This window comes from Bos taurus, chromosome 13 (assembly GCF_002263795.3).
Source record: "Bos taurus isolate L1 Dominette 01449 registration number 42190680 breed Hereford chromosome 13, ARS-UCD2.0, whole genome shotgun sequence".
In the NCBI taxonomy this organism is placed as follows: Eukaryota; Metazoa; Chordata; class Mammalia; order Artiodactyla; family Bovidae; genus Bos; species Bos taurus.
This window is the reverse complement of record NC_037340.1, coordinates 37,202,727-37,274,815: the sequence shown is the minus strand read 5'-3', so window position 1 is coordinate 37,274,815 and position 72,089 is coordinate 37,202,727. Positions and strand designations below refer to the sequence as shown.

The 72,089-nt window shown below is 42.2% G+C and overlaps 1 protein-coding gene and 1 pseudogene across 1 annotated transcript; both read left to right on the top strand.

Moving 5' to 3' along the window:
- The first annotated feature begins 60,191 nt into the window (after positions 1 to 60,191).
- On the top strand, positions 60,192 to 69,975 carry LOC112449232 (patched domain-containing protein 3). Its single transcript, XM_059892870.1, is given in 4 exon segments — positions 60,192 to 60,325; positions 69,294 to 69,488; positions 69,490 to 69,622; positions 69,625 to 69,975. Coding segments are annotated over 4 exon segments (813 nt in total).
- A 33-nt stretch (positions 69,976 to 70,008) lies between these two features.
- Positions 70,009 to 70,927, top strand: LOC132346900 (patched domain-containing protein 3-like; annotated as a pseudogene).
- Positions 70,928 to 72,089: the final 1,162 nt, after the last annotated feature.

Genomic DNA, 72,089 nt, shown 5'->3' with positions numbered 1-72,089 from the left:
AGAAACTAAAGAGCCTCTTGATGAAGGTGAAAGAGATGGTGAAAAAGCTGGCTTAAACCTCAACATTAAAAAACTAAGGTCATGGCATCTAGCCCCATCCCTTCATGGCAAATAGAAGAGGAAAAATTGGAAACTGTAACAAATTTTATTTTCTTGGGCTCCAAAATCACTGCAGATGGTGACTGCAGCCATGAAATTAAAAGACGCTTGCTCCTTGGAAGAAAAGCTGTGACAAACCTAAACAGTGTATTAAAAAGCAGAGACATCATTTTGTCAACAAAGGTCTGTATATTCAAAGCTATGGTTTTTCCATTAGTCATGTACTGACTGAGAATTGGATCATAAAGAAAACTGAACACTGAAGAATTGTTGCTTTTGAATTGTGGTGCTGGAGAAGACTCCTGAGAGTCCCTTGGACTGCAAGGAAATCAAGCCAGTCAATCCTAAAGGAAATCAATCCTGAGTATTCATTGAAAGGACTAATGCTGAAGTTGAAGCTCCAATACTTTGGCCACCTGATGTGAAAGCTGACTCATTGGGAAAGTCCCCGACGCTGGGAAGGGTTGAAGGCAAAAGGAGAAGGAGGCAGCTGAGAATGAGATGGTTAAATAACATCACCAACTCAATGGAAATGAATTTCCACAATCTCCGGGATATAGTGGAGGATAGAGGATCCCGATGTGTTTCAGGCCATGGGGTTGCAAAGAGCTGGACGTGACTTAGTGACTGAACCTGCTGCTGCTGCTAAGTCGCTTCAGTCGTGTCCGACTCTGTGTGACCCCATAGACGGCAGCCCACCAGGCTCCGCCGTCCCTGGGATTCTCCAGGCAAGAACACTGGAGTGGGTTGCCATTTCCTTCTCCAATGCATGAAAGTGAAAAGTGAAAGTGAAGTTGCTCAGTCGTGTCCGACTCTTAGCGACCCCATGGACTGCAGCCCACCAGGCTCCTCCGTCCATGGGATTTTCCAGGCAAGAGTACTGGAGTGGGGTGCCATCGCCTTCTCTGAATGACTGAACCTACTACTATGTGTTTAACATTTTTCTCTAAAGCAACTTCTCCATTTAATTTTTAGTCTTCATAGCACTGTGCAAATAGAAAATGATTTCACTTGACACAAATGGAAACTAACCAAAAACAAATACAACAAAATCACTGAAGAATGTTGCTACATTTTGGCTAGATATGTTGTCTGGGAAGTTTTTTGCTTTTTGGTTTTTTTTTAAGAAAAGAGAGACGAGTGCTAGAGGAGTGATTAAGACACATCACCTTCAAAGTAAGACTTTCTCCTTGATGAGAGCAGAGAGACCAAAAGAGAAAGATGTAATTCCATGTCATTGAATTCCTGTCCCTTTCTTCTTTATAATCAGAACTCTCCGTGGGTGATCTTAGCCCCTACTGGGGGAAGCACTGGTTAGGACAGGATAATCTGATTGGATTTACAGAACAATGAAATCTTTGTATAAGTGAGTGCTTTCAGTTCAGTTCAGTTCAGTCGCTCAGTCGTGTCTGACTCTTTGGGACCCCATGGACTGCAGCACGCCAGGCCTCCCTGTCCATCACCAACTCCCGGAGTTCACTCAAACTCACGTGCATCGAGTTGGTGATGCCATCCGGCCATCTCATCTCATCATCTGTCATCCCCTTCTCCTCCTGCCCTCAATCCCTCCCAGCATCAGAGTCCTTTCCAATGAGTCAACTCTTCGCATGAGGTGGCCAAATTATTAGAGTTTCAGCCTCAGCATCAGTCCTTCCAATGAACACCCAGGCCTGGTCTCCTTTAGGATGGACTGGTTGGATCTCCTTGCAGTCCAAGGGACTCACAAGAGTCTTCTCCAACACCACAGTTCAAAAGCATCAATTCTTTGGCGCTCAGCTTTCTTTACAGTCCAATTCTCACATCCATACATGACCACTGGAAAAACCATAGCCTAGTGAGTGCTTTATCTCCTAATCTTACGATGAAATAGCCACACCATAGACATTCCACCCAGACAATGGCTATGAAGAATCTGAGATGTCGTGGGTCAGCCAGCTCCTCACATGCATGAGAAAAGCATGGCCCCGTAAGATTAGACACTTTGGCCAGTGTTGCACAGTGAGTCAGGGGCACAGAACCTGGTATATGAGAATGATTTTGAATAATTTCACTCCTGCTCCCAGGGGACAGAGAGCACAGTTCTAATGAGAGTTCAATGTTCAGATCTCATCTGTTAAATTAAGGAGCTAGTAGAAAAGGCATAGTTCTGGCTTCCTGTGAACCCATGAGTTCAAACGTTGTAACAAGGAAGGAACCCAAAGGATTCATTAAGGAGCAGTAAGGAAAGAGGCAAGGAATTAGGTAACATTGACTTACACATTGAGGAAAAACATCTCCTTTTCACTCTCCTTCATTCTTCTGCATTGGTCAAGGCTTTGCATCTAGCCTGGCACATATATCAATAAATAATAATTATAATTAATAATGATTCAGTTCAGTTCAGTTCAGCCACTCAGTTGTGTCTGACACTTTGCGACCCCATGAATCGCAGCACGCCAGGCCTCCCTGTCCATCACCAACTCCCAGAGTTCACTCAAACTCATATCCATCGAGGCGGTGATGCCATCCAGCCATCTCATCCTCTGTCGTCCCCTTCTCCTCCTGCCCCCAATCCCTCTCAGCATCAGAGTCTTTTCCAATGAGTCAACTCTTCACATGAGGTGGCCAAAGTATTGGAGTTTCAGCTTTAGCATCAGTCCTTCCAATGAACACCTAGGACTGATCTCCTTTAGAATAATGATTATGCTAATATTAATGAGACTTCTCAGGTTGCTTAGTGGGTAAAGAATACGCCTGCAATGCAGGAGACACAGGAGACATGGGTTCAGTACCTGGGTGGGGCAGATCCCCTGGAGGGACGCATGGCAACCCACTTCAGTATTCTTGCCTGGAGAATCCCGTAGAGAGAGGAGCCTGGCAGGCTTAAGGTTGCAAAGAGCCTGACATGACTGAAGTGACTGAGCAGGCACCCATACTACTATTAATAACATTAATAAATAACTGAGAACTTAAGAACATGGGCTCTGGATTTAACTTCTGCCTCCTTGCACATTCCATATTTCCTACTCTGGCAGCTAAACTGGCCTCTTTGAGCTTCAATTTCATCTTTTGTAGAACACACATTCAAAAGTATTTACAACATACTTTGAGTTTTAAAGGAGAGAATACAAGAAAACTATTAAGAATTCTACCTGGTTCATGTAAGTATATAACACAGTAACTTTATTACATATTAAGTATATTAGTTCAGTTCAGTTCAGTCACTCAATCATGTCCGACTCTTTGCGACCCCTTGGACTGCAGCATGCCAGGCTTCCTTGTCCATCACCAACTCCCAGAGCTTGCTCGAATTCATGCCCATTGAGTCGGTGATGCCATCCAACCATCTCATCTTCTGTAATCCCTTTCTCCTCCTGCCTTCAATCTTTCCCAGCATCAGGGTCTTTTCCAATGAGTCAGTTCTTCACATCAGGTGGCCAAAGTATTGGAGTTTCAGCTTCAGCATCAGTCCTTCCAATGAATATTCAGGACTGATTTCCTTTAGGATGTGCTCAAAAAATTAAGTGATGATGACAAGGATGACACCAATGAGGAGGTAAACCAGTTTGTCAGCAGCAAATCACAGTAAAGCAGAGAAATAAGCCTTCCTTTTCCAAAATAAAATTTCCCCATTCCTCCATGTGACAAAGGTAGAACTCTGACATTACCTTTTGGTTCATAACATTGCTTCCAGGGTACACACTCAGATAAAATATGACTTGTTCTGTTGGTGTTTATCATATACATTGAGATGTCATCTGAACCCAGGCTGATGGATGAAATTCACATGCAAATCTACTTCTGCATGGAGACTCTGCTCACCCTCCCCCACCCCACTCTGTTACTCAGCTCCTCTCTCCTTGTTTCCATGAGCTGGAAACCTCTACAAATACATGCAATACAACTACATTCTGGTTCCAAGAGTGACTCTGGCATTTGAACAAGATTCATCCATGGCATGCTATTTTGGTAAGAAATCATTTTCCCCAAACAGCACTATAAGAAAGTGAGGCTAGAAAGAACTTGCTGTTCTCACTCACACTGGCACAGTGAGATGTCTGCTCACCCTGCCCGTGGGCTCAGGTATTCAAAACCTATGGTATTTTTTTTTTTCTCTCTCTCTCTTTTGCTTTAAATGGCATTGCAACTTTGCCTGCTGCCAAGTTTGATCTAAAATAAACCTCAACACGCAAAAGGATGGCACAATTTCCTTAGGTCCTTGTGTGAGACAAGGTAGGTTAATGAGTTGCTATGGTGATCCCTTTTTAGAGGTGAAATTGAATAATGGTAAAGAGGATCAGGCTTGGAGTCAGACTTAAGTTCAAATTCACATTCTGCCCCTTGGTATCTGCTTGAATAACTTTGTGTAAATTAATTGACCATTCCTGGTACATGTTCTCATGGATGAAAAAGAGCCTAACAATACTACCTTGGAGAGGTATTATTTTGACTAATAATACAGCCCCCTGGTGTAGATATTATTAGCGCCTTTTAATAGGTAGGTTATATAATCTGCCCAAAGTCACACAGCTTGTCAATGGCAGAGCTTGGAGGCCCAACTCAAGATTTCTGGGGATCAACTGGGCTTAACTAAATGGTTTTCACATAGGGTTCCCTCATACAGTTGTGTCAGACAGTGGCTGCACTCGGGGCATCTCAAAGGCTTCCTTACTCTCCTGTTGGCTGCTGCTTGCTGGTGGCTGGGACCTTGGATTGGCACCATTGGCTGGACTACTGAGTATGGCCTCATCACGTGTCCTGGGCTTCCTCACAGTATGGTGGCAGGGTTCCAAGAGCAAGCATCCCAAGAGAGGTCAGATGGAGGCTGTATCACCTTCAATAATGAAAAAGCAGTTGGGTGGCATCAACTTCTACTCAATACAAGCAAGTCACCAAAGCTGGTCCATATTCAGATGGACAAACATCCAAATGCAAACTGACAGTAGATGAATATCATCCAAGTGTTGATGGAAAATAAATTTTAGAATTTTATATACAGCTAACATCAAATTACAGTTTTCTTTTCTAAACAGATGCAATCCATGATGTTTGAAGTTGGTCATGAAATTTATCTAGTAGAACATTCAGATCCCTCAGTTTATTGACTTGTCTCTTAGTAGGTTTTGCAGGTTGGTCTGGAAATATGATTTCTTCATCAATACCAGGAGGTAGAATAAAAGAACAACAGGAAGAGTAGAGGTAGAAAATAATAAAGATAAAAGCAGAAAGTAGTAAGATGCTGCTGTGATGGCTAATTTTATGTGTCAACCTGACTGAGGTAAAGGGTGCCCAGAATGCTGGTAAGACATTGTTTCTATGTGTGTCTGTGAGGGAGTTTCCAGGAGAGATGAGCTCACCCAGCATGGGTGAGCATCATCCAATCCTTTGAAGGCCTGAATAGAAAGAGCAAAAAGACTGAGGAAGAGCACATTTGCTCTCTGTTGAGCTGGGACCTCCACTTTCTCCTGCTCTCCACCATTGGTGCTCCCAGTTCTCAGGTCTTTAGACTCCAACTGAACTACACAAGCAGCTGTCCTGGTTCTCTAGTTTGCAGATAGCAGATTCATGGTACTTCTTAGCCTCCATAATCTAAGCCAATTCCTGTAATAGATCTGTTTATATCTGTCTGTTCATGTTTTATATATTTTCTATGAAGAATCTTGACTAATACAAGTGTTAAACAAAACAAAAATGCCATATAGTTAAGATAATTAAAACTGTAAAATTTGAAAATAAAATAGATGAATCTTTGGCTAGTATGACTCAAAAAGGTAGAGAAAGAGAATGAGAGGAGAAATACACACCCATGAGAAAAAAATTGTAATTAACAAATACAGAAAACATAAACATAAGAAAATACTACATACAAATTTATATAGATAATTGATACAATATAAAGTTAAAAACTACAAACCATCAAACTTGGCAGGAAAACTAGAAAATCTAAGTAGATCAATGATTACAGAAGAAAATGTCACTGCAGTGGAAGATTTATTCCCTGGAAAGGGAGTAGATCCAGGAGTATTCCACTAAACTTTTAAGAACAGATAATCCCCATCTTAAATACATTATTTCGGAGTGGTGTCTACCCATTTCATTTGGTAAGACAAGTACAAATTTCAATGCATAAACCATAAAATGGTTGCAAAGGATGGGCAAAACCACAGGTCAATCTCACTTATGAATATGGATGGGAGAAATTTTACATAAAATATCAGCTTACTGAATACATATTAAGACAAAATGATCATAACTGAGAGTTACCCAAGAAAAGTAAGAATTATTCAATATTAAAAAGCATTCATGTAAATTACTATATTTACAGTTTAAAGAAGAAAAATCCTGTAACAAATGCCACAGATGCCAGGAAAATATTAGGGAAAAAAATGAATTCTTCACAAACAAAAATGAGAAAGGTATTTATTTAGGTTGGTATGAACATAATTGCAACTTCAGATCATGAAACCTAGATCATTATACCTAGGCTCAAACATATCTTCGTTAATCAAAATAGGAAACATTACAATCACACATTTTTGGCAATGAGAAATAAGTTTGTTTATTTCTGTAGCATAAAAACCCACGTTTAGGGATTTGACAAACTGTTGGAAAGCATTTTCTGTCTCCTGCTGTTTGGGGAAACATTTTCGCTTGAAAAAGTTGTCAAGATGCTTGAAGAAGTGGTAGTCAGTTTGTGAGAGGTCAGGTGAATGTGGCGGATGAGGCAAAACTTTGTAGCCTAATTCATTCAACTTTTGAAAGTTGGTCGTGCAATATGCAGTCAGCCATTGTCAGGGACAAGAACTGGGCCCTTTCTGTTGACCAATGCTGACTACAGGCATTGCAGTTTTGGGTGCATCTCATTGATTTGCTAAGTATACTTCTTTAGATGTAATGGTTTTGCCAGGATTCATAGAGCTGTAGTGAATCAGACCAGCAACAGATCACCCAATGGTGACCATGACTTTTTTTGGGTGCAGTTTGACTTTGGGAAATGCTTTGGAATCTCTCCTCAGTCCAACCGGTAAGCTAGTCATATCTGGCTGTCTTATAAAATTCACTTTTCATTGCATGTCACAATCCAATTGAGAAATGGTTTGTTATTGTTGCATAGGGTGTGAGAAGATGACACTTCAAAATGAAGATTTTTTTTTTACAATTTTTGGTCAGCTCATGAGGCATCCACTTATTGAGCTTTTTTACCTGTCTGATTTGCTTCAAATGCCAAACAACCATAGAATGGTGGATGTTGAGCTCCTGGGAAACTTCTTGTTTAGTTGTAAGAGGATCAGCTTCAGTGATGGATCTCATTTGGTCATTATCAACTTCCGATGGCTGGCCACTGTGCTCCTCATCGTCAAGGTTCCTGTCTCTTCTGCAAAACTCCTTGAGCCACCACTGCACTGTACATTCATTAGCAGTTTCTGGGCCAAATGTGTTGTGGATGTTGTGAGCTGTCTCTGCTTCTTTACAAGCCATTTTGTACTCAAATAAGAAAATCTCCTGAATTTGCATTTTGTCTAACATCATTTCCACAGTCTAAAATATATACAAAATATATAGCTAGTAACGTCATTATCAAAAATAATAAATAAATAAAGCAAGAAATGAGCATTAAAATGATGTTTAACATAACCACCTTTATTCAAGAATGTGTTCCAATACCAAATGGCAAATTTCAATAATGCAAAAAAGCTCAATTACTTTTACTAGACCATTTCAACAGACCCCGCACTAAATGTGGAAACATCATAAGCAATTCCACTGAAGCAGGAACAAAGGAAAGATGCCAGCTGTCACTACTACTATGCAAAACTGTTCTGGGGATTCAAGCTAATCAATTTTTAAAAGGGGGAGGAGAGACAAGTAATTAATACTTTCAATTATATATTCATCCACCTAGAAAACTCAATAGAGTCCACTTCAAACCATTTAAATTTTATGAAAATTGGGTAAGATATTTAGAAATATGAATGGCACACTAAAATTGAATGCCTTCCTATAGAGCAATACAGAGTGTGCTCATTACATGATCTGCATGAAATGCCCACCCCCAGATTCCCTTGTGGCTCAGTGGTAAATAATCTGCCTGCAATGCAGGAGACCCAGGTTCAACCCTTGGGTTGGGAAGATGCTCATGAGAAGGGAATGCAACCCAATCCAGCATTCTTGCCTGGAGAATTCCATGGACAGAGGAGCCCGGTGGGCTACAGTCCACGGGGTCACAAAGAGCTGGACACAACTGCGTGACTAACACTGGGTTGGCTGCTTTGTATTGAGGCTGCAGCCTATGGTCACCCCACTATAAAGCCCCTACTCTTCCTGGACACTTTGATGTAGTCACCTCCCTTTACTTCCTTCACTTCCTCTGCTGCTGCTGCTGCTGCTGCTAAGTCGTTTCAGTCATGTCCAACTCTGTGCGTCTGCATAGACGGCAGCCCACCAGGCTCCGCTGTCCCTGGGATTCTCCAGGCAAGAACACTGGAGTGGGTTGCCATTTCCTTCTCCAATGCATGAAAGTGAAAAGAGAAAGTGAAGTTGCTCAGTCGTGTCCGACTCTTCGTGACGCCATGGACAGCAGCCTACCAGGCTCCTCCATCCATGGGATTTTCCAGGCAAGAGTACTGGAGTGGGGTGCCATTGCCTTCTCCAGTTATCACCCTCTACTAGAAAGTAAATACTACAAGCCCAGTGCATAGGACATGTTCCATAAATATTTGTTGAATGAAAGAATGGATGAGTCTGGGTATGCTTGTGTGCAAGCATACTCAATTGTGCTCGATTCTTTGCGACTCCCTGGACCATAGTAGCCCATCAAGCTCCTCTGTCCATGGAATTCTCCAGGCAAGAACGCTGGAGGGGATCTTCCTGACTGAGGGATCCAACCAGCATCTCCTGCACTGGGACGCCGATTCTTTACCACTGTGCCCCCTGGGAAGCAAGCCAGAGTATGTCTGACCTCAAATCCACTCTTCTCACCAGACTGAGTTGCCTCCTAATGGAGTCCACACATTTTTCCTTTGTCATCCAATGTGGCTAAAAGCATCGGTGACAAAAATGCTTTTTGAAATGGTGATGTCTGAGTCAATGGCACCAAATAGCTTGGCGATTTTTTAAAACATTCACATCCATGGAGGACAAGAGTCACAAAATGGAGATTTGAATCATTAGCAGAACTGGCAACATGATGAGATTTTATTTTCCCGGCTGTGTAGAACACATCATCCCCTTACTGAAGATTCATTTATGGCTATCTGCTGTTCTTCCTACCTTAGTTCCCTCATGGATAGATTGACCACAGATTTGTACAGGAAGAACACCTTTGTGCTATCCAGCTTGAAGTCATGAGCTGGTTTAGGAGGCTCAGAGCACTCCTGGATCTGATCCTCCACTGGAGGTCACATTTCTCCTCTCGCTGCTCTGTAGTTCAGACATATCCCTGACCTTGGACGGCATCACTCAGCCTTCACCTTTTCTACTTGAGCCTTGGTCCTTCTGCAGCTCCTTCCTCCGTCACCTGCAACCCTCTCTCCCTTGAAACCCTCCTTCTCTTGGCTTTGCTCAGCCTCTCACCCTTTCCCAAAGCCACCTGTGGCTGCTGCCTTGGGTTTGTCCTCCCTCCCGCTCACGTTCCAACCCCCTTCACTGGATGCTTGAAGTGCTCACACATCACAAGGTAGGGAAAGACAGGCGGGGTTTCATAAACACCCAGAAAGATCTTACTTGGATGTTTCTTTTATGGTGTCTCAAAAGCATCCATTGATTTGGGGTGGGTGGTGGTGGAGGGGAGATTCTGCTGGTTGCTCTGACCCCTGCAGAGAACATCTTTCAGCCTGGCAAAAAATGGATATTTTTTTCCTCTCTAAAGTCTGTCACATGGAAGCTTTTAAAATAAATTGGACGTCAGAATGCTGGGTATTTGATATGCTTACCAAGTGCCATGTTCTGTGTTTATTTACTTCTCACAGCAAGCTCGTAAAATACGATTTATTATTTCTATTTTATAGTGAAGGGAATGTTCTGAGAGAGATTAAGCAAGCTGTCTGTGGTGTTTCGCTGTAAATCTTTCTTTCCCCAGATCATGGAAGGCGGTATGTTGTAAATTCATAAAACCGGTCTCCTGGCCTTCCTCCCATCCTGCCCCCACATTCCAGCCACAGAATCCTGGTCTGGAAGGATCCCAGGACCAAAAGCCTCATTAATAATTTACATATCAGATGGATATCGCACTGCAGCTTCTCTTGAATATCAAAAGGAAAGTTTGAATGGCCAAGGAGAATACAAATGAGCAAGACAGCCTTCTCATTATCAGATGGAAGTTTTTTAATGCATTCTGCAGTTTTTAATTATGAAACATTCCAAGCATGCACACCGCTTCTGTTCTGCCCACATGCATGTGCACACACACACACACATACACACACCCTTACACACCACCACCATCACCACCAGAGGTAACCACTATCTGGAAGATGCCATGAGCATTACCTGAACATGAATATGAACATGCTGTTGTGCTTTCTAACACGCACTCACACATTTTTGAGATTTATCCTCACTGAACATATAGATCCACATATTTATTCATTTTTATCCTTGAATAGTAATAGTGATGATTATGATTTTTAGTGCTTTCTGCCAATCAGGCTGTGCTTCAGTATTTTGTATATATTGTCTCATTAATCCTGACAATGGTGCCACGAGGGACGCACCAATACTACATTCTCCAGGGGAAGAAGCTGGAGGTAGATGGTTAAGTGGGTCCTTGGAGGTCATAGCCTTGACCATTGATTCATCAGGATCTGACCAGAGCCCGAGACCCTAGCCTGCAGGCCATTCTGCCTGCTCTACAGACAGCCTCAAGCTCCCGTTATAGACACAAGTGGATTTATGGAGACTTTTAAAGGAAGGAGAGAACCCAGATTGGCAGCCTGGGTTCCCCCTTCTCAGCTGTTCCACTCAGCACACACCTCACAGACAGCTTTACTCCTTTTTTTTAATTGAAATATTACTGCTGTACAATCTTATGTAAGTTACAGGTGTTCAACGTTGGGATTCACAACTTTTAAAGGTTATACTCCATTTATAGTTGTTATAAAATATTGACTCTATTTCCTGTGCTGTACACTGTATCCTTATAGCTTATATTATACCTAAGCATTTGTACCTCTTCCTTCCCTACCTCTATGTTGCCCCACTTCCCTCTCCCCACTGGTGATCACTAAGTTTGTTCTCTATATCTGTGAGTCTGCTTCTTTTTCGTTTCATTCACTAGTTAGCTACATGTTTTAGATTCCACATGTAAATGAGATCATACAGTATTTGTCTGTCTCTGCCTGATATTTCACTTAGCTTAGTGTCCTCCAAGTCCATCCAGGTTACTGCAAATGGCAAAATGTTGTTCTTTTTTATGACCAAGTAATATTCCATTAAGGCAGCATTACTCTTAAATGAGAAAACAGGGGCTACTAAAACTGCAAAACAAAGATTGAAGGGGGACATGCATGCTTAGCCATCAGCCGTGTTTTGGTGGAATTTTCTTTTCTTTTAATCTGAAATCATGTGCAAAAGGGATACTGAGACCAGAAGATATAGCAAGAGTTGGGACAGAGGAAGCCCTGCTCCTGGGAGTCTGTGTGCACCCCTGGTAAAGGGCGTGACAAGACGACCACAGTTACATTAGAAAGTACCATCCTTTTAGTGCATGTGCCAGCCTGGCCTTCCTCCTTGACAAAAATATCTCTTCCACCCCCATAAAGTGCGTGAGATTCCACCAACAGAAATCCTTCCAGGTCATGAAATGTTTTAGGTCTTTAAGGGTTCCTCTAACAGCATTCAAATATCCCTCTGTATGAAATATGAGACGTGTTTTTCTACCCTTTGGGCTTTTGTGAAGATCACATAAATAACTCATCAAAGGTGCCAAGCCCAAGTGCCTGTCACATTCATGGATGCTCAATACATTTTGATTCCTTTTCTTTTTTTTTTGAATACAGGAACTTCTAGGGGGGAAAACACACACACACACACACACACACACACTCTCAAACGACACCTGGGAAGGCAGCATGATTGAGAGGGGGTGGGGCTGAGTTACTTGGCAGAACACTGTGCCTGAGAAGGGAGGAGTCTAGGATGGGAAAGTCCCATTCATCCTCAGGATTGTTGCCCAGGACAGAGCTGACCTGAAAACCCATCCTTAAACCAGGATACCCTTGAGGGTCACGTGAATCCCTCAGTGGGCTTGTCAAAACACAGAAGTCTGTGCCTACCCCCAAGCATTTCTGGTTCAGGAGGCCGGGATGGGGCCTGGGGATCTACGTTACTCACAAGTTCCCAAGGGATACTGATGCTGCTGGCTTGGGACCACACTGCATTGCCTGAATCTCCTTCCCATAACTCAGGTATTCTCTGTAAGCTTTCTGTGGATTTTCCTTAAAAGCAATTCACTCTGACAGAGCAGACAAAAGATAATTTCAGGCAACCAGAGTGAGTCAAAAGCAGATCTCAGTGATAGGAACAAGCCAAGATACACCCAAAGATTTCATGTGATGTATTCTCTTAATATGAAAACTCGGCACACAGATTTTTATTTTTAGATTTTAGGTGAATGGGCAAATTCCCCTCCCTTACCTCTTTTGAGCCTATCACTCTCTTCCTAGGTTTATTTTTTGGTGGGAACATTTTCTGAGCAGACAGCTCACTTTCGAAGGGCTCTCAGGCATCAGAGGGCCTGGTCTCATCTGACACAGCTCTTCTGGGCTCTGTCCTGGGCATCAGGCCTTCTTTGTACTGTCCCCGCATCATTTCAGAACTGGACTCTATTCCAGTCTTCTCAGTTTACACAAGCAAAGTCACCTGTAAGAACCCTGAGAAAGAACCACACGGCAGTACACAAAGCCCCAGAAGCGACGTCTGGAGAGGACCCGGGTTTGAATTCTGTGCCACTCTTCAGCAACCTTCATTAAGCTTCAGACAACCAGACCCGGGGCATACATCAACCCCCGCCAACCTCAACTTTCCTTTCTATATGGAATGGGTATCAAAATACTTGCTGTCCCATAGAAAACAAACTGAATTATTGGAAAGCGTAGGGGTCAGCTATTGTCGTCAGAGGAGGGGAGGCTGTTGCAGAATGGAAAACACTGTAACCCTAGAAGCTCTACAGGCATCTCAAGAATTAGGCAAAAGGGTGTTCCCTTTTATAAAGAGAGGAACGAATAAAGCTAGAAAGAAAGATGTGGGGAAGTGGGGTGAAAGGGACATGTGATGGGGACAGCAGATCAGAGAATTGTTCTCCCTGAGGACAGGGCTGGAGTCTCTGAGCCCTGAAGACCACCTCCTGCCTCTATTTTCTTACTGTTGTTCCCCTTTCTCTTTTTCTTCTCACCTCTTAAAATAAATTCTTCCTGGAAAAGAAAAGTCATGCTATTTCCAAGTCACTCTGGCAGAAACAGGTTTGAAATATTAACTTGAATCATGCAAATAAATCAAATTTATTACCCAGCTGAGTTGGAAGACTGACATATGTATATATATATATATATCTGCTTCTTTCCTTAATTCTACATCTGTCATGTCTGTGGTTTCATGGTACAATTAAAGCCCTGAGAATATGCTTAGAAGGTATAGTCTCTCCCTTGGCTGCCCTGAGTGAATACAGAGCTGTATTCATGGTGGTGTATCTTCCTGCCAATTGAGGCTAATAAATAAAACTTGTCACTTTCACTTCATAACCCAGAATTACTCAAATATGTCCTTGTCAAAATAAACTATGTTGAACAAGCTCTGGTTTTTTAAAAAATGTAATTTTTTCCCCTTTAATCAAGAAGAATTTCCTTTCTGGAACATTGAACAGCAGCAATACAATCAGAACCAACACAGAGAGGCACTTACCTTTCATGCAGCTTCTTGGGTCCCTCTCAAGTCCCCTCTCCTGGAGCCTGATCATTTCTCTGTGATCAGGTCAGAATTTTTATGAGTTTGACTAAAGTCTTATGAGATCTAGAGCTCAAGGAAAAAAGATAAAATGACCTTGTTTAAAAGTCATACTTTAAAACAAGGGTTAGTGTGAATGTTTCATGATTAGACCTGGTAATGTTTGAGAGTAAATGTGACCAATACATCACGTTTGTTTTCACTGAGATTCTGAAGTATGTGTTACTCTAATTTTGTTTAGCCTAACATTGAAATCAGAGTCAGTAGGTTATGTCACAGATAACATGACTTTAGTGTAAAGTGGATGAGGTATAAAGCTTTTTGCAAAGTGGATGAGGAGAATAGATACATGCACATGTCTGGCTGAGTCCCTTCGCTCTTTACCTGAAACTATCACAACGGTGTTAATTGGCTATGCATGCATGCTTATGTCGCTTTAGTCATGTCTGACACCTTGCGATCCTCCAGGCTCCTCTGTTCATGGCATTCTCCGGCAAGAATACCAGAGTCAGTTGCCATGCCCTTCTCCAGGGGATCTTCCCGACCAAGGGCTCAAACTTGTGTCTCTATGTCTCCTGCATTGCAGTCAGTTTCTTTACTATCTGAGTTACCGGGTCTCCTGCATGACTGTTATGTCTGTCCTAAATTGGATATAGGAAGCTGTGGATAACAGGACTTCATAAAAGTCAATTCAACTGATTTAATGGGAAAGGGTGAGATATTAGTGGTTATCGGATGTCTCAGGGAGAGAGTCTTCAAATGCAGGACTGTACTAAGTTCACTCTGGAAAAGAAAAGTCATGCTATTCCAAGGCAAGATGGCAGTTTGCCTCTTCTTGTTCCACTCTCAAGCATTCCGAACTGTCAGGAAGACAGCGTGATATCCTGCAAGGGAAATGCCCCTTGACAAGTCCAAATTTAGACACCAAATTTATGCTCAGAAAGAGGCCATTCCTAATATCTGAGTTTTCTCTGAGAATGTTAAGAAAGGGGTGTCTTCTGGCAAAGCAGTTCCAGTCCTGCACACAAGAAAGCTAGACATCTTTGAGGACACAACGCTGATGGGAGAAAGAGACCCAGAACTCGACTTAACATGGGATATCACATTTGTAGGATAAAACCGGGTCATCCACCCAATGTAGGCTAAAGAAGGAGCTACAGTGAGAAGGTTCTGGGACAGGGAGTCCAAATGGACTAAAGAATCTGAGACAATGAATGTATGTAACCCACAAGAAGCGCTTACTCAGATTCATGGCACCTCTGAACTTTAGAAGTAAAAGTACCTTGAAGGTTATATAATTGTGATGCTAGTCCACGGTATCCCATTTTGGGTCAAACACAAGTCTAGATACTGCTTGTAAAGACACTTTAAGCCATGATAAAATTTAAATCGGTGGGCTCTGAGTAAAGCAGGCTCCCCTCTGCAGTGTGGAGGGACCTCATCCAATCAGTTCAGTTCAGTTCAGTTCAGTCACTCAGTCGTGTCCAACTCTTTGCAGCCCCATGGACTGTAGCACGCCAGGCTTCCCTGTCCATCACCAGCTCCTGGAACTTGCTCAAATTCATGTCCATCGAGTCACTGATGCCATCCAACCATCTCATCCTCTGTCATCCCCGTCCTCTCTTGCATTCAATCTTTCCCAGCATCAGGGCTTTGTCCATTGAGTCAGTTCTTCGCATCAGGTGGCCAAAGTATCCATCCAATCAGGGGAAAGCCTTAATAGAAAAGACTGAGGTCCCCTGAGGAAGAAGGCATTGCATCTCTGGAATGCCTTCAGACTCATACTGCAGCATAGAATTTTCCCTGCTCCACAACCATATGAATCAATTTTGGCAATAAGTCTTTCAGTCTCTCTCTCTTTGTCTGTCTCTACCTTTCTCTCTCTCCCTGCCCCTGTTTCTCTGTCACTCACTCTGTTTCTTTCTGTTTGCCTCTCTGTGTGTGTATGTTTACACATTCTATTGCTTGTTTCTCTGGAGGAGTTAAGTCCAACAACCAGGAGGTTAATATGATTATAGCTATCTGTTTAGTCACTCAGTTGTGTCCAACTCTTTGTGACCCTATGGACTGTAGCCCACCAGGTTCCTCTGTCTGTGGAACCCTCCAGGCAAGAATACTGGAGTGGGTTGCCATTCCCTTCTCTGGGGGATCTTCTCGACCCAGGGATGAAACCCAGGTATCCTGAATTGCAAGCCGATGGTTTACCATCTGAGCCCTAGTTTGCTCAAATTCACATCCATTGAGCCAGTGATGCTATCTAACCATCTTATCCTCTGCTGCCCCCTTCTCCTCCTGCCTTCAAACTTTCCCAGCATCAGGATCTTTTCCAATGAGTCAGCTCTTCACATCAGGTGGCCAAAGTATTGGAGTTTCAGTGTAAGCATCAGTCCTTCCAGTGAATATTCAGGATTGATTATCTATTTAACAAATGAGAAAACTGGGGGCTGGGGAAGTTCAGAGGCTTCTCAAGGGCCCCCTAGTTACTTGGCAGCATACCTGGGGTGTGGTTCTCTGAGCCGTGTGTTCTCTTTCCACTGCGTAACTCTTAAGAGCCTCACACTGGAATAAAAGAGTTGTATGGTTTAAAATCATATGATTAAAAACCTACGTGGTATTGTAGCTTTTCAGTAATTAAGAAGTTGGAGTATCAACACGAGACCCATGGTAGCATAGCTGAAGCCCTGAGAAAGAGTCTAGAACTTTTAAGAACTTAGAACACAGTAAAGGATCCACCAGCCAAACAGAAACAAATAGATGATTCACACCTGGTATTTAGAAGTTGACTGTTCGAAAGAGAAAATTGAGTTAGTTCTTTGTGTCACACCTTACACAAATTATATCCTGGATGTGATATGAGTTAATACAAAATTAAATAAATCATAAATGACTCTAAAGGACAATATTTCTTTCATCCAGGCAAAAGAGCTGCTTTTTTCAGTCTATAAGTAAGGCAAAATATCAAAAAGTAAAAAAATCCTCTGGATTTGATAAATTAAATTCAATTTCTATTCATTTCAAAGCTAAAATTAAAAGGTAAAAATTCTTAAATGGTTATTGATCTTTTCAAATTTTCTGTATGAGTTAACTGAAAATTCATGTTCTTATATAAAATTGCCATTTCACTTATAGTTTCAAGTTATTAGCATAGAGTTATACACAGTTTTCTCTAAACATTTTCAAATGTCTGTATTTCTCATCTTGTGACTATTTTACAGACTCAAGTGTATGTATTTATTTTATGATAAAGATAGCATCAGATTAGTTGAGAAATAAAAGATGATTAGAAAATAAAACTTTGATCAAGATAAAACTAATTTATGTTGAAAGCAAATATCTTAAATATATGGTGAATATGCACTTACACATAAGTTGAAAAGCATAAAATATTTTTAACTTGACAGATTTTATATCATAAACTTAAAATTTCATGCATTGTTATAAACAAAATTTTAAAATAAGCAACAATGGTGAATATATATATATTTTATATATATATATTTGCAAAGGGCTAAACTCCTTATTATATAAAGAATTTGTTCAAATAAATATGAAAAATATTCTGGCACACTCATTAAAAAAAGAACAAAAGATATGAATGGGAAATCCATAAAAGAAAAAATTCTAATGGCCAATAAGTACATCTTTAAATGTTCTGTTCCAGGTTAAAATGTTCACATCAGAAATAAGCAACTGAGATCTCATTTTCTATCTAGTAAAAATGGAAAAGAATAGTAATATGCCACTTAGGAAGCAATATAAATTCTCATACACTACCCAAAAGCATGTAAATTAGTATAACTTTCTGTAGGAATATGTGATAATCTGCATCGAAATCTTTGACTTAGCCATTTCAGTTTTACAATTTATCCTAGGGAAATCAACTATGTTTGCAAAGGTAATGCACAGGGACATTTCAAAATACTGTTTTTAACAGAAAAAAAAATGGGATCAACATAAATACTAAACAATGGGAAAATGGATAAGCGAATTAAGACTTATCCACAAAGACGGAAACCTGCAGTTGAGTTGTGAAAAAAAATCACACTGTAATAGCATCTGTGCATGTACCTGGACTCTTCTCAGAGCCCCACCCCTGACCTTGGACTCACTCTTCCAGACAGACTCCCTGCATAAGCCCTGGCACAAGTTCTCTTTCGAGGATGTAATCCCAGCTGAGAAAATTGTATGTCATTTCCCCTCGAGAATGCGGGCTTCATGGCTCTCCAGAAATTCACTTGTCATCTTCAAAAAACCCCACGTTAAAGCACCTCCATTAGATGGCTTTGTACCTAAAACCCTAGTTTGGGCAGACTCTGCCTTATTTCTGACTGAGTTTTTAGGTGGCATCAGTCCATCTTACTTTTTTTTTTTTTTGCCATAAACTTCCTCCTCTTTATTCTACATGATATCTAATACTTTCTTAATTACATAGCTATTGAGTGACTGCTCTGGGCTAACCAGGCCCATTAGCTGGAGCCAGCAACTGAAATATCAGAGGAAGCCTTTTAAGCCCTGAGTAAATGGGAAATTGCCTTTCAGGAAAATAATCCGTTGTGACCTATGCAATGAGGCAGCAGGAACTTGCCAGGTCAAATCATCCACAGTTTACCCTCCTATTCGTGGAGGAGGTGCAGTGCAGCCATGAAGGATTTGGAAGTCTCCAGCCATGCATCCACTTTGCAGAGCGAGAGTAGAGTAAAGGCCACGGCCAGCCGTGATGGATAGGCTTCCATCTTGAAGTTTCCTCGGGAGACTTCAGAGTGGCTGATCAGATGTCAGCAAGACATAAGATCTGGATTTATTTTTACTGTCACAGTGATGGATTTTTGCTTCTCTTTCCAGTGGCCCTTATTATCAAGAGCACAAACCCAATTTGAGAGAGGCAGCAAGGCCTTGAACTTGGAATGATGACCATCAACCCAGCGTGCTTTCTCCCATTAGTGAGTTTCCTAGAACACTGACCTTACCATGAATCACACCATTGTCTGCCCTTCCCTCCTATTTGAACTCTGGATGTTCCAGTATTGACTGGTAAATTCTCTGGCCACGGAGGAACCACTCAGCCTAGCATACATTTACGTAATGAACACACGCACAGGATTTCAACAGGCCAGGAGCTGTTCTCAGCCCTTCGCCATTGTCATCTCACTCAGTCCTAACAACTCCTTGTCAGGTAGACTTTATAGGTCCCACCATCTGGGGTTAGTGGGTAGTTTATTTCCTTATATCTTGTTCAAACATCACACCCAGCTGCAGATTTGCTTCCCTACTGCTAGTCTCTCCATTTCCTCCACCATTCATCTGTTTCCAGAATGTTCTTCTGGCCCCCAAACCTTCAGTAGCTCCCCCCTCCCCCAACTGCCTATACAATAAAAGTTATATTTTATGAGCCTGGTTTAGAAAACCTTCTGTCTCACTCCCCATCACATTCACAGCCATAAATCAGCTTCCCTACACTCAGCTGCAATAAATTATTCAGCATCCCTCTGAAAAAGCCAGGCCTGTAATATCAACATGCCTTTTCTTTCTCTCTTGGGATGGATTTCCCGGGAAACAGACTCTGAGGCAGAGATCTGCAGGCAAGACGTCCCCTGGAGAGTTCTCTCAAGGACATTTGTAAGGGAGTGTATTCACTATTTATTATGTAGGAAATTACCCCAAACTTTTCAGCTTAAACCAATGAACATTTATTGTCTCATACAGTTTCTGTGGGTCAGGGATTCAGGATTCAGGTCAGGCTTAGATGTGTGGTTTTAGCTTTCACAAGGATTCATCAAGCTGTCCATTGGTGGATCCACTCTCAAACTCATTGCCTTCCCAGTGTTTGGAAGATGGCAGCTGGCCTCCTTGAAAGAGTGTAAGAGTGAGGGAGGGATGGGGTATGCCTGAGGCTGAACCAATCTTCCCATGAGCTAATTCAGGGTGTAATGCTCCATGCATGGCTTCTATGAATCTATGAGTCCCAAGTCTTGTCCACACACAAGAGAAGGAGAATTCAGCTCCACCTTTTGAGGGAAGGAACGCCAAACAGTTTCTGAACAAACCTTAAAAGCCGCTGCAGAGAATGAGGGAAACAGGCATGGGCAAAGGGAGAGGTTAAATGGATTCAGTCTCAACAGAGACTCAGCTGACCCTAGGAGATGTTCTGAAGCTTAGATGGTCCTTCAGAAATATCACAAGTCGAGGGTAAGAAGGCAGCTTTTTTATGTTTGCCTCTCCCAGTCATGGCGGCAGATTGGCCCCTGGAGGGGGTTGCCAAAGTCTACATAGTGACTTTGTCACACTATGTAGACTACATACTATCTTTTGCCCCAAAGACTCCTCTAATGCCTTAGGATTTGATGGGTCAAGCAGCAGGACTGTTTATATCAGAATCCTGACCTGCTGCAGAGTCCTTTCCTGCCAGAGTCCTTTCTGGCTTTGACTCCGCATTGGCAGTCTCCCATGTCATCTAGAAAATGGATCAGAAACACATGATGTGTTGGACATGCTACTCTAGAATCTGAAAAGTCCTACCAGGATTCGTGCTTCCTTCTTAGTGATCAAAGTTTTGCAGAGACCCAATAATTTGCATGGAGTATCCTCCATGTTCCCAGCCCACTGTACCCCTAACAATGTCACTGATGTAGGAGGACCTGAATCCTTTGCAGGGTTTACCCGTTCATCTGGAACACGTGACTCTTACCAAGACCTCTGTACTCTTGCCCGTCCTTGTTAATTTAGCCCAACCAACATACAGGATGTCCAGATAGTAATAACTAGACCACTTTCTCTGGAATTCTGCCATGTTTTAAATTAAAGTCTAGGCCTGGTCCTTGGATTTGTACTGCCTTCTGGCTGCAGGATATGACAGTTCCTTCACACAATGGCAAGGAAGTCCTCTGACTTTCACATTTTGCCTTAAATCTATGATTAATCATGCCTGACCTTTTGCTAAATTTTTCCAACACATCACTTGTACTTAGCAAGAGGCACCCAGTTCCATAGTCATTGTAATTACTACTTCCCCTGTGTCTCTCAAATGCGTGACATGTCACACCTGCCACAGCTCTCTGATCTACAGAATCACACTGCAGGTGGCCAAGGAGAACACAGACTCTTTTTTTCTTTTCCAATTTATTTACTTTTAATCAAAAGATAATTTCTTTACACTATTGTGTTGGTTTCTACCAAATATCAACATGAATCAGCCTTAGGTTTACCCATGTCTCCTCCTTCTTCCTCTCTTTCACCTCCCTCCCCATCCCACTCGTCTAGGTTGTTACCGAGCCCTCATTTGAGTTCCTTGAGTCATACCCCAAATTCCCATTGGCTATGTACTTTACATATGCTAATGTATGTTTCCATGTTACTCTCTTCATATATCCCACCCTCTCCTTCATTCCCCACCCCACCTCTGCAGCCATATCCATAAGTTTGTTCTCTATGTCTGAAGAACACAGACTCTCATGGGGAAAGATTTGGGGGTCTCCTCCACTGCAGCCTATCTCTTAGAACATGGCTTGCCATTCAGTACTCCCTCAAGGTGTGCGTGCGTGCTTAGTCATTCAGTCAAGTCATACTCTTTGTGACCCCATGGACAGGTTCCTCTGTCCATGGAAGTTTTCAGGCAACAATACTGGAGTGGGTTGGCGTTTCCTCCTCCAGGGGATCTTCCCAACCCAGGGATCAAACCATGTCTCCTGTGTCACCTGCATTGCAGGCAGATTCTTTACCCCCTGAGCCATGCAAATCTGTGGATAACTTCACTGACTGTGACATCACACACTCCTGGTATCCCGTCTAGATTATGCTATTCTATCTTTCTGGAATATTCCTACTCAGCCACTAAATATGGTCTCTCTCTCTCTCTCCTCTTTCTAACACTTTCAGTCATTCTAAGCATCGAAGTACTTCTCATTTCTTTCTCCTTCCAGACAGTGTTTGACCTCTATCCGTTTATGACAGTAAAATACCACATATATCACTCTTCAGTGGTTTCTCATAAGATACCTTGTGTCTTACCTTGATTCTCCCAGCACAGACACCAAGACAGGACTGGCTGCAGTTAGCTTCTATTCCAGAAGGATAGTGATGAAAAGGGGAGAAAGAAATAGAGAAAAAAGAAAAGCCAAGTGAGTGCATTAATAAGCTAGTTATTTCCATGAGAAATCTGAACTCCATTCAGCTGGGAACTTTCTGAGATACTGTGTCCAGGACACCTCAGAATCAACTCCACAGAGGCTGGGGCCTCTGGAGGGGCTGAGGCATTGTCTGCCAACTTCTACACTTTGGAGTTTGAAAGTCACCCAAGGGTATTCATTCCCTTGCTTCTCAGACTACAACATAACTAGTATTTAATTTTTTTAAGCTCATATACCTAGAAGTTAAAAATAATTCTGCTTACAATTTTTTTTTGCACCAAAAAGAAAATTAAAGTTACTTAATATCTGGAAAAGTAACAGTAAAATCATTTGTCTACTATATAAATAAATGTGAATATGGATATAAGTATATATATGATTTATATATATATATATCAGAAAATATAGGATTCAGCTGAACCAAAGGTTAGAGGAAACTTTATAGTCATACATTTAAATGAAGAAAAAAAAGAAAACCAATTAGATAGAAAAAAATGCAATACTAAGGAAATCAGAAAAAGAAATTAATAAAATTAAAATTCATTAAAAAGTTAGAAAATATAAGAATAAGTAGAATAATTTTTAAGTTGATTTTCTTGGAGGGGAACACAGTGAGGTAGTTCCCTCCATCCAGGAGGGAAAAAAAAAAAAACGTAAGAATGCATAAATAGTCAAAACAGAAACAAGGTCAGGTAAATAATACAAATGAAAAAAATTAAAAGACTAATAAAAGATAGCTTTTTTCAATCCTAAAATTTTTAAATGTAGGGGAAATGGCACCTTTCTAGAAAATAGGAATTATCAACAGTGACCCAACAGTGACCCAAAAGAACTAGAAAAATCTAAAGAGACTAAAAATCCTGGAAACAATTGAGAAAAATCTCAAAGAATGATGTTTTTTTCTAACTCAAAAAATTGAAGTTCTGGGCTTTTTTACAGAGGCATTCTATCAAATCATTAAAAAATAGATACCTCAGCATGTACTTATTGTTTCAAATCTACTTACAAATAACAATGATGCCAAAGCCCTATACATAAATCCTAATAAAATCTTGCATGATAGAAGCTAGAAGCACATTTTAAGAGTAACAGGATATGGAGAAATGGTACACGTTTTAGGTATTCAAGGATGTTTCAATATTAGGAGATCTATTACTATATTTCAACATATTAATAGATCCAAAGAAAATATGACTCTCTGATTCTGAAAAGCATTTATTAAAATTTTATATCTATTCTTAACAGTAAGCAAACAGTCCCTTAGTTAAATAAGACTAGAAAACTACATTCTTAATACTATGTGTCTCCTGCAAACATTGAGACTTCCTGTTTAATGGGGAAATAATAAAGTGTGGTGCTGGAGAAGACTTAGTCCCTTGGACTGCAAGGAGATCAAACCAGTCAATCCTAAAGGAAATCAATTCTGAATACTCATTGGAAGGACTGATGCTGAAGCTCCAATTCTTTGGCCACCTGAAGTGAAGAACTGAATCATTGGAAAAGACCGTGATGCTGGGAAAGATTGAGGACAGAGCAGGATGAGACGTGGTTGACAGAGGATGTTATGGTTGGATGGCATCCCCAACACAATGGACATGAGCTTGAACAAACTCTGGGAGATAGCGAAGGACAGGGAAGACTGGCGTGCTGCAGTCCATATGATCGCAGAGTCAGACACAACTTAGCGACTGAACAACACCATCAATAAAGTGCGACTAGACAAGGATGTCCACAATTACTGCTATTATTTAACATTGTTCTGGAGGTCCTAGTCATTACATTTAGTGGGAGAAAGAAATAATAGGTGTTTTAAAAGCTGGAGAGGAGGTGATGAAACTATTATGAATTATGTATTATATACTGTATACCTTGGGAAACCCAAGAGAATAAACTGAAAAGTTGTCGGAACCAGAATTCAGCAAGCTGCCTGGGTACATAAATATACAGAAATCAATACTCAGTCCTATATAAACAACAGCCAAATGGAAAATAAGAGGAATAAAAGAGAATTTAGGAGAAAAAAAATTAAAATACTAATATATGTAGATTATAGAAAAAACATGCAGTATATGAAAGTAAACTTAACAAAAGAGGTACAGGATTTATATGCAGAAAACAGTAAAATGCCACATGAGAACATGAAAAAAATGCATGCCCTGTTTTGTGATAGAAAGGATCAGTAATAAGTTTAATTCATTAAAAAATATACAGAAAGATTTTTTTTAAGAACGAACTCTAAATTATTTAAAACTGATTCTAAAGTTTATATGAAAAAAAAAAAAAAGCAAAAATAGCCAGAATGTGAATGAAGGGGAACTATCCCAACGAGATATAAGAACATACTATTTATAGGTACAAGACAGCCCTCAAATGCAAGACCACAGTGAAACAGACAAATGTTACAAAGAAAACCTAAATTTTACTGATAAAGATAATACTGCATGTCGGAGATGGGAGAAATGAATTATCTATAAATGGTGCAAAACATCCAAGCAGCTTCCGGGTAAGATATGTGTTTGTGTCTCTGCCTGTGCTAAATCAATTTTGGATAGATTAAAAAACAAAACAAAACATAAAAGCAGAAACAAAGTCCCCAAAGCACTAAGCTAAAACATGGGGCATTTTTCCTAACCTGGAAGTGCAGAAAGTCCTTTTAAGCATAAAGAAAGAAAAGAAGGAAAGAGGAGGGGAGTGTTAGGAGGAGGGAAGGATGGAGGAAGTTCAGCATCATAAAAACATTCTTTAAGAAGCCAAAGTACAAATGAAAATCTCTGAAAAATAAAAACTGCCACCCATATCATAAGAAGAACTATTTTCCTAAATATGTAAAGAAATCTCCAAAATCAAGTAGATAAGTGAGCAAGACCTCATAGAAAAGATGGAGAAGGGACATGAACCCAAAAAACCTCATAGAAAAGATAGAGAAGGGACATGAGACAAAAAACATAAGAAATCTTGAAGTCCCTAAATCACATGAAATGATGTTCAACATCATTTCCAATAGGAGAGGCACAAATTCACCTGCCATGAAATTTCATTTTCTCAAATATCAGATTGGAAAAGTCATCACATTTGATAACAGGCTTAGGGAGGATTTGGAGGAGCTGGCCTGCTGGGGGTCATGCAAATGAAAACATCTAATGAGGTCCTGCTGTCTCTACTAGAAGTCAATGGCACATGCCCACTGACTCAGAAAATCACAGCTAAAAATTTATCTTTAGATATTTTACAGATATGAGAAATGATGTGTGCAAGGATGTTAATTGTAGGACTGCCCGTAATAGTGAAACAACCTGAGTGATTATCAGCAGAGGCAGGTTCCACAAATGACAGGTGAGCTGCATGGTGGAAAGTTACACCCCTCATTACAAAGAATAAGCCAGGTCTGTATATCACTGTGTAATAGTACCTCTAAGACCTAGCGTCAGTCGACACAATCAAGATGCATGGCAGCGTTTGCCATTCGGAAAATATTCATATATGTAAAGTATGTCTAGAACTAGAACAGAACTGTGTGCATACTCAGTTGGGTCCCACTCTTTGTGACCACATGTTCTGTAGCCCCCCAGGCTCCCTCTTGCCATGGAATTTTCCAGGCAAGAATACTTGAGTGGGTTGTCATTTCCTACTCCAAGAGATCTTCCTGACCCAGGGATTGAACCTGCATCTCTTGTATCTCTTGCATTGGCAGGCGATTCTTTACCACCGGTGCTAAGTATAGATAAAATTTAGCTGTGAGAATACATAAGAAACCTGCAACAGTGTTTGCCTCTGGGAAAGGGAACTAGACAGGACTGGGAAATAGTTATACTTTCCCCTGTATAACATTTTACGCTTTTTATATTTTGTCGTGTTTTAGCTATCCAGAATGTTTTTTAATTAAACAAACAAAAAACTAAATTAACCCCAAACTGTTTGATGATGTGGCTTTCTTCTAAGTAGGAATGTGGCTGCTGGTGTCAAGCAGAGAGTGGAGGGTGAAAGTAAGTCATTGTCACTGTTCTTCTCCAAGCTAGATGGATGGTTTATAAAGGCAACACATCTCAAGCTGAGAAGACCCTTTTGTTTACTTGCTTCTGAATTGAAAATGATGCCTTCAAGTATCGCTCCAACTGTAAACACCATCAGAGGCTCTAAAAATATTTTCTGAGTAAATGCCACTTGTACCTTCTGGCATTTACTCAAGGCATCTTTTAAAGCAGCTGGGAATCTTGTTAGCAAGGCTCTGGATTAGGGAGCAATAGAATAAAAGAGCAAAGTAAATGGAGGCTCAAATTCTGGAAACAGAACAAAGGAGAAAAATCAGCTTCCAAGAGAGGCCATGATAGAGTTCTTATTGAGCAGTAGAGATGGACAAGGGGCTTCCTAGGTGGCGCCGGTGGTAAAGAACCCGCCTGCCAATGCAGGAGACATAAGAGATGCAGGTTCGATCCCCAGGTCAGGAAGATCCCCTGGAGGAGGGCACAGCAACTCACTCAAGTATTCTTGTCTGGAGAATTCCTTGGATTCTCCATTTATCCTGCTTTCATAAGATAAAAACAGAAGTGACTAGACTATTACACAGCGGAAGAGAAAAAATTTTTTATCACAATTTTAAGTATTTCAAACACACACATACACAAAATCTTTTGGAGCAAGGAAGAAGAGTTGAGACAAATAATAATCCTGAAGGCATACCAACCCAACAGTTATCGAATCCAAGGTGCCCTGGCCGTTTGTGCCCGGTGCACCAGGAAAGCGGTAGTGTCATTTAGAAGAAGAATTCAGTGCAGAATTAACCAGAATGTATTCAGAAGAGAAACAGGTGAGTTGCTGATATTCTCAGCCTCTCCTTCCAAATACACATACCTCCACATCATAAGCATCTTCCTCTTTAAAAATCAGCATCCCTGGGTGGATGAACCTAGAGCCTGTTATACAGAGTGAAGTAAGTCAGAAAGAGAAAGACAAAGATCACATATTAACGCATGTATAGGGAATCTAGAAAAATGGTATCAATGACCCTATTTGCAGGGAAGGAATCGAGAAGCAGATGTAGAGAATGGACTTGTGGAGACAGTGGGGGAGGGAGAGAGCGGAATGAGTAGAGAAAACAGCATCGGTGTATATAAAAACACGATCATGTGTGAAATAGATAGCTCGTGGGAAGCTGCTGCATAACACAGGGAAGCCAGTCTGGCCCTCTGTGATGACCTTCAGGGGTGGAATGGGGGGAGGGAAGGGAGGCTCAAAAAGAAGAGGGCATATGTTTAAGTATGGCTGATTCAAGTTGCTGTATGGCAGAAACCAACACAGCACTCTAAAACTTTTTTAAAAATTAATTTTTAAAATTTAAAAAAATATTTTCCATTTTAAAAAATTAAAAATGAATTTAAAGTTTTTTTTTTTTTAATTAAAAATCAACAGCCCAAATGCCCACATGATTGGATCCAGGAGCCATCTTAAGAATGAGCTTGTCACTAAAGCCTTTTATCCATTGCCCCACCCAAGCTGATTTCTCCTGTTGGTTTCTAATACTTTTATGGTCATGCATGAGTGCTCAATCAGATGCTACTTTCTGTGTGAATTATCATCTTTAGGAGATTAGAAGATGTTCAGTAAAAGAGATAGTCTTATACTTCATCTAAATTGAATGGTTACTCCATCAGTTCAGTTCGGTTCAGTCGCTCAGTCATGTCCGACTCGTTGTGACCCCATGAACCGCAGCACGCCAGGCCTCCCTGTCCATCACCATCTCCCAGAGTTCACTCAAACTCACATCCATCAAGTTGGTGATGCCACCCAGCCATCTGATCCTCTGTCGTCCCCTTCTCCTCTTGCCCCCAATCCCTCCCAGCATCAGAGTCATAGACATGTCCATTCACCTTGCAGAAGACTCAAAAACGTTACATTATACTTTTTTCTTTGAAAATTATAAAACAAAAACCAAATACCACCATTTCCTGAAGACTTTATGAGAAGTGAAACACTAACGGTAGCTGAGGTGGGTAAGAGGTATGTGTGCCATCATATTCTCTAAAGCTCTCTTGATGAATTCATCAGACTACAGCTCCTATACATAAATGGGCTGTATTGGTCCCAAAGACAAAATGCTGGGATTTTTCTGGTGGTCTAGTGGTTAAGACTCTGCTCTTTCAATGCAGGGGTGAAGTGAATGTCAATCAGTCATGTCCGATTCTTTGTGACCCCAAGGACTGTACAGTCCATGGAATTCTCCAGGCCAGACTACTGGAGTGGGTAGCCATTCACTTCTCCAGGGGATCTTCCCAACCCAGGGATTGAACCCAGGTCTCTTGCATTGCAGTTGGTTTCTTTACCAGCTGAGCCACCAGGGAAGCCTTCAAAGCAGGGGACATGAGTTCAATATATGGTTGGGGAACTAAGGTCCCACAGGTCTCAGCCAAAAAAAGAAAAAACAAAGTACTAATTTAAATGGCCTGGAGTCCCTTGAACACATGGAACTTTGCTAACTATTTTCTAGGCATCAGATCTTCTCATTCTCAAAATGCCTTGAAAGGTAGATGTTATTAAAAGTCCCACGTAATCTATGAATAAACTAAGGCAGGGAGAGTTTACATCATGGTGTGAACCTTTTTTAGAACTTTGGTTATCCAGTGTCTCTGCAATCTCCCTAAGTTTAGGCAAGTCTGTTGTATGAATTCAGATGGGAGACTACCTCACCACCCATCAGTAAAGGTTGAGTAAGCGGTGATAATTTCTATGCAAGGACCCTGGCATGCTTACTTAGCTTTCCTTAATAGAAAATATATATATATATATTGAATTCGTAAATAACCATGATAGCTTTCTAATGGGATTACTTTCACGTGCCTAGTTGGGCATGCAACAACTTTCAGATCCTTGGAATTGGATTAGGAAAGAACTATCTCATTTCTTGTTTAATGTTAATTTTCATTCAGTGCTTCCTTGTTAACTTCCAAGATTATTATTTTTCCCCCCACAACTGGGATGTCTGAGAAAGTAATGTGACACAACCTAACGCTGAAATGCTAAGAACCTGAAGTTAGTAGTTTGTTGTGTGTCCAGCAGATGTCACTGTATTTCCCTTGACTTTTAAAAATATAATAATACATGTAAATCTGACTGTTCTGCTGTTCACCTTAAGCTTATACAGTGATGTATGCCAATTATATCTCAATAAAGCTGTGGGAAATAACCCTCAGCACCTCTGTGAGTTGGATTTGATGCCCCAGGCACCTGAGTGCACATCCAAAGATCCATGGACCCAGAGGAAAATCATTCACGTAGAGGCAGCGGTCCACACCAGTGCCCTGGGGACAGCAGAATGGCAGTGAGAAACAGCATGAGACCAGCACGGACTGACATTTAACGTGACCGCTCTGGCTTCTGTGCTAAGAGCAGAGTGTGGTGGGGTGGTGGGTCGAGGGCAGAGGCAGGAGGACTGAATAGGGGTTCGTGCAATAATCCAGATGAGAGATGATAGTGCCTCAGATCAGAGTGGGAGCAGGAACAAAGAGCAGAGGTCAGATTCTGCATGTATTTTAAATATGGAATGATGAGTATTTCCCAATGGATTGAAAGTAGAATGTGAGGAAAAGGAAGAATGAGTTTTCATTGAAATGAGAGAGCACAGAAGTCCAGTTTTGGACATGTTGTGTTGAGCTTTCTCTCTCGGACATCCCAGTGTTGGGCAGGAAATAGGGTAAGGGTCTAGGGTTTAGGAAAGAGGAGAAGAGAAGATGTAAACTGGGGAGTTAACATCATAGGGATAATGTTTAGAGCCGTGAACCAGGTGAGATGAAGGGATTGTGTGTAGATGGTGACGAGAAGACCAAGGACTGACCTGGGCATCTTCAGCTCTGTCACTGCTATGACACCCAAGTCCAGGGTGACCATGGGGGTGTCCGGGGTGGTGGTGGCACTAGGGTCCAGGCACAGTGACTGCAGCCCCTCAGTAGATGCTTATGGGGCAGGATGTAGGCTGTGGTTCCAGCTAGTTTCCCTGTTCTTTTGTGTTTTCCCCTCCCTGGTTTCCCAACCTTCCTGTCTGTTATCCTTTTAATGAATACCCTCCCTGTCTAAGTAAGCCAGAGTCTTAGTTGCTGCTTATGACCAAGAACCCTCATCAAAGCCTTGTAACTCATCCAAGTTTATTTTGCTAGTAAATGGTGAGGCCAGACTGGAGAAAGATGGTGTCTGTCATCAAAGGAAAGACTTGCTTTTAAGCACTAGATGTGTCACAGCTATATCCCCTTAACTATAAATGGTTAAATTTTAGGGTGAAATTCCCCAAAGAGATGTTTATGATTGCAATATCATTCTTGTAACAAGTTATTGTCACTTTGTAGACTTCAGCATGCTAAGTCCCTTCAGTCATGTCCAATTCTTTGCAACCCTACGGACTATAGCCCACCAAGCTCCTCTGTCCATAGGATTCTCCAAGCAAGAATACTGGAGTAGGTTGCCATTTCCTTCTCCAGGGGATCTTCCTGACCCAGGGCTTGAACCCTTGTTTCTTTCGTCTCCTGCCTTGACAGGGGGATTCTTTACCACTAATGCCACCTGGGAAGGCTTTAGAGATATGATGAAATGATTTGAGATATGACTAAAGTTCTGTACATACCTGTATGCCTCCAATCATTTTAGAGCTAGGGCTATGATATCTAAACTAGCATGGGACTTAAAAGAAATTCATATATCAATGAAATATCTGCTTTGCTACTTTTTACATTTGCAATAAAATAGGAATTTGTTACTTCATAAGATTTTACCTCAGGCTTCTTTTTGTTATTCTGATGACCTGATTATCTGTCCTATTTACTTGATGGCAGAATAATGAAGGGGAAAAAGAAATAAACCCTCAGTTCAGTTCAGTCGCTCAGCCATGTCCGACTCTTTGCGACCCCATGAATCGCAGCACGCCAGGCCTCCCTGTCCATCACCAACTCCCAGAGTCTACCCAAACCCATGTCCATTGAGTCAGTGATGCCATCCAACCATCTCATTCTCTAGTTGATTGTTAAAATAATTGAAATATGGCTTGAAACGTTAGTTCTATTTCTTTCTTTACATATGAAACATCTTTAGTTCTCATGAGATGTCCTGCCAGAAAATCTCAAAAGAGAAAAGAAGATGTCCCTGTATCTCTATTACTCCCTTTGGTTATTAAAAAGTAAATCCTGTCAGATGAATGAATGAATAAATATATAAATAAACAAATGTTTGTGGGTTCCACCAAGGCGGCATTTCCTTTCATATCTATCCTCCACATTCATATAAGAGAACCAGGGACATCACAGGCACCTCCTGTTAGAACCTAGAATTGCTGAATAATTTCCCATAACTCACCCTATAGCTCTCCATGACGCACCAGTGACCTTGGAAGGGTGGAAGCCCACGTGCAGGGTCTGTTCAGGACACAGAGATGGCCTTGCATGGAGAGGCCTTGAACTCAGGAGCCTGTCACCCACGGGGGAGGCTGACAAGTAAGCTGATTCTGTTTATCAGACTGAATGAAATAAATAGTATGTGAAAAGTTGATATAAATTATTCTAGAGGAAGGAGCAAGTCGATCTCATTGTGGACAATGGCAGGAGAGTGCAAGCCTTTATCCAGAGTCCTGATATGAGTAGAGGAATTGTGGGGCTGTGTCTTTATTGGTCTATTTATTCATTCACATATTCACTCATGTAACAAGTATTTATTCAGTGCCTACTATGGGCAGACACAATGATGTTCCTCGAGGGTGCAGCAATGACCCATATGAAGCTCTGCCATCAGGGCTGACATGCTAATGACTGGAGACCACAAACAAATGACAAGTATTATTTCAGCCATGACAATGGTTGCTGCTGTTCAGTCACTCAGTTGTGTCTGACTCTCTGTGATCCCTTGGACTGCAGCATGCCAGGCCACCCTGTGACAATAGTAGTCCAGAGATTAAAGCAGGGCAAGGGGGTAATGAGTGAACTGGAGGGGCCCAGGTACCATCTCAGAGGAAGTAATGTTTGGGAAGAAGACACTGATGAGAGAACTCCCATCGTGCAGATTTCTAGGCCACAGTAAAGAGGCTGGGTTTTATTTCAAGGGAAGACAGAAATACTTGAGGGTTTTCAAAACTGTGAGATGATGTGGAATGGATTCATTTTTAATAATCACGTGGGTTGCTGTGGAGAGCTGACTGCAGGGAGCAAGGGAGCAAGGGACTGGCTGGGAAGCCAGGGAGGTGTCAGGGTGGTCCAAGCTTGGGGTGCTGAAGTTGGCACAAGACCAATAGTGGGAAGAAGCCAGAGTCAGAGCTGGGATGAGTTCTGCAGAGAAAGCAGGTGGTCGGAAACCATTCAGGAGTTAAATGTGGAGAGGAGGAGGGCAGGAGGATATGAAGGTGGCTTCCGAGTTGAGCTGAGCCAATGTGAAGTGTATTTGACTGCGTTGGGGTAGAGGAGAAGCAGATAGAGGATGAGTCCATCAAGAGGTGCCAATACTTGTTTCACAGCTGACTTCCCTGGTGGCTCAGTAGTAAAGAATCCGCCTACCATGCAGGAGATGCAGGTTCGATCCCTGGGTCGGGAAGATCCCCTGGAGGAGGAAATGGCAACTCACTCTAATATTCTTGCCTGGGAAATCTGATGGACAAAGGAGCCTGGGGGGCTACAGTCCATGGGGTCACAAAGAGTCAGACACGACTGAGCACGCACACATTCTGTCGCCAAGGATCCACTGGTAATTCTACAGCAACTGTTATTTTGCACTACAAACATTTGTCTATAACTTTGAGAACTGGAAAATGAAAGCAAGTATTTTAGGCCGAACAAATACCCCCAAAGAACAGGATTGCTGTGACTCATGCATGTGTGCTAAGTCACTTCAGTCATGTCTGACTCTGCAACCCTATGGACTGTAGTCCTCTGGGCTCCTCTGTCCACAGGATTCTCCAGGCAAGAATCCTGGAGTGGGTTGCCATGCCCTTCTCCAAGGGATCTTCCCGACCCAGGGATCGAACCCATGTCTCTTATGTCCCCTGCATTGGCAGGCACGTTCTTTACCACTAGTGCCACCTGTGACTCAGGAACTGTAAATAAGATCCTATGACCAATCAACAGCATGTGCCAGAGGATGCAGAGGTCAGTGGAAGCTGGCAGAATTGGTCAGAGCATGAGATTGGAAGACGCCCCCACACTGCTCTCTGTTTTGAAGACGGTGAAGATTCACCAGATGTTTTGGGGTTAGAAGAGGGACATCAAGCCATATCAGTTTTAGAAGAGTAACTGTGATGAAAGAGTAAACAGACTGGAGAATGGATCTACTTACACCGAAAGTGCTGCAGTAGCTTAAGAGAGACATAAGTAAAGGTGCAAAGATGAGCAGAGGTCTAGAGTATGAAAGGAAAGGAAAATGCATTTCCAAAGAAGACTTGGGGGACTCCACTTCTCAGCTCGTGCCCAACAAAGAAATGCTCTTCGTTTCCTTCAGAAGACATGTTCATAAGAACCCAAGCCAGAAATCCACCCAAATGCCAGTCAATGTCTGAAAAACAGAATTGGAAAGTAAACTGTGGTATATTAAACCAAGGGACACTCTACAGCTGCTACATGTGCCAGTGATTTAAACGGCCGATTAAACATAATGTTGAGTGACAGAAGCCAGACTCCATAAAGCATATGCTATACAATTCCACCCAGGCAGAGTTCAAAAGCAGGCAAAACCAATGACCCAGTTTCATTCCATTTTACTCCACTTAATGCTCTGTGGTGACCTGAATGAGAAGGAAGTCCAAAAGGGAGGGGACATTTGTATAGGGGCTTCCCAGGTGGCACTAGTAATAAAGAATCTCCCTGCCCGGGTGGGAGCTACAGGAGACGTGGGTTCAAACCTGGGTCGGGAAGATTCCCTGGAGAAGGAAATGGCAACCGACTCCAGTATTCTTGCCTGGAGAATCCCATGGACAGAGGAGCCTGGAGGGCTTACACTCCACAGGGTCACAATGAGTTGGACACAACTGAGCACAGATGAGAGATATGTGTATGCATGGCTGATCCATTTTGCTGTAGAGTAGAAACCAACCCAACACTGTAAAGCAATTATACTCCAATAAAAATTAATTAAAAAAAAAAAAGCAAGCAAAACCAATCTATGGGGTTAGAAGTCAGGGGAGTGGTAGCCCTCGGGAGAGGGGTAGTAGTTAGGATGAGGGAGCATGATGTTTTCTGGGGTGATTGTTAATGTTTTGTTTCTTCATCTCAGAGTTAGACAGGCATGTTTATTAACAGTGCTTGTATTCAACACCGTGTGTCAGAGTTTCTAAACAGCCTCAGTGATAAATGAGTCCAACACAATGATTTTCTGTAACACAATAATACTGACTTTCCATCTCCATCCTTCACTGGCAAGCATTAAGTACCAGGTCTTCCAGCTTGATCCTCAACCGGGCTGAGAAAAACCCTGTGGCCAGAGAAAACTCTTGGGCAGAGAGTAATGAATGATTGCAGGAAAAGGCTATGAGAATACACAGAAAGATGCTTATCCAGAGCTAAACGATAGTATATAATGAGAAACTTGAGTCTGAATTATCCCTAGCATTTATAACCCAAGAGTTAGTCTGTATAATCAAATAAATACGGCCACAAATTCTCAGATACTCCTTTCATGAAGAGGTCAGTTCTCACTCTTTTCCTTTTCAAACTGGGCTGCACTTGGTGAGTTGCTTGACCAGTAATAGAATGTGGTAGAATTGATGTTCTGGGACTGAGGGCTGAGCTTTCATGTGTGAATGCTTTCAGCTATGACTCATGATATTTGATCCTCACTCCAGAAGCTCAAAATCACCATGGAATAAATCTGACTGTCCTGAGACTGCCTTTGGGGCTAGGCCTTGTATAGGTGTTCCGTTCCAGAGTCCCAGTGGAGCTCAGCCCCACAGTGGCCCCAGCCAAGATACGTGAGTGAGGCCACCTTGGACCCTCCAGACTAGCCCTTCTGCTAGATGGATACCAGCAAGTGACTACAGGCAATGCCATGTGGCACAGAAGAAAACTACCCAGATGCACCTATCCCGAAGTATCTAAGGAATGATAAGATATGATAGTTAATTGTTTTAATCCAATGAAGACTGGGATTATTTCTCGCATGTGTGCATGCTAAGTCATTTCAGTTGTGTCCGACTCTTTGAGATGCCATGGACTGTAGCCCACCAGGCTCCTCTGTCCATGGGATTCTCCTGGCAAGAATACTGGAGTGGGTTGCCATGCCCTCCTCCAGCAGATCTTCCTGAACCAGGGATCAAACCCACGTCTCTTCCATCTCCTGCATTGGCAGGCAGGTTCTTTACTGCTAGCGCTACCTGGGAAGCCTGGGATTATTTCTTACACAGGATTAAATCATTGGAACCATCGAGACCGTGAATCTGGTGGAATGTTGGTCTCTGGCACGTGGGACCACACAGCACTATTGGATTCATTTAGAATAAACCAGCTTCAAGAATTTCCCTTTCCAACTTCAATTCCATTCTTTATTATCTGAGAAGAAGGAAAGGTTGTAGCTCAATTTTTCTTGCTTTTGAAAGCAGTGAACACTAGCCCCACACTGTCATCAAGCTCCCATTTGGGAGAGTAATTTATGGTCGGTTTTTTTTCGGCTGTTAAGCTTTGGGTTGGTTTTTTTTACTTAACAGATTGGCTTCTATGGAGTCAGTTTCATATTTCCTTTCTGTGACTCATTTAATAAAAAACTAGGAAGGAGTACACAGAAATATTTTGCCTGGTTCACAATCACTCATTCACCGTGGCTTCCTGAGTCATCACTCATTTAACTTCACATACAAATATCATAAAACTTTCTATTAGTCAGCACCCAGTGTGCCTGAGTGCAAGGAAGAAGGCTCCTTACTCCTCCATCCACTCAAAAGAGTTACAAGTTCTCTTTCTTTTCACATTCGCAGAGTGTAGGTAATTTTCCATTTGTAGACAAAAGCACACCCTTGAGAGCGAAGAGGGTTTCTAACTCATTTTCCACTCCTCTTGCTACATCTGACATAAAGGGAGGAAGAGCAACAGCAATGACAATAAAACTAAGATGCTTTTCCAAAGATTCAGTCCCACCTTGAAACTACAGGGAGTCGTTCTGTTTATCCCACGTGACAGCCCTGAGTTTCAAGGTTTGACGCTCACCCTAGCTAACATCTGTGACGGGACCAGACCTCTCCAACTCTAATGTTCAGGCTGTTATCATGTCTCTCAAAACCTGAAGAAAGACGAAACACCAGGATTCAAGGGACCTTTTTTTTCACTAGCCTCTTGGAAAAGCATGTCTTTACACTGATTTTGGTTGTAAATCCCCTACTGCTTGTGCCCTCTCTCTTGCAGGTGCTGCTGAGAGACAACCATGCTGTTCTTGCCCCACTGGTAGCATGTCACTGCACAGGATTCCAAATTTTGGCCTCTTGCCGTGTGTGTCACACTCTTGTAGCATCTCATCAATTTATTGTTGTATTAGCTATTCTTTCACCACATGTGTGCTACTGAAGCAGTCTTTGAATGTTTGTGAATGAATACATGAATCTATCAATAACCCACTGTTCCTTAGGGCAGTTTGTGTGTGTGTATGTGTGTGTGTGTGTGTATGCTAAATCGTTACAGTCATGTCCAACTCTTTGAGACCCCATGGACTGTAGCCCACCAGGCTCCTCTGTCCATGGGATTCTCCCGGCAAGAATACTGGAGTGGGTTGCCATGTCCTCCTCCAGGGTATCTTCCAGACCCAGGGATCAAACCTGCATCTCTTATGTCTCCTACACTGGCAGGTCAGTTCTGTACCTCTAGCACCACCTGGGAAGCTCTCCTAAGGGCAGTACTTGGCTAATAAGTGGGAGCACTGCGATTCAAGCCCCAGTACGTTTGGCTACCACACCAAATTGCCTCATGAACTGTCTTCGTCTTGTACTCTGAGCACCTAGCTCGTATCCTAAAACAGTATAGATACATGATAAAAAATTTAATAGAAGGAAGACAGTAAATCAAGTATCTTTGCTTTATGACTTAATGCAGTCCTGTTAAGCAAGTTGACAGCAAAATCAAGGATAAGATCAGTGAATGTTTTAAGTGACGCTCTGTCAACTGCTTCTGTTTCAATAAAAAAGATCCAAGAGTGTATGCAATAAAACTTTAAATATTAGCTGAAGGGGATGAAAGCACACTGGGTCATGAAGCTTCAGAGCTTCAAGTCAAGTCCTAATCTCTGAAGGAAACTCATGACTCCTCCGGGCTTTAAATTCCTCACCTAGATGGTTATTGCCATCTCTCAAGTCCTGGAGTTCTGTAGACCTTAAACGATGGTGTCCTTGATGATCTGGAATTTCTTGTGGCAATTGACTGTAATGGGAAAGAGCAGGTAAAATGTACAGACCCAAATACTCATATCAGGAACCTTGTTGAAATGGTCATGCATGCAAAAGGGAGCCATGGGTTCTGGAGTAAATCCTCAAATTTTGTCATATTGTGGCCCCTCTACTGCAATGGTGGGGATGATGCTCCAGCTGCATGGTGTCCAGAATGACAGCGGGCAGGTCTACATGGCCCCCTCTCAAAGGGGGCAGATTACATTCACCACGTGAAGGACTATTTGTGGCGCTGCCCTGACACGGAGAGACACATGGATTTACACACAGTGTTGGGAACCAAGTTAAAGAAGGAACAAGTGTTTTCTTTCTACAAATCCAAGATACATGATTTAAAATAGTATATCACGAAAACAGAAGACAAAGAGGGCGACGGAGGAGGAGACGTTTGGATGGCATCACTGATTCAATGGCCATGCACTTGGGCAAACTCTGGGAGATGGTGAGGGACAGGGAAGACTGGTGTGATGTAGTCCATGGAGTCGCAAAGAGTCGTACATGACTTGGTGACAAAACAACAACATCATCAAGAAAACAGTTTTTTAACCTCAAATATATGCTAATAATAACACATGTATACCTGTGGCGGATTCATTTTGATATTTGGCAAAACTAATACAATTATGTAGTTTAAAAATAAAATAAAATTAGAAAAAAAAAATAACAGCAGTGGCAAATATCAGGAAATTCGATAAACTTGAACACTTTCCCCTCAACTGTTCTTGTTTAATCAAGGTCTTTTTGGATTTTCTCAAATTTCTTTTTATAGATAAACTTCATTTTTAGACTTGAGTGGCCCTCATGGTGCCATGTTTCAATTCTAGTTTCCCAGAAAGCCAATCAGTAGAAAGTGTATGCCTTAAACACAACAGGCTAATGGCATTATAATCGTGTATAAAAGACACTAACAAACAATCACACAGCTAGTGACATCTTTAGTAACCCATTAGGGAGTCAAATGACAGCTTGTGTCCTTAGTGAAATGCAAACAAAGCTTATCTTTATATCATATCTACAATAGTGTGAATATATTAATAAAATGACCAAAAGTTCAATAAGAGAAGGCCTGGAAAATTACAATACATCATACCCTGTGATATTATGTCACGGATTTGTTACAAACAACCATGAGAAATGGAAAAGGTGTTTACAACACAAAGTTAACTGAAAACCACAGAATATGAAGCCAACAACAGTTGGCTTATTCTACAAATACCTCTGTAAAATATATATGCACCATATATAATACACATAAGGATCAGAAGAAAGCACAGCAGTACAAAATAATTGATACCTTAAGGTGAGATCATATTTCTTCAGTTAAAAGGGGCACCTTCCTGAGACATCCGAGGCAGTTCAGTGGCTAAGACTCTGCACTTCCAGTGCTGAGGGCATGAGTTCAATCCTTGGTGAGGGAACTAAGATCCCTCGTGCTGTGTGGTCAGTTCAGTTCAGTCGCACAGTTGCGTCTGACTCTTTGCAACCCCATGGACTGCCGAACGCCAGGCTTCCCTGTCCATCACCAACCCCTGGAGCCCACTCAAACTCATGTCCATCGAGTCAGTGATGCCATCCAATCATTTCATCCTCCCTTGTCCCCTTCTCCTCCTGCATCGGGGTTTTCCAATGAGTCAGTTGCTCGCATCAGGTGGCCAAAGTATTGGAGTTTTAGCTTCAGCATCAGTCCTTCCAATGGATATTTAGGATGGACTGGTTGGATCTCTTTGCAGCCCAAGGGACTCTCAAGAGTCTTCTCCATCAACACAATGCAAAAGCATCAATTCTTCGGCACTCAGCTTTCTTTATAGTCCAAATCTCACATCCATACATGACTATTGGAAAAACCACAGCTCTGATTAGATGGACCTTTGTCGGAAAAGTGATGTCTCTGCTTTTTAACATACTGTCCAGATTGGTCATAACTTTTCTTCCAAGGAGCAAGCGTCTTTTAACTTCATGGTTGCAGTCACCATCTACAGTGATTTTGGAGCCCCCAAAATAAAAAATAAAGTCTGTCACTGTTTCCATTGTTGTCCCATCTATTTGCCATGAAGTGATGGGACTGGATGCCATGATCTTAGTTTTCTGAATGTTGAGCTTTAAGCCAACTTTTTCACTCTTCTCTTTCATTTTCATCAAAAGGCTCCTTAGTTCTTTGCTTTCTGCCATAAGGGTGGTGTCATCTGGATATCTCAGGTTACTGATATTTCTCCCAGCAATCTTCATTCCAGCTTGTGCTTCATCCAGCCCAGCACTTCACACGATGTACTCTGCATATAAGTTACATAAGCAGGGTGACAATAAAATGCCTTGACATACTCCTTTCCCGATTTGGAACCAGTGTGTTGTTCCATGTCCAGTTCTAACTGTTGCTTCTTGTCCTAAATACAGATTTCTTAGGAGGCAGGTCAGGTGGTCTGGTATTCTGATCTCTTCAAGAATTTTCCACAGTTTGTTGTGATCCACACAGTCAAAGGCTTTGGACTAGTCAATAAAGCAAAAGTAGATGTTTTTCTGGAACTCTCTTGCTTTCTTGATGATCCAGCAGTTATTGGCAATTTGATCTCTGGTTCCTCTGCCTTTTCTAAATCCAGCTTGAACATTTGGAAGTTCATGGTTCACATACTGTTGAAGCCTGGCTTGGAGAATTTTGAGCATTATTTTGCTAGTGTGTGAGATGAGTGCAATTGTGCAGCAGTTTGAACATTCTTTGGCATTGCCTTTCTTTGGGATTGGAATGAAAACTGACCTTTTCCAGTTCTGTGGCCACTGCTGAGTTTTCCATATTTGCTGGCATATTGAGTGCAGCACTTTCACAGCATCATCTTCCAGGATTTGAAATAGCTCAACTGGAATTCCATCACCTCCACTAGCTTTGTTCGTAGTGATGCTTCCTAAGGCCCACCTGACTTTGCATTCAGGATGTCTGGCTCTAGGTAAGTGATCACATCATTGGGGTTATGTGGGTCATGAAGATCTTTTTTGTATAGCTCTTCTGTGTATTCTTGCCACCTCTTCTTAATATCTTCTGCTTCTGTTAGGTTCATACCATTTTTGTCCTTTATTGTGCCCATCTTTGCATGAAAATTTCCCTTGGTATATCTAATTTTCTTGAAGATATCTCTAGTCTTTCCCATTCTATTGTTTTTCCTATATTTCTTTGCATTGATCACTGATGAAGCCTGTGTAGTAGGTCAAAAAAGCAAATAAATAAAAGGTGCCTTCCTTCCCATTGTAATATTGTCTGTGTAATAATTTTATTTTTTTTATTTTAATTTTATTTTTTAACTTTACAATATTGTAATAATTTTATATGGAAGGGGAAAATGGAATACGAATCCCTCACAAAGATTTAGATATGAAAAGACTGCTACTTGAGTTCAGAAAGCTGGTTTAAGACAACCGGTGAACAGAGTTAAAATCACGGGCTTTGAAGCCCCGTGCAATCGGAAAACCCAGCGTCAAAGTTAGACACAAGATCCCGAACAAATATCCTGCAATTAGCAAAAACCCTGTCATACTGCCCTTCTCACCTAATGATAACAAAAATGGCAAAGAAAACTATGATGAAAAAATCTCTCTCAGTGGTTGAACTTCATCTTTTTTCTTAAGAAATGATCCCTGAAGAAGCGTGGGGTTACTTAGGAGGAGACGCCCTCTCTGCTGGCTAAATTCTGCACAGCAGCAATCGCTAACCTCCTCATTATTTCTGAAAAGTCACTTGGGACAAGCAGAAGACCAGTGAACATCTAGAGGAATGGTAGGTATGGGGCCAGGCGGCCTTCAGGTCCTACCAGCCTAACAAATTGTCCTAAGAGAGAAAAAAAAAAAATGGGAGGAAAGTGAAGAAAATGTACTCAGTGTTTTGTGTCTTTTCTTTCATGAGTTGGGGTTTCTATTCACAGAGTTCCTTTCATTTCACAAGGTGAGACGCAGGAGACCCATGAAATGGATAAAGTCTTCTGACGAGATCCCTCCGCTCCTGTCTGCCCCATGAGGAAGCGTTGCTTTGATCCTCCACAAATAGCTTTTCTCATTTCTATAGAAAAGTGTTTGCTCCAGCCACAGAAACTGAACAAGGGCCCCCATGGACAGGCCCTATTGTGGGGTCTTCCCTTTCTTTTAAAAGCCTGTCTGGATAGCAGGATGACTGTCTGTTAAAATGTTTTCTAGGTTTTTTTCTTTAAAAAAAAAAAAAAAGATAGACTGCATTGTGCCAGGAAAATCTGGGTTATCCTTTATTTGTCAATTATTTTATTTACTTCATCAAGAAGTTAGCGATCTGCCATTAAGTGACAGCTAACTTGGCTTCCTTCGGGGATAATGAAATGGGGTTGCCAGAAGGAGGCAGGTCTGCATGAGGGGTGCTGACAGTTACTATACAAGGAGACCAGTCTCTATACAAAATGGTGCCCTTTTCACTTTGCTGAAAAAAATACATACCGAGGATATTTGAGATTTAACACTGGCTAAAAATATCTTAGCAGTCTCTTCACTTCATGTGACCAGAAGCCATGACTGTCAGAGTATTTGTAATTGGCTTGGAAAAATAGAGCCCACATGAGAGGAATTCTAAGTTACTGACCTTGGGGCTGAGCTGGGGATTAGAGGCTATCTTCGCCCAATGGCAACTAAGTGGAAGGCTCTCTTTCTATGGAATTTATATCAATTAACCTTCTCACTTTTGCTCATTTCCTCTGCTGATGAATGCTTTATTGCCTTATACACTGCCCCATCTTTGGACAGCTCTATCAATAAGTCCTTTTGTTCTGCATGACTATTTTTATGACACAAGAAATGCAGACTTGTGGATACATATTAGAAAACATAGGTTAAAAGAAAGAAAAATACTACTATCATTTTAAACTCAGTCTTATCAAACTTTTTTTACTGTGCATATATGCATGTTTTCCTTTTGATAAAAATAGTATTGTACTATAAAGACTGCTCTAAGACTTCCTTGGTGGTCCAGTGGTTAAAAATTCACCTGCCAATGTAGGAGACAGGAGTCTGATGCCTGGTACGGGAAGAGTCCACATGCCACAGGGAAACTAACCTGGTGCATTGCAACTACAGAACCCTGTGCGCCCTAAAGCCTGTGCTCTGCAACAAGAGAAGCTACTGCAATGAGAAGCCCACGCACTGCAACTAGAGAAGGGCCACAGGCAGCAACCAAGACTCAGTGCCGTCGAAAATTAACTAGCTAATTAAAGAAAAGACTGCTCTAAAACCTGAGATTCTAAAAACTGATAACAGAGTGTATTATGAATATGTCATCATTGTAAGAAAGATCTTTTTTCATATATCAGGTTGAAGCCAGCCCCCTAAAATGACTTCCACTCTTTAGTCTGAGGTGTCCTCTAGACCAGTACAGGGTTATCTTCTCCTTCTTCTACAAAATAGATTCTAGGTCTTGGTGCAGAATCTCAAGAGCTTTATTCAGAAAATCTGATATAAGGTCCTAAGCAAGTAATGTTACCATTTAGATGACTTGACATTTGTTTGTTTGCATGTGTGTTTATGGGTATGTGTGTGTGTATTTTTTAAAGAATTAACCCAGCATTCCACAGAATAAGGCTACATCTTAATACATCTTAGTTAAACAGTTAAAGGGAAAAGTGAAAGTAAAGTCGCTCAGTTATGTCCAATTCTTTGCAACCCCATAGACTGTAGCCCACCAGGCTCTTCCATGCATGGGATTTTCCAGGCAACAGTACTGAAGTGGGTTGTCAAAAAAAAATTTTTTTTTCAGTAAAAAAATAAGAGAAAAAATATTTCCTATTTATCTATTTTTGATCTGAAAGTAACTTTCCTCTTCAGCAGAGATGATCATCCTACCCATCCAAGACAAGCAGGGGGCAGACAGAGGATGAGATGGTTAGATAGCATCACTGACTCAGTGGACATGAATTTCAGCAGACTCCAGGAGATAGCAGAGGACAGAGGAGCTCGGTGTGCTGCAGTCCATGGGGTCACAAAGAAACTGACAGAGAATGAACAATAACAACAGGGATGCCCAATGTCAATCTCCAGAATGGTATACCAGACTTGGAATTATCATGATGAGGCTCAGAATCTTAGATACACATACACAATTAACAAGGGTCAAAAAAATTATCTACAACATAGCTTATATTTCCCAGGCCCCTGATGACACTGACTATAGATTTCCACTCTAGCATCAGGCTAGCCAAGGAAGCTGAGAGCTTTGAAGTTAGAGTTGGACTATAAAGAAAGCTGAGTACCAAAGAATTGATACTTTTGAACTGTGGTATTGGAGAAGACTCTTGAGAGTCCCTTGGACTGCAAGGAGATTCAACCAGTCCATTCTAAAGGAAATCAGCCCTGGGATTTCTTTGGAAGGAATGATGCTAAAGCTGAAACTCCAGTACTTTGGCCACCTCATGTGAAGAGTTGACTCATTGGAAAAGACTCTGATGCTGGGAGGGATTGGGGGCAGGAGGAGAAGGGGACGACAGAGGATGAGATGGCTGGATGGCATCACTGACTCGATGGACATGAGTCTGAGTGAACTCCGGGAGTTGGTGATGGACAGGGAGGCCTGGCGTGCTGCGATTCATGGGGTCACAAAGAGTGACTGAACTGAACTGAAGGGAGACTCACGTTCATGTATGGGAAGAACAATTTGACATTACAAAGATGTAAAACTGATTTATAGATTCAATGCAATTCCAGTCCAAACCCCAGAAGTTTTTCCTATAGAAAACTGACAAACTAGTTATAATATTTACATGGAAATTCTGAATAATCTAGAAGAAAACAACCAAAGCTGAAGGACTCACCAGATACTAAGGTTTACTATGGAGCTGTAGTATGTACCAGGTGGTGCTAGTGGTTAAAAAAATAGAACCCATCTGCCGAATTCAGAAGACCTAAGAGAGTTGGGTTCAATCCCTGAGTCAGGAAGATCCCCTGGAGAAGTAAATGGCAACCTACTCCAGTATTCTTGCCTAGAGAATCCCATGGACAGAGAAGCCTGGCAGGCCATGGTCCACTGGGTCGCAAGAGCTGGACATGACTGGAGTGACTTAGCACACACATGGAGCTGTGATAATTAAGCAAGTATGAAACTGGCACAAAAACAAATAAATGGATCAATGGAACAGAATGAAGTTGAGAACAGATGTGTGAAAGAAAAATCAAGATAAGCCTGGCTTTCAGATTCCATTTACTAGGGCCAGTAAGAGGTCCAGGCGATGTCAGTCCTTATCGTGGCTCCCTCATTCCTTCTCGGCCATAGACAAACCAGAGGTTTTCTAATACGGCTTCAAGAAAGAAGTCTGGCTTAGGAAAACCACAAGTGTGTCCCTCTTAATGTTCACCCCACTGACCACTGGCTGAGTCCTTGGGGTTCCTCTCCTCTCATCCCCAGGTCCAGTGCTTACTGCCCAGACTTCAGAAATATCCAGGCTGGCTCTCTTCAGGTCCTGCCATCCCTTAGGGGGCTAGAGTCCCGGTTGTCTGTGTGCCCCAAAGTACCATCTTCCCATCCAAAAGTTGAGGAGGCCATCTTCTCTCCTTCTCAGATAATTTAGCTGATCTTGTAAAGGCAAACCAAATTCCATCTCAAAAAAGAGCATGCTGCTGCTGCTCAGTCACTCAGTCGTGTCCAGCTCTTTGCAACCCCATGGACTGTATAGCAAGAGTACTGGAGTGGGTTGCCATTTCCTCCTCCAGGGGATCTTCCTAACCCAGAGATGGAATCTTTGTCTCCTGCATCTCTTGCATTCGCAAGTGGATTCTTTACCACTGAGCCACCTGGGAAGCCCTATAAAGAATATATCCAATGTTAAAAGGCTACCCCCTTCCTTTTATATAAAACCAGAGCCTTCTCACCGATTACCTGGAAGAAAGGAGTGCTGTCATCTGTGGAATAGACAGCATGGACAGCATTAGGGTAGCAGAGGCTGGCGGACACACAGCATTTCTCGGGAGGACTTTCCAACACTGTAAATAACTGGGTGTGGGACTCTTAATGAGGTCCTGATCAGAGATGGACAAACAGGATGTGGCATTTCTGAACTCTCTGAACGCTCCCTTCCTTTCACCCCCTCACACGAGGAGCTGCTGTGTCACTGACCCCGACTCCTTCAGTGTGTCCCCAGCATGTTAATTCACCTCTATTCCCGGTACTGGATGAAAGTGAAAGTGTTAGTCACTCAGTCGTGTCTGACTCAACGTGACCTCATGGACTATAGCCCACCAGGCTCTTCTGTCCATGGAATTCTCCAGGCAAGAACACTGGAGTGGGTTGCCATTCCCTTCGCCAGGGGATCTTCCCAACCCAGGGGTCAAACCCAGGTTTCCTGCATTGCAGGCAGATTCTTTACCATCTGAACCCCCAGGAAGCCCCTGGTACTGGGTAAGCTTGACTTATTTCTCACCCAGACAATCTTCAAGAGCTTCCAGATTATCCTTTCTACTTCTAATCACCAACCCCATCACTACAATTCTTAGATAATTAACACATCTATCACCACTATAAATCTCTTGAAAGCAAATGTTGGTTTTATCAATACTCCACGCACAAGCTTTTAGTGACTGACTCCTGTGGCCAACTGAATTCAATGCAAATTTCTGGGCTCTATGGTTAAAGGTTCTCTCTCTGTCTCTATCTGTTTATCTCTATCTGTTTATCTCTATCCTTTCTCTCTCTTCACTCCGAGTGATAGAATATATCAAATGTATACGTGTGAATGCACATGTATACATTTGATATATGACATCTTGCTTATACACACACACTATATATAGCAAAGATGTTATGCAATAAAATCTGAAGGCTAAAACTATTTGCACAAGACCTTTTCAAGGGCCAGGGATGCTGTGCAAAAACTCAGGATGTGCCAGGTAAGAATCCTGGACCCAAGCAGCTTGGTGTCTACTGTGGTTGAAGAAACAGTCTGCCATGATCTATCAAAAGAATAAGCAATTCACTTCAGCTTCTTAGCTTTTAATCATCTGCATCTCAAATTCCATTTGTCGATTTAAAATCTGCCCTGATCTTCCTGACCCACTGCCACATTCCATTGCTCAGCCAGGAGCCAGAAAGATGGACTCACTGGCTCATAGGGGCTCTTTTGAGCTAAGACCAAGTTGAAGGATGAAATGGCAGATAAAGCGCACTTTGCTATCCACAGCTCCGTACTTCAAATTACATGTAAAATTTCCTCAGAAGAAAGATGCCCTCCTTTCAGTCCGAACTCATAAAAACTGTCTTTTAAAACTTTTAAATTACAAAATGTGATTTGCCACTCTAAACGTGTTTGTTTGAGATTCTCTTGCATTTCATGCTTTCTTCATCTTCTCTAACTCTGTCTTCCTCCTTTTCTGTCCTTTGGACGCATCTGCCTGTAGCAAATGTTCTTAAAAATACATCTCCCCTGACAGAGCTTGCTTGAAAATTCACACAGAGTAGAGGAGAAGGAAGAGGCAGTTCCATTGATCGCGTCTCCCCATCCGCACCACTTGTTTCAATATCTTGTTTTCAGTTGAAAGGGGAGACTCTTGCTGAGCAAGAAATTCTGAAATTAATTTAAAGCTTTTTTTATTTCTTTCTCTACCTTATAGAATTTTATCTTAACCATAAACAAATTAAAAGGTCCACCGTCAAACAAACCAGTGAATGCCAGGCACGTCATTAATACTTCTGAGATAAATGATCAGATTAATAAAAATGCAAACCCACTTCCTGGGTGAGACAAGGAGGGAGGAGAAGGCAAGACCAGGTTGTTAGATAATCAATGAGGCCATCTTCTCTACTCGGAGCTCAGCCGCTGAAACCGAATATGTTATACGGTTATAGAAGGCGCTGTGGGAGGAGGATTTTTAAATCCCAGGAGATAAGCAGGATGGCTCAAAGCATCCGAGGCCACCACCCACGGTTTTACTGTCAGTCGGATTCTCTAAGAGGGAAAGCTGCATCTGTGGGGAGTAGAGACGCGTCCGCCCACTCACCCAGAGGATCACCGGGTGGATGAGAACCCCTCGCCTGTGGGTTTCACAGATCTGACACTTTCATTCTCTCCTCTGCCTTCTTCTTCCCTCCTCCCAGGTTGCCACCAGCCTCAAGGGAAGACCAGGGACTACACTCTGCTGAGCTCTGGAACCCACTGCAGGCTCTGGCCCTGGGGTGCCTCTGAACTAGGAATCCATCTCGGTGATAACTGGGAAATAGGTAGGTGGGTCCCCTAGTTCTGGTGCAAAAATGGAGCTGGGGAGACTGATCCACTCCTGGGGCGCCCCGAGGGTGAGGGGCAGGCTGGGATTTGAAAGCATGCCTTAGGGTGAGTTGAGTTTCCCCCACAAAACAGCCCCTGCTGCAAGAACTGGGGAAGGAGTCATTTTCTTTGGGAGGTGAGAGGAGAGAGAAGAGGGTGAGACAGGAAAGGCAGAGACAGCAGGTAAAGTGGGATGCAGCCTGAATGTCTCTGCCCTGGGCGACAGGCTCTCAGCCACATAGAAGCAGGTGGTGCAAGAACAATGAGGCTGGGAATGTGTTCTGAGACCTCGATGGGAAGACGCTGCCAACCAGGGCACCCCTCTCCTGGTGTGCAGCGGCACAGATCCCAGTGATGCGGGGGACAGGCCTGGCCCTGGGCAACGTCAGCAAGCTGGAGGGTGACCACAGAGCGAGGTGGGATGTCCAAGTCGTCTGCCACCCAGCTCCGTCTCCAGTGTCTACACACAGCCCCTCCCCAAGGCTGTCCACCCTCAAAGGCCCCTCATGTCACAAGCACACACAGCAGCTCTTCCTGCTTCCCCTGGGCTACCTCCTTCCCAGGTGGTCACTCGCCCAATTCAAACTCTCAGCATGTCAGAAGGCAAAATTCTTATAAGGGAGTGGCACTCTGAGGGGCACCCCACACCAGCAACATTATCAGGGCTCACCTGCCTCAGGTGAGCCATTCCTGGCCTCTGGGCTGAACTCTCCCTCTGATTCCTATGCTTAAGTCTAAGCACCACTGATATTGGTCTCAGGTTATCCGTGGGACCTTATACTCAAAGGTGCTGCCGCCGCCGCTGCTAAGTCACTTCAGTCATGTCTGACTCTGTGCGACCCCATAGATGACAGCCCACCAGGCTCCTACGTCCCTGGGATTCTCCAGGCAAGAATACTGGAGTGGGTTGCCATTTCCTTCTCCAATGCTCAAAGGTAGCAGCTTAGAAACTTTTCTGAAGATAAGAATTTTTTTAATAAAAGGAAAATGAAAGAGAATTCGTTTGACCATTAAAGAAAAACACGCACTTCACATATCATACTACAAGAGAGGTTTTTAACTTGGAGACACCACAGACCCCTCCTGGCACCCAAGGTTTCTAGACAAAATGGATTTGTGAGCATATCTGGGGAGAAATTACATCTTCATGCTCACTAAATTCTGCCACAATTTAACACTTTTTTTCAACCCTGAACATCGGTTGATAAACCAGAGTGGCATTGGTGGCTCTTCGGACTGTGTCACCATTAACATCACAGCTCTGTGCAGAATGCTTGAGAGTTGTTGTAAATACCTTGGCTATTGTGCCTGTCTCTGCTTCAGTCTTGTTATTGAATGTGTTAATAAAGCTCAAGGAGAACCATTTCTCCCCTCATAAAACTTCTGACACTAATGTATAGGGTTTTTATTCTCACTGATAACCATTCTCTTGACCTCAGTGGTAAGGGGTGTCCTACAACTTAATTTAATGCTGAAGCTAACTACGCAGAGTCAGCACAGAACCCACGTGTTAGGGAATTGGCCTGTAAGGCTGATCCCACTTCCTAAGCCATCACATCACCTGTACTTCTGACTAACCAGGTCTAGACTGGAGTTTGTTCCCAAGACTCCCTTCCAGGTTCCATTATTTGTGAAAATGGCTCACAGAAGTCAGGAAAGCACTTTTACATTTATTTACATTTTACATTTCAATTGTAATTTTAAAATTACATTGGTTTATTGTTGTCTTTCAGTCGCTTAGTTGTATCCAACTCTTTGCAACCCATGGACTGCAACACTCCAGGCTTCCCTGTCCCTCCACCATCTCCCAGAGTTTGCTCAACTCATGTCCATCAAGGCGGTGATGCCATCTAAGCATCTCATCCTCTGTCGTCCCCTTCTCCTCTTGCCCTCAATCTTTCCCAGCATCAGGGTCTTTTCTAATGAGTCAACTCTTCGTATCAGGTGGCCAAAGTATTGGAGCTTCAGCATCAGTCCTTCCAACGAATACTTGGGATTGATTTCTTTTAGGACTGACTGATTCATGACAAAGGATATAAATAAAGACCCAGATGAAGAGGTGTGTAGGGTGATGTCTGGAAGAGTCCCACGTTGAGGAACTTCTGTCCCTTCGGAGTTGGCGTGCATCACCCCACGCCTGTGGATGTGTTCGCAGACCCAGAAACTCCCCAAACCCCATAGTTTAGGGATTTTTTAAATGGAGGCTTCACCATGTAGGCATGACCTCTCACTAACTCAGTCTCTAGCCTCTCTCCCTTCCTGGAGGATGGAGCTGAAAGTCCTAAGCTTCTAATCACATCTTTGTCTTTCTGGTGACCTCCCTCCATTCTGAAGCCATCCAGGAGCCCACCCAGAGTGACCTCATTAGAACAAAAGATGTTGCTATCATCCCTGAAATTCCAATGAATTCAGGAGCTCTGTGTCAGGAACTGGGAATCAAAAGACAAATATTAAACCAAGAGATGTTCCCAGCACCCATCACTCAGAAAGTTACAAGGGTTTTGCAAGCCCTGTGCCAGAAACTGGGGGCAGAGACCAAACCTGGGCTTCTCATTCTATCACAGATGCACATGTATCAGAGAGAGGAGAGGGGAAGAGAGGGGAGGTAGGAGGAGGGAAGGAAAAGCAGCAGCCCAGGGCCAGATTGCACCAAGCTGTCTCCTGAAAAAAGAGAAGGAGAAAAAAGAGGAGGAGGGAAAAGATTCAGCTTAAAGCAAGGAAATACTGAACGTGGACACATTTATCTCAAGGCAATGATCATATATCAAGCACCTGCACTGTTCCAGGCAGGATGCTAAGCACAAGGGTTAAGGATCATCAAATGTAGCTCTTTTCTTGGGAAGTTCACTTTAAGCTCATCTAATCATAACAAAATTTTTCATCAAGTAAATATAATCAATCATCTACATGCAACACTACCAAAGATTATTAAATTAAAAGGAAGTAGGGCTCCAGGACTCAAAGAGCCTTCCAGTATGGTCCGTCAGACAAGGTATGGAGCAATTCAGGATTACAGGGGGGTGTCCTGTAATAAGTGGGTCTTCTCAGGTGGCTCAGTGGTAAAGAATCCTCTTGCCAATGGAGGAGATGCAGGAGATGTGGGTTCGATCCCTGGGTGGGGAAGATACCCTGGAGTAGGGAATGGCAATCTACCCCAGTATTCTTGCCTGGAAAATTCCACTGCCAGAGGAGCCTGGCGGGCTATAGTTCATGGGGTTGCAAAGAGCTGGATATGACTGAGCATGCACACAGGCTTGTAATAAACTCGCAGCAAGGAAGAAGAGGTCTTAGTGGACTCTGAGGAGGAGTGGTCCCTGAAGGCTAGAGGGAAACAAGACATCCTGGGGGGGAGGACTGGGGCGTTCTCTGGCTGGGGGCCTCAAAGGTCAGAGTGCAGTGGTCCTCAAGTTGGGAGAGAAGTGATTAGATTAGACCAATGTGGCTGAAACAGAGGGTTTATGTAGGAGTCTGGGAAAGCTTCGAAGAGCGTGGAAGTTTAAATTAGAGCCAAGTTTGATAAGGTTTCAAGCGCCAGGCTAAGTTTAAAATTCTATCCGCCACCAACATGTGTAGGTGGTAGGTGCTGCTTTTTACATCAGGATGCATTCAATCAACACAGAATCAAAAACCTATCAAGGCTGCTCAGTCCCCACGCCCAGTGAATATTTAGTGCATTTTTTAAAGTACTACCAGAGGCAGTAAGCATCCGGCTTATTGTCTTTATTCTTTCCCCTTCCCCTTTTCCCCACATTATCTGATTATCCGAAAAAATTAGGCAGTGTCAGTTTGACCGGCTGTTGTGATGCAAATGCAATACCCCAGCAGTCCTAAGCTTAGGCTGCCCCCTAATGGTCTCATGAAATATGTTCACTTAAGAATCTTAAAGTAGATTTTCAGAGTAGTCTCAACAGAGGAATTAGCACACAGGAATTAGGGAGATTCAAACTTCCTGCTGCTCAGCCCCACCCCAGCTGAGCATGGGCCAGGCCTCAGAACTTTCAAACATTGCCCAGATTTATGAGAATTCTTGAAATCAGGTGGGATTATCCCTTCAACTCTACTGTTCTTTTCTCAAAGTTATTTTGTCTGTCCCACATCTTTTGCATTTCTGGCTTAAGTGGTAAAGAATCCACCTGCAATGCTGGAGATGCAGGACATGCGGGTTTGATCCGTGGGTGGGGAAGATCCCTTGGAGGAGGGCATGGCAAACCATTCCAATATTCTTGCCTGGAGAATCTCATGGACAGAGGAGCCTGGCAGGCTATAGTCCATGGGGTCACAAAGAATTAGACACAACTGAAGCACTTCAGTTCAGTGAGTTGACTCATGGCAAAAGACCCTGATGCTGGGAGGGACTGGGGGCAGGAGGAGAAGGGGACAACAGAGGATGAGATGGCTGGATGGCATCACGGATGGACATGAGTTTGAGTAGGCTCCAGGAATTGGTGATGAACAGGGAGGCCTGGCATGCTGCGATTCATGTGGTTGCAAAGAGTCGGACGTGACTGAGCAACTGAACTGAACTGAATTGAAGCACTTGGCACGCATGCACACACCCTGCATTATCATTTTTGGCATACAGATCTTGGAAAACCGGACCCCTCACACAAAGAGCTGATGCCAATGTAAAAGGTCACAGCCACTTTGGAGAAATTTGACAATTTCCTAAAAAATTAAACCTACATCTGGCATATGACCCGCCCATGCGCTGCCAGGCATTTCCCAGGAGGAATGGAAACCCATGTCCCAGAAAGACCCACACAGGAGCATTCCAGCACCGTTACGGCGTGTCCCACTGCTCTGACTGCTTTTCCTCCCCTTCATGGTCACCCCCCAAGTAAGGCACTCTTGGGAAAACTCTTGGCTTGGGGTCTGCTGTGGGATCCCAATTTAATAGAAACTGAAAGCTAAAATAACAATGAGCTAGAAAAATTGTCATCCGTTATGTAACCAAAAGAGCTTCTCTTGTTTTGGTTTGGTTTCTAAATATAACTTGATATATCCTGGGATGAAGAGTGAGAATTTAAAGGACAGGGTCCTTCCTGGGACCTGGCCACAGAAGAGAAGGTAAAAGCAGCCTTTCTTCCTAAACAAAGAGAAGTATTGATACTTATGATTCAGGAAGACAAAGGAGAGATGAAAGCAAAGGAAGGATGGGGAGAAAGGAACAAGCAAGTTGGATGCAACTGGGACCAGGGGAGAGGGACCCAGCAGAGGAGCCTGGCAAAACCTGCAGCCCCATGACAGCGTGATTTCTATCGACATCCTCCTGTGAACTCCCCTAAGGTCCCACAAGTGCACAGGGCTCACCAGTGCTGTGAGTGGGTGCATGTGCTGTGCTAAGTTGCTTCAGTTGTGTCCACCTCTTTGTGACCCTTTGGACTATAGCTCACCAGGCTTCTCTGTCCGTGAGATTTTTCCAGGCAAGAATACTGGAATGGGTTGGCATTTCCTTCTGCAGGGGATCTTCCCAACTCAGGGATCAAACCTGCATCTCTTATGTTTCCTGCATTGGCAGGCGGGTTCTTTATCACTGGCAGCACCTGTGAATGGGTGGACTTCTGCACAAAGAAGGTATTGAGGTTCCTATGTCATAAGACAGAACAGAGACCAGGAGGAATGGAAGCAGAGCCAGAGGCTGAGGTGATGCCTTACAGACTTGGTCTTGGATATCCACCAGCTGGGCTTCCCTGGTGGCTCAGTTGGTTGAGACTCCACCTGCAATGTGGGAGACCTGGGTTCGATCCCTGGGTTGGGAAGATCCCCGGAGGAGGGCATGGCAACCCACTCCAGTATTCTTGCCTGGAGAATCCCCATGGACAGAGAAGTCTGGGGGCTACAGTCCATGGGGTCGCAAATCAGAGGGGTGGCTCTGATGGTCAAGTCCACCTGGCTCTCTGAAAAGCAGGGTAGGAGGGACAGTAGTAAGTGAGAGACCCTAAGAAATCATGCCTCATCTCCTATGCATGCTGGATGTAGATGGGGTTCTCCTTCTGCAGGTGAAGACACAGCTACTGCCTTTTCTTGTCTGGTGGAGGGCAGTGAGAGCAAGGCCAGGGGGTGTGACATCAGCTCAAGACACAGGGATTTCCTTAAGGGACAGTGAAATGAAAATCAGGAGGAATGAAGTGAGCCTGTGCCAGCCCAGCAAGGAGGATTCAGACACAGAACAGGAAACAGAGAAGGAAGGTGGGTAAAGGAAGTGATGCTGCTCCAGAACTGAAGCTCAGGACAGTAATGGCCTCAAATTTCATAGTTTAGAGCAGCTGTACGTTAGAAAGGGTGGATGACCTCTGAGCTCAGTGACCTCAGTCCACGGAGGGGACATCGACCTTTCAGAGTGTTCCTCATGGGGCTGGGTGATTAGCAATAAAGAATTGGCAGAGTCTAACCTTACAGTAATCACAATTACATTCCAGGGGGTGGGCACCACATTTTTGAAATGATGTGTCTTTTTCAGAACAAATTTCCCAAGGAACAAATCACATGAATATACGCTATATCCAATCATTTTTCATGATGCTAGGAAATTGGCATTTCTAGGTATACACTAGCTACAGGGTTGTGACTTACCACGCAGAGAACTGCTTCTGTTAATTTGGTGAGGGAAATTGAATTTGTGGACAGTGAAGAATGAAGTCAGGGCCAAGTCTCACAGTAACTTGATGTTCACAGTAAGAAATCGTTCTCTGGGTGTAAAGAGCAACCAGAGGAGTGGAAGTGTTTCCTTCGGGGAAAATTCTGGTCTCATTTAATAGCTGGGCATGCAGAGATGCTTTTCAGGTTCAAGGTGCAGATGAGCCAGCATCACTTATGTAGGCACTGCCACTAAAACGCGCTTACTTCACCCCTGCAGATTTCCGACCATCTGGTTTTCTTCCTTCCCTCCCTAAGGACGATCACAGGTTCTTTTAGGGCTTTAATAAGACTTAGAGTCGATCTTCCTCTCTTTTTCGTTTCCTTCCTCACCATCAACTCATGTAGAGTCTTAGACTCCTGAGGCTGTTGGCCCAAGGTTACGTGTGCACGGATACTGAAGCGTTCAATTTAAGCCACGGCCAGGGAGCGTGCAACGTGTGCTCATGACGCCACCTCCTGGTGACGTATTGAACCGCACACTAAAACAGTTCTCAAGGTTTTTGTTCACAGAAACCCTGTACACCCAAAATTATTGAGGATCAATATTGAGAATATTTATAGTATTATAAACTTCAAACAAAAGTGTTAACATTCCTTAAGGCATTAAAATAACAATAATAAAGTCATTACATATTAATATAAATAACATCTTTATGAAAAAGATCATTGATTCCCAAAACAAAAAATTGGTGAGAATAATTGCCTTGTTTTAAATTGTTGCATATCTAGTATAGAACTTAATAAAAGACACCTAGATTCTCATGTCCACTTAGGCGGTGCTTTGGTTGAAGTACATGAAGAAAATCCACCCTCACAGGTATATAGCCTTTTCAAATAATTGGGTATATTCTTCTCTGTTACTACATTGAAACCTGACAAGTAGTAGTTCCTTAAAGTTTAGCTGCTCTGTGAAATCTTAAAGCCCATCAGTGAACTTCTTTTCTGTTACATTAAAATATGTTGTCTCTATTGCACTTTGAATCTATCTTTATCCACACCTGATTTTTTAACACTGATCTGTGACCCTCTGGAAAGCCACTGGCTGCTGAGTTATGAGTTTTAACATATTCCACTACATTCTACAACAAGAAAAAATGTACTTAGTATTTTCACCACCAGTGTCATCAGAAAAGTGTTTTTAAGTTGAGAAAATGTCAAGTCTACTGTGGTGGACACAAATTTCCCAAAATTTTACTTTTTGCTTTGAAAGTTCAAATTGTGTAATTGACAACTGCCAAGTGACTTTCCTTGCAGTGACAGGCTTATTTTGTGCATTTTTGAGAAGTATCTGCCAATACCCGAATCTCAATAAACTTGCTTTGCCTGTCATTTGTTATTTAGAGTAAAAATTATGTTTTGTGAAAAAGTAAATAGTTCATTTCACAACTCAACTACCTTCCAAGTGTTTTTCCTTTAGACAAGCACAACCTGGCATTAAGCAAAAGTGCTTTATGCTTACCTCCCTTTCATCATGCAGAAAATTTTAAAGACATGTATTTTAAGGGTAAATAGTAAAATTAATAATTGTTACTGCTTCTTCAAGGTCATTCTTCAGTGAAACTGGCATTTTAAAACCTGATCAAGACATTTAACGGTGAATCCCTGACACTGTTTATTGTTACTTTGTTCATGAGGGCTTGGTGTAAGGACAGAATCCACTCTGCATGTTTTAAGCAAGAAAGGGTTGGATATAGTCTTAGGTGATTACACAGTTACTGTGGAGTCTAACACAAGTTCTAGGCTGGGATTCCTGGATCTTTGTTGTCAGAACACTGTAGAACTAACCACTAGCAGAACTACCTCCTTGGAGACCACCCCTGGAGTTGTCTCCACATCAAGCCTCTGGTGTCTATACACCAAGAAACCGAGGACATACAGCAGGAAGATACTTCAGAGTCCCCTGGCTTAGCAGAGAGCATGGAAAGACAATCTTCACTGAGCTCCTGTGATCCAAGTATCACGTGAGTCGATCCAATTCGCAGAATCGAATTTTCATCCATTACCTCCAACAGCAAAGAATCATGGGAAATAGAGCATTCAGCTTTCTAACCTCTCAAACTTAGAAGGAAGGTGAAATGAAGATTTAATGAGTCAGTTCTGGTTTGGACCTAGTCAACAGGAATTTGTCCAGTGATGACAACTGGCAGGTAGCTTGCTTTCTCTGCAAGCGACAGAAAATCCGCCTAGACACTGTACAGATTTCTCTCTTGCACTTTTACCCATTGATTGTGAGCAAATGAGCCAACTGCTGCCATGAAGCCGGACAGAATGGCAAGGGGTGTGAAGGGTATGGAGTGGGATCAGGCAGGGATCAGTCAGAGAATCTGCATTGTCCTTAACCAGAAACCACGTCTTTCTGTGGGTGACCCTGGGATGTCACAATAGGGACCATGGAATGTTCTGACCTCTCTTTTCAAAAGCCCTTCTTCTAGTCCACTTAGCAATGTTTCTTTTTAAGCCAGCAATTCTCAAAACTTGCTACTGTGTTTGAAATGTGGGTTAAAATAGAGTCCTGAGCTGTACTACCAGAGACTTTAATTCAGTTTAAGATAGAATCGAAATTTCTTTTTAATCTTTTTTTTTAATTGTATCTTCTTTCCTCCTTTTTTTCTTCCCTCCCTTCCTCTCTCCTGTCCTTCCTTCTCTCCTTCCTCCTTCCTTCCTTGATTCCTTCATTCATAGTTTATCTCGGGAGGTTCGGATGCAGTTGGTCTACTGACCATAGTGAAAGAAACAGTCTTGAGGCATCAGGTCCTGATCCTGAGAACCCAGATCCACCTGTTTCAGAAGACCATTTCCACAGATGAAAGGAAGTCAGCTCTCACTCTGTGATCAGTTAGCTCTCCCCTGGGTGGAGGGACACAGCAAGGCTGAGCAGCTGTGACTTCTTCCCCTGCTTTTACATTAAGGAAGTCATTTCCCAACCAAATTTAGCTAAAGTCCAACTACTAGTTTACCGGAAAAGTATTATTTCTTTCCTCTGTTTTGTTTCCTTTAGTTCCCTCTTCCTGGATTTTATTTGAGCATATATTGTAAATCAAAGCTCTATCTTTCCCCCATCCTATTTCATCACTGCTTTGTGATATTTCCTGTATCTTATTTTCAAGGTTTTCTTTTTCTTTTTTTTTTTTTAGGTTTAGAGTCTCTTTCAGGACTCATTATTTTGTTTTATTGCTTTGTGTATTAGGTGTTTGACCAGTGCACCACCCCTTTAATTCTTGTAGCCATCTAGTTTATTTTTATATTAAATATATAATATTTACATTATATTTTACATTAGGAGAAACCCATTCTTCTCCTTGTACTTTCTCTTTAAAAAACTTTTTATTTTCACCAATTATTGATATTTTTATTTTTCTTCCAGATGACCTTGAGGAATAAATCTGTATTGATTTTGCCTTCCCTTTATTTTTTCTTTTAAATTGGCCAAACAGGCTTCTCACGCTCCTCATTTATTTCTTCTTATCTTTCAGCAATCTTTCTTTCCTTCCCTTATACTTAGAATTCACCACTCACAGCATACATAATAAACTGATTTCTTCTTTTGTCTTTAAGACTGTCTTCAATAGTCATATTTCCTCAAAACACACTGACTTTCTCTCACACCTAGAAATTTTTCCATCTTCTTGACCTTGAAATAAGGACAATGAAAACAAACCTCAATCCTTAGAGTTTAAAAAAATCAATTTTGGAAAACGACTTATCTCTTCCTTATCCTCTAAAAGCAACAAAAGTTATTCTTTTTTTATGTCAGCACAACAGAAGCTAAAATTATCTACGCAGCACCATTTAAATCATGCCTTTCTCTGCCTCATACTGACACAGCTTAAATATTTAAATACAGTTTCTTTGTTGTGAACACAAATCACCAGCCTTTCTCCATCACTCTATAATCCACAAGTCACCAATACGCTAAGCAAATTGTAAGCAAGCACATTGAAATTTGCCCGGATTGACTTGGGCCATCAGTACTGTCTATGTACACAACTAAGAACTATATAGGCTGCCCAGGTGGCTCTAGTGGTAAAGAATCTGCCTGTTGATGCAGGAGATGCAAGAGACTAGGGTTCAGTCTCTGGGTCAGAAAGATCCCTTGGAGTAGGAAATAGCAACCCACTCCAGTATTCTTGCCTGGAAAATTCTATGGACAGAGGAGCCTAGTGGGCTACAGTCCACAGGGTCACAAAGAGTTGGACACACTGAGCCACTGAGCACACACATACATGTAATATACAAAGATGTTGTGGTGCCCTTTGGTGAGTTTTTCAGTTCTCAGCGTGTGCTCTGTCTGTAGCCTGCAAAGCCACAGCCGCCACCACCACCTGCATAGCCACTGATGCTTGGGTTCAGGTTTACCAATAAAGCCCAATCGAACCAATGAGACAGTTTCTCTTGTAAGAATTTGGACCTGAAAAACAAAGATGTCATGAATCCCTGCTGGAGATTTAATCTTAGGATGTGTAAATTCTGAAGCTCTGACATTTTTACCACTAGCCATAAACCTGAGAGAACAGATGTCTGCAGAGAAACAGTGATGAAGCAGGCAGCCTGACAAGAGGGACGAGGGTGAGGGAGGAGAATTAGAGAACATGGCGCACACTTCTTGTATCTTCTACAGATATTTTCTTTGTGAAATTCTCCTTTAGACTATTCCTCCTCTTCAATTTTTGGAAGCACTTAAGAAGGACTGGCTTCTCTTGTGGCTTATCTGGTAAAGAATCCACCTGCAATGCAGGAGACCTGGATTCAATCCCTGGGTCAGGAAGATCTGCTGAGAAGGGATAGGCTACCCATTCCAGTATTCTTGGGCTTCCCTTGTGGCCCAGCTGGTAAAGAATCCCCCCGCCATGTGGGAGACATGGGTTTGATGTTGGGAAGATTCCCCTAGAGAAGGGAAAGGCTACCCACTGCAGTATTCTGGCCTGGAGAATTTCATGGACTGTATAGTCCATGGGGTTGCAAAGAGTCAGATACGACTGAGTGTAAGAATTTGGACCTGAAATGCATGAGAAGGACTAGCATTCATTCTTCTTAAGTGTTTGGTAGAATAGAAACATGGTTCAGTGAAATCACCTGATCCTGACCTTTTTTTGTTGGTAAGTTTTTTTTTCTAATGACCGTTTCAGCCTCCTGCTCATTATTGGTGTGTTCCAATTTCTTATTTCTTCATGATTCAGTCTTCAGAGGCTGTTTCTAGGAATCTCTCCATTTCTTCCAGGTTGTCTGTTTTTTAATATCTATTTATTTGATTATTTTGGGATGCATGGTGTCTTAGTTACAGCACATGGAATCTTAGGCTCATTCTTTGCAGCGAGAAGGCTTCTCTCTAGTTGTGGCACATGGGCTTCGCTGCACGGGGCATGGAGCTCTTGTGGGCAGGCATCCAGCAGCGTACTGGGTTCACATGGCCAGGCCCCTTCTAGGGCACGAGGCCTATCTGGATGGGCACCAAGGCAAGGCTCAGCGCATAGGAACCATGCGCATAGCCCTTGTTGCAGAGCATTCCCAATGCATTTCTTGGTCAGAGTGGATCCTGAGCCCCTCAGAGCAGGACCTGAACTAACAAACAGCAGCTCCTGGACAGGTCTGTGACCCTGGGCTACCCTCTGTGCAGCCTCCTTCCAGCAGATCTTCAAGATGCTTCCATGGCCCCTGGGGCACTGCGCACCTGTCTGCACCCACCACCCCTCCTCTCCCTGACTCCTGGGTTCCTCTCATGCAGGGAAGGGCTTTGGGAAGTTGCTTCCTACTCATGGACCAATTAAAATGGTTAGAAAACAAAACCAGAGCTGAAGCCACATGTCCATCTTGACCCTGAGGACCCAAACCTGTTCCTTGGAACTGGCCAGTGCAGCAAAACCCATTTTCTGCAACTATGAGCCCCTGATAGGCGAGGACTGGCTGACCCAGGCCCGTCAGCGAACCCTTCTTAGGTGTGTCTGGAGTGAGTCTTTATAACGGCCCCCTCCATGCAACAAGAATGCCTGCAGCTGTACCTGATGCCATGCTTTCTGCCCTGGGCCTGGGCTGGAGAAAGAGTAAGGACCTTGTGGGTAGCCTGGGCTGACTGGGACTCTGCAGGACGATCCGCAGGAGTTGCCAGGCTGCTACCTGCTAAGGAACAGGACATGTCACCTGCACCTGCTGTTGGAAGCTCTCCCCCAGACAGAGGTGAAGAAGCAAGTGAGAGGGTAACAGGCTGGAAGGCCAGGGGTCTCCAAATGGGGGAAATAGGCTGCAGTGTCAGACATTTTTTTCTCTCCCCCTTAAGCGGCAGGAGGGAACAAACTCTATGGAAATGTTTTTCTTAAGCAATGTTAATGAAACTATGTATTTGCTTTGGAATTTGCCTTTCTTCAAAATGGTTCCACTTAAGACTAACTTTGGCTGATAATAGCTCAATAAACCAGTATTCATATCAATCATTTTATGGCTAGGAGATGACACACCTCTTGCCATCCTATCTCAAAAATGCATATTGTGGGAGAGGGGCCTGGTGAAACTCCATCAGCCTTGAGGTGTCTGTCTTATCTGATTACTAACTTTCTAACATAAAACAGCATGCTAAAACTAGCAGGGGGGGCACTCTCCATCCTCCTTCTGATGTCTATGTCAGAAGCTTTCTCTGTCCCTTTTCGTACTTTAATAAAACTGCTATACAAAAGCTCTTGAGTGATCAAGCCTGGTCCCTGGTCCCAAAGCTAAATGTTCTTCTTTGGAGATCATGAATCTGACACTGTTCGCTGGAAGCTATCACAAGAAAAAAGGCAATAGCGGGCAGGACGGGAGGAGTAACTCAAGGAAGGGAATGGAAGCTTCCAGAAGCTCACCCAGGGCTAGGAGCAACCTGCTTGGCCTGCAGGAGCCAACCGGACAAGCGTGCTGTGGCTCAAGAGGCTCCAAGCCCTTCCCTTCAGCCTCTGAGGTCTTGAGAATCCCTTGGACTGCAAGGAGATCAAACCAATCAATCCTAAAGGAAATCAATCCCAAATATTTATTGGAAGGACTTATGCTGAAACTGAAGCTCCAATACTTTGGCTACCTGATGCAAAGAGCCAACTCATTGGAAAAAACCCGATGCTGGGAAAGACTGATGGCAGGAGGAGAAGGGAACGACAGAAGATGAAATAGTTGGAAGGCATCACCAACTCACTGGACGAGTTGGAGTAAACTCCAGGAGATGGTGAAGGACAGGGAAGCCTGGCATGCTGCAGTCCATGGGGCTGCAAACAGCTGGACACAATTGGGCAACTGAACAGGACATTTTACCTGGGAAGGGTGGAGCAGCTGGCCTGTGGGGTCAGCCCACAGTTACTCAGAGATGCTTCCATGTGGTCCACCAGCTTCCCACTGAGTTCACTCATTTTGAGGGGCTGCTGGCTGCATGTGAGAGAAGTTCCCAACACTGACCATATTCAGAATTATTCATTCAGTAGAGCAAGCATGTTGATATAGGATTAGCTTGTTTTTGCTTTTTCCTCTTCTAAATCACACTGAAATTAACATACTTATTCTATTTTGTAAGCACCTGTCCAATAATTAGGACAAATTCCCAGAAGTGAAGTTGGCTGGTCAAAGGTATTCTGTTTTAAATTTTTAAGTCTTTTGATTTGTCTAAAGTTATATTTTAAAAGTGTATCAATTTATAAATTTCCCTCAGCAGAATATGTGTTTATTTGCATACAACCTTCTCCAAACCTTCAGTCTTGCTATAATATTCATTCTAATAAGAAGACAAGATGACTCACTTTTGGTTGAACTTTCATCCCTTGATTAGTCAAAAAGACAAATATTTCTTTCTTATATTTTCAATGATTAGTATTTTGGATTCTGTGTGTATGTGTGACCTGCCTATTCATGTCCCTGGTGTGTGTTTTTCCATTTGGGGTACTAGATTTTTCCAACTCTTTAAGGCACATAATTCCATTTGATTTTCTTTTTCTCCTGATTCCTCATTTTGGATCTGTGGAGCCACCTATATATAATTACTTTGCTTAATCTAACACAATACCCTTCCTTTACCAACCCCATCCCCCCCAGCACACACACAGTTAGATCCTCACACTTTGTTTTATTCACCTAGAATAAGAAATAGTGAATTTGCAACTATGATCACAAATGGCACCCCAATGTACAACATCAGGCCAAAGCTGCTCACCACTGCCAAGGCAGCAGAAACGACTCCAAAGGCTGCCACCCACATTTTGTTTTGTATACAGTCACACCTGTAAATTTGGAGGGAAAAGTCATGGAACTTGTGGTGGTAGCTTCCATACTGAAATTCCAGCAATTCATAACGTTCTTGACTCAGAACCTCTTCAGAGTCCTCATGGGCAATAATTCCCATACTTGTCTGCAGGAGAATGTTAATTTCCAGGTACTAGCCCATCCCAACTGAACAAAAACAAATGTGCGGAGGGAACAGAAAGGAATCTGTTCAGTTCAGTTGCTCAGTCATGTCTGACTCTTTGCAACCCCATGGACTTCAGCCCCCAAGGCTTCCCTGTCCATTACCAACTCCTGGAGCCCACTCAAACTCAAGTCCATCAGTGATACCATCCAACCATCTCATCCTCTGTTGTCCCCTTCTCCTCCTGCCCTCAATCTTTCCCAGCATCAGGGTCTTTTCCAATGAGTCAGTTCTTCACATCAGGTGGCCAAAGTATTGGAGTTTCAGCTTCAGCATCAGTCCTTCCAATGAATATTCAGGACTGATTTCGTTTAGGATGGACTGGTTGGATCACCTTGCAGTCCAAGGGACTCTCAAGAGCCTTCTCCAACACTGCAGTCCAAAAGCGTCAATTCTTTGGCGCTCAGCTTTCTTTATAGTCCAACTCTCACGTTGATACATGAGTACTGGAAAAACCATAGATGGGCTGATGTTGGCAAAGTAATGTCTCTGCTTTTCAATATGCTGTCTAGTTTGGTCATAGCTGTTCTTCCAAGGAGCAAACATCTTTCAATTTCATGGCTGCAGTCATCATCTTCAGTGATTTTGGTGCCCCCCAAAAATAAAGTCTCTCACTGTTTCCATTGTTTTAGCATCTATTTGCCATGAAGTGATGGGACCAAATGCCATGATATTAGTTTACTGAAAGCTGAGTTTTAAGCCAATTTTTTCAGTCTCCTCTTTCACTTTCATCAAGAGGCTCTTTAGTTTTTCACTTTCTGCTATAAATGTGGTGTCATCTGTGTATCTGAGGATACTGATATTTCTCCCAGCAATCTTGATTCCAGCTTGTGCTTCATCCAGCCCAGTATTTCGCAGGACGTACTCTACATATAACTTAAATAAACAGGGTGACATTATACAGCCTTGACATACTCCTTTCCTGATTTGGAACCAGTCCGTTGTTTTGTATCCAGTTCTAACTGTTACTTCTTGACCTGCATACAGATTTCTCAGGAGGCAGGTCAGGTGGTCTGGAAGAATTTTCCACAGTTTGTTGTGATCCACACAGTCAAAGGCTGTGGACTAGTCAATAAAGCAGAAGTAGACGTTTTTCTGGAACTCTCTTGCTGTTTTGATGATCCAGCAGATGTTGGCAATCTGATCTTTGGTTCCTCTGCCTTTTCTAAATTTAGCTTGAACATCTAGAAGTTCATGGTTCACATACTGTTGAAGCCTGGCTTGGAGAATTTTGAGCATTACTTTGCTAGTGTGTGAGATGAGTACAATTTTGCAGTAGTTTGAACATTCTTTGGCATTGCCTTTTGTTGGGACTGGAACGAAAACTGACCTTTTCCAGTGCCGTGGCCACTGCTGAGTTTTCCAGATTTGCTGGCATATCGAGTGCAGCACTTTCACAGCATCATCTTTTAGGATTTGAAATAGCTCAACTAGAATTCCATCACCTCCACTAGCTTTGTTCATAGTGATGCGTCCTAAGGCCCACTTGACTTCATATTCCAGGATGTCTGGCTCTAGGTGAGTGATCACACCATCGTGATTATTGGGGTCATGAAGATCTTTTTTGTACAGTACTTCTGTGTATTCTTGCCACCTCTTCTTAATATCTTCTGTTTCCATTAGGTCCATACCATTTTTGTGCTTTGTTGTGCTCATCTTTGCATGAAATATAACTATTCCAGTTGATTCTTATGTAATGAGCCAAGCAAGAATCCACTGACTGGACTTTCAGAACCACAAAGATATACTAAAACATTGCAAATAGCTAATTCCCCTCTGATCTTCAAAGGAGTATGAATGGAAGCAAGCAGTATGAAAGTGCCCAAGTCCAGGTATTTTCTCACCCACTTACGACTCCAGTTAGCCATAAACGCAATCCTAAACACCTCCTGTGTGTCAAAGCTGGTTTAAAATATATATTGTGGCTAACAAAAAGAATGACAGCTTCCTTCTAAAAGATGTTCGTGGTTCTCCTCTGCTAGAGAAGTGTGCTCTAGAAAAGAGGCTGCATGTGCGTGCTCAGTTGATTCAGTCATGTCTGCTTGTGATCCTATGGACTGTAGCCCACTATGCTCCTCTCCATGGGAGTCTCCAGGCAAGAATAGTGGAGTAGGTGGCCGTGCCCTCCCTCTAGGGGATCCTCCTAACCCAGGGATCAAACCTGCATTGCAGGCGGACTCTTTACCGCTGAGTCACCGAGGAAGCCCAAGAAAAGTGGCTACTAATTGCAAAAAAAGTAATATGTGCTCCATTTTGAATAACACAACTTATGCCTTTTTCTAGGTTGGACCAACAAAAATGGGAATATATACACAGCATTTAAAAAAAAATAAAAAATAAAGATTTAATACTTTAACTCACCAACAACCACAACTTCACATCTTAAAATATTGATGACAATCCCTAGGTTTCTGTTTTACTTCATTGCTAACTGCTTCAAAACAAATGACTGATAACTGCCTCTAGAAACTTTTAGTAGGAGAGAGAAACTAAGTTTGGTTTGAAGACTAAGAAATTCAGCTACGGAAATTGAGTTACTGATTCCGAAAGAGCAATAATATAACTAAACACCTTATTCATGCAAGGCCACATTAAAATAATTAAACTTTCTTCTTATTAAAACAACTATGTGTGTCTGTATTTCACCTTTTCTCAAACTGCTGGTGCTATTAGTTAAACTCAGGGCCCCAGATCAACATACACACACACACACACACGCACCAAAATAAAAGTAAATTTCTTTATTATGACAAAATTTGATTACAACCAATACTTTCTTAAAGTAACAATATGATTTACAAGAGTTTAAGATAAAAGATGCTTACTCCGTGGCAAGAATGTTATGACCAAACTAGCCAGCATATTAAAAAGCAGAGACATTACTTTGCCAACAAAGGTCCATCTAGTCAAGGCTATGGTTTTTCCAGTAGTCATGTATGAATGTCAGAGTTGGACTGTAAAGAAAGCTGAGTGTGGAAGAATTGATGCTTTTGAACTGTGGTGTTGGAGAAGACTCTTGAGAGTCCCTTGGACTGCAAGGAGATCCAACCAGTCCATCCTAAAGGAGATCAGTCCTAGGTGTTCACTGGAAGGAATGATGCTAAAGCTGAAACTCCAGTACTTTGGCCACCTCATGCAAAGAGTTGACTCACTGGAAAAGACTCTGATGCTGGGAGGGATTGGGGGCAGGAGGAGAAGGGGATGACAGAGGATGAGAAGGCTGGATGGCATCACTGACTCGATGGACGTGAGTCTGAGTGAACTCCAGGAGCTGGTGATGGACAGGGAGGCCTGGCATGCTGCCAGTCCATGGGGTTGCAGAGTCGAACACAACTGAGCAACTGAACTGAACTGAACTGAAGATAAAAGTAACAAGATGAACCTTGAAATCAGAAAGATTAACAGGATAAAAGCTACATATGACATGTTTAGCCCTATTCCCTCTTTCAGGTTTCTGGATTGGTGGTATTCTTCAGAGGATGGGGGGAGTGAAGTATATTATTGTCTAGAATGATTTGAGTTTGACTAGTCGCTGTGTTGACTCTCTCTAAATGACCTTTATTTTAATGTTCAGTAGGCAATGGAAGGAAAGATATGAATGTAGAACACTAGTGAACACACTTGGAGATTTTCTAGTCCCCAAGAAGGACGTTGGTTAAACAGTTTTTCAGAATGACTTAGAAAAGTCTTAGAACTTTAGATTACTGCAGTTCTGGAACACAGTTCTGTAGACTCTGATCTACAGTTTATAGAGAAGTTGCAGAATCCATGTGTCTAAAAATGTCTTCATGTGATTCCGGTGCTCAGGCTGACTTGGGCATCACTGGCAGCAAAATGACTAATCAAAACAGCTCACTATTAAAAACAAAAACTACACATTAAAGAAAGCGTAAATCAGGAGTTCCCTGGTGGTCCAATGGTTAGGACTCCTTGGCACTTTCACTGTTGGGGTCTGGGTTTGGCCACAAAAAAGGCATAAATGGATGAAATGAAGATAATAGGCTATAATATATACAGAATATAAACACCAAAACAATAGAAGTAAGTCCTTCCTTGTCACCAATTATTTTAAATCTAAACAGATTAAACTTTCCAATCAAAAGGCAGATATTGTTAGAATGGATAAAACAGCAAGATTCAACTATATGCCATTTACAAGAGATTCACTTTAGATCCAAAGACATGAATAGATTGAAAGTTAAGAGGACTGAAAAAGATACTCCATATGAATAGTAACCAAAAGAGACTAGGAGTGCCTGTACTGATAGCAGACAACACAGACTATTTCAAAAACTGTTCAAAGAGAGAGAACGACATTATATATTTATAAAAGGGCCAATTAATCAAGAAGATATAACAACCATAAACATAAAAACTTATACATTGCTAGTGGGATATAAAACAGTGTCGCCTCTGTGAAAAATAGTTCTGTGGTTCCTGGTGTTCAAAAACAAGCTAATCCTATATCAACATGGGATTGGTCTGCCCAGAGCATATTAAAGTTTTGGAATCCTATTCAGTCTTTAAAAAGAGGTAGATATAAAGTGTTAAATTAAAAATGCTGGTTATGAAACAAGATGTTTAAAATTGAGCAATATACAAATATGCATGTATACTTGTATAGCAAATTCTGGATAGATAACACTTAAAATATTAGCAAGGATTATCCCTGACAGGTGGAATTGCAGTTGTTTAAAGTTTTTCTTTGTATTTTCCTGTACTTTCAGGGTTTATTTTACAATAAGTGTGAGAAGGTAAATATGTTTATATTTTGGAAAGTAAACAGCTTGAAAGAATTAATAATTGGTTTCCTAGGGGAGATAGGGGAGGAACTGTGCACTGAATGTATACCTTCCTAGGACACGCTCACGCTTATTCAATGTTACCACAGCCATAAACAACTCAGGTGTAGACAACTGACTTCATATCAACCATCTTCATATTGTCTGTATATACATAGACATGTGAGTGTAGGGGTGAATGTGGCGGGGGCGGGCTGTGATTTAAGTAGCTTAAGAAATGTGTGAGGACAATTTCTGAACCAAGTTCCATAAATAATAAAACCGGTTTTTAAATACCTATTCCATATCAATGAGTTTATTTGTGGTCCTTAGTAGTTCGGATTCTTGCCCTTCATCCAGCTGAATGCAAGTGAAATCCACAAAGCTGGCAGCAGGGGGCGTGTCAGGATGCAGTTTGTGACAGACTACATAAGGCTGTGTCACTGTAGGCCCGTCTCCCAGATCATATACACAGAACATCGGCAATAGAGGCAAAGTGCGATTCCCAGTACCTTCCCATGTAACCCATGGAGAAGATCTTCCAAGGTTGGTATTAAAATCAATCAGCATGTCAGTTCCAAGCTTCCCTGGTGGCTCAGAGGGTAAAGTGTCTGCCTGCAATGCGGGAGACCTGGGTTCGATCCCTGGGTCAGGAAGATCTACTGGAGAAGGAAATGGCGACCCACTCCGGTACTCTTGCCTGGAAAATCCCATGGACGGAAAAGCCTGGTGCAGGCTATAGTCCATGGGGTCGTAAAGAGTCAGACACGACTGAGCGACTTAACTTTCTTTTCACTTTTCAGTTCCAAGTATTGATTTTGTATCAATACACACAGAAACAGAGGTGTACGGGAGTGAAAGCGGTAGGAAGCTTGGAAGCTTGAGGGAAGTGAAATTTACCTGCAACATGCTTAGGCTGTCCTTTGTAATCTCCTTTCTTCTCTCCTAACCTCCGGTGACAATTTCGGAGTCCTCAAATGTTCTCCCGTCCTCTTTATTACAAATCAATCAGGAAACATCACTGTGGAAGAGACTGGTTACTTTAGTATTCACTTAATATGTAAAGGATTTTTAAGGTTTACTTTGGTACATATTTCTGATCTCAAGAGTACCTACATTTTACTGACATAATGCCTTAGCCTGGGCAGGTGAAAATTGAATGATAGCACTCTCGGTATCAGAAACAGACTAACAGGAAAGCTACATGGATGTAGATATCTTCGTGTGTATAAACTACAGGTGCCTTTAAAATCATACCACATCGATAGCTAGATGCTAACTGGAGAACAGATAAATCCAGCTTATATTTTAAACAACAAGATGTTACCTCAATATTACTGCCTTAGAATAAAATGGTTTATAAGATAAAATGGTCTCTCAAATGTTCTGATGGAATCAGAGATACATTGCTAATCCTGCTTCACCTAATACCCAGTCAGCCAGGTTTCCTGACTCTTCATTGAATACCCTGAATGATGACTGCGAGTAGAGTGTACTGCGCTATGTGTACAAATAGGAGTGTGCACAAAGCACAGAGTTATTACAGAGCAAGGAGTGATGAGTTGTCTCGTGGACTCAGAGGCAACCAGAGAAGGTGTCGGAAAAAGCTGTATCCAAACACAGACTCCGCAAGATCAATGAGACCTTGAGGGACGGGCAAAGAAAACGGTTTGAGTTGATCTGGTTAATTTTTAATGGATGTTAAAAAAGTACGAATGCTCTGCTTCTTTCTCTAACAGGTGTTGGGGTCGATGACATGTTTACCATGATTTCTGTCTGGCAGAAGACCAGCCTCATGGATAGCATAAGCAAGCGGATGTCTGATGTCTAAGCGAAAGTAGCAGTACCCATTACAATCACCACCATCACCAACGTCCTGGCCTTCTATACAGGAACCTCTTTCAGGTTCCTGTATCTATACAGGAACAACCCTGCTCTTTTGTTATTTTTATAACATCACCTGTTTTGGAGCATTTATGGCCCTGGATGGGAAAAGAGAAGTAGTCTGTCTACGCTGGTTGAAGAAGCCGGAAACAATTGACCAAAAATTTTCCTCATCAAATAGTCCTGCTGCCTCCCATGTAATTCTCTCCAAGATGAACACAAAGCTGATATCCATCCAGGGAATCTATTCTTTAGAGACTATTTTGGTCCTTTTCTCACAAGCACCGAGTCCAAGATTCCTGTAGTGCTCCTACACATTTTGTACATCATAAGTAGTACATATGGGTGTTTCTGAGTGCAGGAAGGTTTAGATCTCTGAAATTTGGCAAGTGACGACTCCTACATCACACCATATTTTAATGTAGAAGAAGAACAGTTTTCAAGTTATGGTCCCAGGGTTATGGTTATCCCAGAGATGGACCTTGCCCATCTCTTAAGGTCTCATTAATCTTGTGGAGCCTGTGTTTGGATACTGCTTTCTCTAACACCTTCTCTGGTTGCCTCTGAGTCCATAAGACAACTCATCACTCCTTGTTCTGTAATAACTCTGCACTTTGTACAGACTCTTGACTACTGGGATAAAGTTACTAGGCAAAAACTGGAAAAATGTCTGGCAGATTTTAAAAACGATGAGTATGTAGATAAAAACCTTACAGAGTTTTGGTTGTGAGAATATATAAAATATATAGAAAAACTCCATCAAGATTTAAATAAGACAGCTTTTCCAAGCAATATTCCCACTTTTTAATGGAATTTCCACTTTTTGTGTATGATATTAATATTACATCATCACAGGAAATCATTTGCTCCCAGGCCTTCATTCAAACCATGGGTATTTCTTCTTCAACCAATGAGAAGCTGATGTTACTCCAGTTCCAGACATGACAGAGAAGTGTGAAGCTTCCCTAATGGTGTATAACCAGGCATTCATGATAATCAGTATTCTGCAATATTAAAAAACACTGTTCAAAATGTGGTTGTTGCATCAACAGCTATGTTCATGATTTCCTTATGGTTAATTCCTCATCCCCTGTGTTCTTTGTGGGTAACTTTTGCTATTGCTTCTGTGATTGTGGGTGTCATGGGTTTTATGGCCTTCTGGAATGTCAATTTTGATTGCATAGCCATGATTAATCTTGTTATTTGTATAGGGTTTTCTTTTGACTTTTCTGGTCACATTTCCTATGCATTTGTTTTCAGTTCAGAGCCCTCAGTAAACCGAAAAGCCATTGAAGCATTGTATCTGCTAGGCTACCCTGTGTGACAACGTGCAGTTTCAACAATAGTAAGGGTATGAAGCACACATCTTCAGGATATTTTCTAAGACTGTGTTTCTTGTGATGTTATTTAGAGCTGTTCATGGTCTAATGTTTTATCCAGGATTCTTAACTTTTTTTTGAAAGTGAGTTTGAATAGCCACTAACAAACCAAAGACCAATTATAGAATTCCTTATTGGCCCAATCCAATCTGATGAAAATGCACTATTAAGAATAGTCAATAAACTAAAATCAAAGACATGCTTCCTTGGCTTATAAATACTGTTTAAAAATGTTATTTAACACCCTGCTTATTTAACTTATATGCAGAGTACATCAAGAGAAACGCTGGGCTGGATGAAACACAAGCTGGAATCAAGATTGCTGGGAGAAATATGTTGGAATTAGCTATTTGCAATGTTTTAGTGTATCTTTGTGGTTCTAAAAGCCCAGTCAGTGGATTCATGCTCGGCTCATTACATAAGAATCAACCAGAATAGTTGCATTTCATGCAAAGATGAACACAACAAAGGACAGAAATGGTATGGACCTAACAGAAGCAGAAGATATTAAGAAGACGTGGGAAGAATACACAGAAGAACTGTACAAAAAAGATCTTCATGACCCAGATAATCACGATGGTGTGATCACTCACCTAGAGCCAGACATCCTAGAATGTGAAGTCAAGTGGGCCTTCAGAAGCATCACTACGAACTCATTCTATGAGGCCACCATCACCCTAATACCAAAACCTGACAAAGATGCCACAAAAAAAGAAAACTACAGGCCAATATCACTGATGAACATAGATGCAAAAATCCTTAACAAAATTCTAGCAATCAGAATCCAACAACACATTAAAAAGATCATACACCATGATCAAGTGGGCTTTATCCCAGGGATGCAAGGATTCTTCAATATCCGCAAATCAATCAATGTAATACACCACATTAACAAATTGAAAAATAAAAACCATATGATTATCTCAATAGATGCAGAGAAAGCCTTTGACAAAATTCAACATCCATTTATGATAAAAACTCTCCAGAAAGCAGGAATAGAAGGAACATACCTCAACATAATAAAAGCTATATATGACAAACCCACAGCAAACATTATCCTCAATGGTGAAAAATTGAAAGCATTTCCTCTAAAGTCAGGAACAAGACAAGGGTGCCCACTTTCACCATTACTATTCAACATAGTTTTGGAAGTTTTGGCCACAGCAATCAGAGCAGAAAAAGAAATAAAAGGAATCCAAATTGGAAAAGAAGAAGTAAAACTCTCACTATTTGCAGATGACAT